Genomic DNA, 66,488 nt, shown 5'->3' with positions numbered 1-66,488 from the left:
GTTCACAGGTTTAACTTCTTTAGATTCCACAAATAAGTGAGATCAGACAGTACTTGTCGTTCTCTATCTGACTTATCTCACTAAGTGTAAAGTGCTCAAAGTCCATCCGTGTTGTCGCAAATGAAAGGATATCTTCTTTTCTTTTTTTTTAAAAATTTTTATTTATTTATTTTTTCCCCCCAAAGCCCCAGTAGATAGCTGTATGTCATAGCTGCACATCCTTCTAATTGCTGTATGTGGGACGCGGCCTCAGCATGGCCGGAGAAGCGGCGTGTCTGTGCGCATCCGAACCCAGGCCGCCAGCAGTGGAGCGCGCGAACTTAACCGCTAAGCCACGGGGCTGGCCCGATATCTTCCTTTCTCATGGCTGAATAATATTCCATTGTGTATGTGTATGACATCTTCTTTATCTATTCATCCACTGATGGGCATTTAGGTTATTTCCATATCTTGGCTATCGGGAATAATGCTGCAATGAACATGGGAGTGCAGATATCTCGTTGAAATCCTGTTTTCATTTCCTTTGGATATGAACCCAGAAGTGAAATTGCTGAATCCATAGATCCTGGCAGATCTATTTTTAAGTTTTTGAGGGAGCTCCATATTGTTTTCCATAGTGGTTGGACCAATTTACAATCCCACCAACAGTGCACAAGGATTCCCTTTGCCCCACATCCTCACCAGCACCTGTCATCCCTTGTCTTCTTGATGACAACTATTCTAACAGGGGTAAGGTGGTTTCCCATTGTGGTTTTGATTTGCATTTCCCTGATGATTAGTGGTGTTGAGCATCTTTTTATGTGTCTGTTGGCCATTCCAATGTCCTCTTTGGAGAAATGTCTATTTAGTTCTTCTGAAGTGGCAGCTATTATTATTGGTGACTTGGGGCTTATGAGACTCCTGGATTACCTTGCTGGGCACCCCCGATTAGGAACTCCTGCCGTGGGCAGTGGAGAGCCATTGAGAATTTTATGCAGGGCGAGGACCTGATTGCAGATAAACCTTATGTTCCTCACGTGGAAAACAGCAGTGACAATCCCAGTCTTGCCCTCTCTGTGGTGCCATTATGGGAATGGACAGAGAATGGGGTGGGGGGTTGGTGAGGGCAGAGCTTTCGTTTTCTATGCTCTGAAGCTAGGCAGGAAAAAGTTGGCAAAGAATACCCTTGACCCCCCAACCCCACCTGTCTGTCCTTCCCCAGTAGCTGCCAGAGTGGGCACCTCCTCTCTCTCATCTCTCACCAGCCCCACCCCCACATCCACTTGGGGCGTAGTGGTGCTTCACGATGGTTGTTCCCCTCCTTTCTCCCCCTCCAAAGCCCCAGCCTTCTCAAGGCCCAACCAAGGAAGGAAATGAAACCTGCCCTCCCCAGCCCACTTCTACACACCCATGACTAATCATCGGAGCCACACCCTTTCTTGGGTCCCTGCTGTCTGCAGTAAAGTCCAGATTCTAGAGCCTGGTTTCTAGCTCCTGCATGCTCCGGCCCCCGACCACAGGTCTGACGTCTCTTCCTCTTCTTCTTTACACGTCAGCCAGATGGAAATTCTTGGAGTCCCCCAACAGGCCACAGTTTGCTCATCTTCAGGCTGGAACAAACTTTTCCTCTGGTCTTCACCTGGCTAATGGCTATTCACACTTCATGTCTCAGCTGAACCATCCCCTCCTCCAGGAAGACTTCCCAGATCCCCAGGCTGGGTAATCCTTCCTCTGGTCCCCCCGAGTCCCCTAGGCTCTCCTGTCCCAGCCCTGCCCACTCTGAGCCGTCATGTTCTTACCCCGCCAGGCTGTAAGTTCCACGGAAGCAGGGCCCCAGGGCTGTGCAACTCACAGCTAGGCAGTGACACTTCAGTTTCCTCATCGGTAAAATGGAGCTAAAAATAGCTTCCACTTACCAGGGTTTGGGGAAATAAATGGAAACGATGCATTAAAGCCCTTTAACACAATGTCTGGGAACTATCACTCTCCGGAGACATAGCTGCTCTTATTGTTAATCATCTTAATATATTCTCTGGCACAGCTGACCCCTCTCTCAGGAAGCCCTCCAGGCTGGATCAGGAGACCCTCTGGGCTCCCACATCCCAGTCTTGACTACTCCGGGTCATCACTATCTGGAGACGAATCTTTCTCTCCCACTGGACTGTGAGCCCTGGGAGGGCACCGCTGCAGCTGTAATGTCACCCCTGGGTCTCCAGTACTGCCCAGCACAGGGCGCCACACAGACCAGGCACTGGAGGAAGGCATGTTGAGTGAATGCATGAATGAAGGAATGGCTTTAGCGATTACTTGATCTAAGAGTGTTATATGTCCATTAGTCCTCCTTGCCACTCTAGCACATACTATATTATCTATTATATTATAGCATAAACACATATTGTTTTCTGTAAATACCAGAATTTAGAGAATTTACTCATGAGGTGGTGTGTGTCTGTGTGTGTGTGTGTGTGTGTAGGAGATAGAGATAGAGAGAGAGAGAGAGAGCAAGCTTGGGAGAGAGCTTGAGGAAGAGCGTTGGGGTGGGTTTGAAAGAGGGAAGAGGTTGGGGGCTGGTGGGAAGTGGGGAGGGCAGAGGCCTTGGGCAGGAAATAGGCTAACTTTTGGAGATCGAGTCTGTAAACTCTGTGAGGGCAGAGAGTGTCTGTCTTGTTCACGGCCATGTCTCCAGCATCAGAGCCTGCCACACTGAAGGTTCTCAGTGAACAGTTGTTGGGTGAATGAATGGAGCAGATGTTGTTCAAGTAGCCTAAGAATCTTGCTGTGCCTCTATAATTGTGAATCACTGTATACGTCGAGTAGGCCTTGAACCTGCAGTAAAGTTCTTTTGTTCCCCCTCAGGGAGTAGAGAGAGTATGACACCTTGCTGATGAGCACGGTGAGCAAGTATGGGACTGTCTTGCCACCACTCTCCATTCCGAGCTCTCAGTAGACACCAACAATCGATGCAGGCACTCCTTCCTGGCAAGAATGCTGGCAGACATCAACAATCGATGCAGGCACTCCTTCCTGGGGAGGAGCATTGATGGGTTCCCGGAATTCTCAATACAGCACTTTGAGCAGCCACTGCCAATTTATCAAAAATGGTAGTTGAGAAGAAATACGTTTGCCAACCCTGGCACAACGGATGTGAAAAATAAGAGTTGGGGAGAGAAATTATGGCCAGAGGTTATGGCAAGAAATCCCTTGTACATTTGACTTTTTGCTTATTTATCTTCCCTTAGATCCTTGAGGCCTTGGCTCACCCTACAAGGACAGAAAAGAACTAGGTTAGTGTTTTACTCCACACCACAGAACTTCCAGGGCTCAAAAAGTGTTTCACGGGACTGGCCCGGTGGCATAGTGGTTAAGTTCACGTGCTCTGCTTTGGCAGCCCAGGGTTCTCGAGTTTGAATCCCGGGTGCAGACCTACAATGCTCATCAAGCCATGACGTGGCAGCATCCCACATGCAAAATAGAGGAGGATTGGCAGAGATGTTAGCTCAGGGCCACTCTTCCTCACCAAAAAAAAAACAAAAGTATTTCACTTACTTTCTTTCTTCCATTCATTTATTCATTCAACAAGTGTTTATTGAGTGCCCACCATGGACCAGCACTGTTGTGGAAGGAAGACACAGTTTCTGCTCTTTGGGACTCAGAATCTATCGGGAGACAGACATTATTAAAAGATCACCCAAACACTTATAAACTGGGAACTTTCGACGACTGTTGAGAAGGAGAGGTTTGCTGGGTGTGTGCAATCGGGGGCTGAAACCCAGGTAGGTGGTGACCAAGTTGGGACTTTTAAATGAGTAGGAATTAACTGGGTGAAGAGAGGAGAGGAAAGCACTCCAGGCAGAGGGAACAGCACGTGCAAATGCCCGGTGGCAGCAGAGAACTGGGTAAGCACAAAAGAACGAGGGAGACTGGCTGGCTCTTCACTAAACTCATTTCCTCTTATTTCCGGGAACTCAGCCAGATTACATTTTTCAGAGTCTCTCATATTACGGTGGTTATATGACCCAGAGCAGGGCAGAGACACTGGCTAGAAGGAGCGTGGGTCTGTGAATGGCTGCGTAGAGCAGTCTCCCCAGTGACTTGCACTGGACCACATGAGTGAGAAATACACGTTTACTGGGTTAAGCCACTGCCGTTTTGGAGATATTTATTACAGCAGTTAGCCAACCCTGAATAAAGTCAGTGTGCCTGGCGAGAGGAAGCACAAAGCAAGCTGAAACCAGAGACGTGAGCCGATGATAAAAGCTGCAGGGCCGTGCGGGGCCAAGCGACCAAGCTCAGGCCAGTGGAACGTGAGTGGAAGTGATGTGAGCAACTTCTGGGTCACGCCCTCAAAGGAAGGCAGCGAGCCTGTCTCCATCATCGTCTCCTCCTGCTGGTTGGAGTGGGGACATGTTGCTGCGCCACCCTGATCCTGTAACATCCTAAGGATGGCAGGGCCATGGAGTGAAGGAGCCTCTGCACCATTCCTGGACTGCTCCCAGCAGGATTGTTACGAGAGAGAAACTGACTTCCATCTTGGAGCCTCTGTGATTTCGAGTCTATGCCACACTTACACCCCAGTGAGATGCGAGGGCCCCTGGGGGAGGACCAGGTTGAGAGAATGAACTTTGGGTTTGGGATAAGTCTTGGAAATAATGTGGTCTCCTCAGCATCGTCTCCCCACACCCTGAGCCCCCCATAATCGTCAGGCAGTTCAGCCTCCTCTCTGCCCTCTCCCTTCACCCCAGGCCAACTCTTCCTTTTTTGCTTCTACCTGTGGTCAGTGAGCACATCATGACAGACGTGGCTGCCTGGGAGGGACAGACTGCCAGGAAGAAGCAGGAAAGTTCTGGTTTTTCTTTATTTTTTTCTTCTCTCTGGATACAAAATGTGTGATGTCTGCATAGTCACAGAATAACCAGAACAGGTGTGAGATTCTCGATTTTCTTATCTAATGTCTCTTACTTTTGACAATTCTTTCATGTTTCTGGAAGTTGCCCTTTTCCCCCCTGGGGGATGCTGGGATATTATTTTGCCTGTTCTGGGCTCACACTTTCGCTGTGGCCCAATTCATTCATGCCTACCCGTGGTCACAGGCTCCCTCCTAGCCATTCAACTTTTGTTTTGCCAAGTGGCATTTAAATTTTTGACTGTATGGCCTAAATCTCATGGTTAGACATATTCGTTAGGATTAGACTGGGCTGCAAGGAAAACAGAACTAAAATAACAGTGGTTTAAGTAAGATAGCGGCTTGTTTCTTCATTCACGTAAAAGGAATCCAGAAGTATTTAAGACAGGGCTGGTTGGATGGCTTTACAGAGTCTCCAGACACCCATTTTGGTAAATCAGCTCCCTGAAAAAATTCCTGATTTGTAATGCTTTCCAATGTCCATGGTGTAAATACCACTACCACTGTTGGTTTCAAGCTATCAATGTGTCATCATTAAATGCAGAGTTGGGAAGAGATGTACACAGTGAGCTCTTGTGAGCTGGCACAAGCTGAGTTCAGCACGCTTCTGACTTGGCACTCTGTCTTCCTCCATGTGAGACGTTCACCTCATGATCCAATATGGCTGCTCAGTTCCAGCCATCACATCGCCATTCCTGCCAGTAGGAAAGGGTGCCCCCTCCTTTTAAGGACATGTTCCAAAAGCCACACATGACACTTCTCACATTTTATTGATGATGTAGTTTTATCCCCTTTGGACATGATGTGCCCAGCTAAAACTTGAGGATTCTGTTGCTATGGAGAGAGGAGAGAATGAATTCTGGGGCCCTGAGGGCAATCTCTACCATAGCTGCTGCCCAGATTGGGCTCTTCTGCTGTGCTGAGATGACCATTCATCCTCCACCTGAGTTTAGGTCAGGGGCCTCAGAAGGAGACCTTGTTTTTCTGCCAGAGAGAGTGAGAGGAGTTTGGGTCAAGTTAATCCAGTTAAACTCCAGCTTGGAGAAGGGTTTATGCCTCAGTCAATGCTTCCATTTCTGAGCCTTTGAATTTTCCTAGTGGTGTGGTTTTAGTCTCTCACTCACTCATTCAACAAACATTTATTGAGCACCTACTGTATAACAGAGACAGGTCTTGCTCTCATAGAGCTGACAGTCTAATGGCTGAGATAAATGTTAAATAATCACAAATGTTAAATATTTAATGACACAATGTGACAAGTGCTATAACGCAGAAGAGTGCTCTGAGAAAGTTCAACCAGGGGACCGGATTTATAACAGGGCTGGTCAAGAGGTCTCTTTGAGGAAACTTGCAGTTTATTTTTAGTAGAGGAGGAATGTCACAGTAATTCTCAGCTGTTCCAAAGGGCGAGGGGTATTAATGGGCCTTGGCCAGAGGACAGCTCGACGCTGGCTGGTAGCCGAGGCAGTGGCTGCTGTGTCACCCCTGAGACCCAGCCAGATTGGGAGCTGCAGGAATCAGCTCCTTCCCTGTCACCACCCAGGCAGGAAATGACTAACTTCTCCTTTGACAGTGGAGGGAAGACGAAGGAGGGTAGCTTACAGCAGGGCACCTCAAGTGGGAAAGGAGCTGGTTAGATATTAGGGGCTTCCCAGCAAATCTGGACCCTGGGACAGAGCAGGGCAAGGACCCCCAAACAGCCACAGAGTCAGTGATCTATACATATGGGCGCTGGGGGATTTATTATGTTTAACAATTAGCACTTAGAGTTGCTCTGTCTGATACAACAGCCACTAGCCACAGGTGGCAATATAAATTACAATTAAAATTAATTAAAACTAAATAAAATTAAAAATTCAGTTCCTCAGTTACACTGTCCACATTCCAAGGGCTCAGTAGCCACAGGTATTGGAAGGTACAGATAAAGAACATGTCCATCACCCCAGAGAGATCGACTGGACAGCGCTGGTCTAAGGCGCGGGCTTTGGGATCGGGCAGACTTGAGTTGGCATCACCTGTGGCTGTGTGACCTTGGGCAAGTTGCTTGCCCTCTCTGAGTCTCACTTTTATCCTATGTATGTGAACACAGTGATATCTCCCTGACAGGAGGTGAGGGGCCCGTGAGAGAAGAGGAAGGGGGCTCCAGCTCCAGGGAGGGGGAACAGGGCAGTGGGGTGCCTGGAACCAGGGATTTCAGAACCAGGCAGCCTGGTTTGGAGACCAGACCCCTCACGTGCTACTTGTGTGACCCTGTCTGAGCCTCATGTGCTTCGTCTGTAAAGTGGGGGTGGCTTCTCTCCCCCTCAATGGGTACAGCGAGGCTGTGACATATGAACCACATAAGGAATCTAGCGTAGTGGCTGGCACACAGACAGCCCTCGACTGACCAGATCTGAAGTCCGTCTACTGCTGTTATTACTAATCATAATGATGTGGTTGGTGGCTTTGTGGGGGTCAGAGAAGCACTGACTCTTCCTCAGATGTCAGACACATTCGCACAGGAGTTTCATCCACACCCGTCTCCCCATTGCCTGCCACCTGTCAGGATTCTCCGGGGAAAGAAAGTGTTGGGTCTTATTCACAAATGCATCATGGATTTCTGGGGGTTGCGACCACCTCCCCCACTTCTCTACATGTGGAAGTTTTTTTTTTTCTGGGTGAGAAAGATTGGCCCCGAGCTAACATCTGTGCCAGTCCTCCTCCACTTTGCATGCGGGTTGCTGCCACAGCATGGCTGACAAGTCGTGTATGTCCGTGCCTGGGATCCAAACCCATGAACCCCAGGCCACCAAAGTGGAGTGCATGAACTTAACCACTATGGCACTGGGCCGGCCCTTGGAATGTTTTTTTTTTAAAGGAGCAAAAATAAGTTGCATGTGTTGAAGTCCTATTTTGGGGTGTCTGCCCAGCTTACAAGGTGAAACCTCCCCCTGTTCTCTGAGCACTGAGCCCCCACAGACAGGGCTGAGCTCTGATTGTATGAAACGTCCCTGCCCCCACCCCAGCCACGGCGAGGGGACCAAGGCTGACACCCGACCCAAGTGAGCCCATTCGGTGCCTTCTCGGGGGGGTTCAGAAACAAGACAAAAGGATTCTGGGTAAGGTGGGCAGTTCCCTTGAACAGAGGTGTCGTGGACTTGGAAGCTACGGGATGGTGTCTGTCTCCACGTGGATGGAGAAGCACGGAGCGCCCGTCTGCAGAGAGACAGAGAGAGAGAACTATGAATTCCAGGATCCTGGAGAAGAGGATTACAAGGGGTGAGGGGCCAGGCTGAGAGGGGCAGCGAGCAGCTGCCCTGGGTCCAGCGGCCTTCCTGCTCTCTGACCACACTCTCCAGCCTTTGGTGCTAGACTGCCCTCCAGGCTTAACATTTTTTTTCCCAGTGAATCACCCCAAAACCACATCCCAAAGGTCCTGCTGGACCCTCTGGGACCCAGTCCATCCAGGCTTTCCCTCAGCCCCCCCCCCACATGCTCTGGACCCTTGCGCATGCATGCCCCGCTGCCCAAGTACCTCCTCCTGCTCCCGGGCCAGCTCCTCTGCGTCCTTCTAGCCCCTTCCAAGCCGCTCATCCTTCATGAATAAAAACAGGGCAAATCAGATTCATGCTCACTGCTGCTCTAAAGCACCCGCTGCTAACAGGCGTTCTGCGGGCCTCACCCACATACCATTTCAGTGCCTTATGACAATCCTGCAGAGGTGTACACGACCACCCCCATTATACAGAGGAGGAAACCGAGGCTCGGAGAAGGCAAGTCCGTTGTCCTGAGTTATCCAGCCAGGAAGGGTCAGGGGCAGGAACTGAACCCAGCTTTTGGCTCCCAAACCACTTTCCTTATCCCCCAAACTGGCTGTTCCTGTTGCTGCCGCCCGGGGCTCCAGACACGCTACTGCGTATGGTAATAGTCACAAAATTAATAACACTATGGATAATGCCATCGCAGCAATGATACTAGCTCACGTTTATTAAGCACTCACTGGCGTTCAGTAGTGCAAGAACTATTATTGTAAGCTGTTCACCTGCTTATCTCATCGAACGCTCACAATGACGCTTTGGGATGGGCACTATTATTTTCCTCATTTTACAGAGGAGGAAACTGACGCACAGAGCTGTCAAGGCGCTGGGCCAAAGTCACACAGCCAGGATGTGGTGGAGCCAGAATTCAAATTCCAAAGCCTGTGCTCAGAGCCACTGGTTATATTGTCACCTGCCTTTTTTTGCAGGCGTATGCCGAGACGCAGAGAGGCAAAGGGGCCTCCCGAATTCACACAGCCAGGAAACGGTTGGTGCCGGGACCTAGGCAGCCGGCTCCAAATGCTGAGTTGAGCTTTCCAGCTCATCTCTTTAAGCCGCAGCCTCTCATCTGTAAAATGGGCTAATAATCCCCGCTCTGCAGGTGGATGGAAGAACGGGATGACATCTTGGCTGTAAAAGGTCTCAGAGGGCACTACTCATAGAAGGTGGCTCAACAGAACCAGGAAAGCCGGCCTCTGACCAGCAAAGGTGCAGGCGTCTGGGGTGTGCGTGGGGGGCTCATGCGGCAGCAAGACGGTCACAGGCTCAGAGAAATACTGTCCCTGGCTGTTCCTGGCCGCGCACACACAGGTGCCCAGGTGTTCCCAGGACAACCTCTGGATGATCAGCTCCTCTCCGCTCCCGTGGGGCTCCCCGTTGAGGGTCCAGCGCAGCAGGGGCTCGGGTTGATGGAAGCCACCCACTGCAGGACCACCGAGTAGCTGAGGTCACTCCGGGTGACGCTCCGAATGCCAGCAGCAATGCCGGGTTGGGGCCTGCTGTGCGAGCCAGGAGCAAGGCCACAGGGGTGGAGACCACTCAGAGAGGCTGAGGACTTCCTCTCTCCACCACGGAGGCATTCATTCATTCATTTATTCATTCACCAACAAATGTGTTTGGTGCGCCTGGTCTGTGGGTGCTTCTCCAGACACTGGGTGTCACAGGTGTTGATGCCCCCACCCCAGCCCCTCACCCTCACCACTTCCAGGGCTATCAGCATCCGCATCTGTTGCCTGAAGGCTTTCACTGGCTGCCAGAGCCTCCTCAGCCAGCCAGAGCGCTGGGAGATGGGCACACCCAGGGCAGCCCTCCACACTGACTGACCTGAGCGGGTGTATAAATACCCCAGCTTCCTCGCTCTCAGCTGGACCCAGTAAAGCCAAGGAGCTGGGAGGAGTGGTGGATTCTGGATTACTTTGAAAGCAGAGGCCACAGGATTTGCTGATGGATTGGATGTGGGTGGGGGAGAGAGAGAGGAATCAAGGGGGCCTCAAGGCTTGAGCCACTGGCTTCTGCGAATGCTCTTTACAGAGATGGGACAGACGATCGTCACTGTAGTTCTCTTTCCATGTTTTTTTCCAGTGAAAGACTCTGAGGTCTGGGGTTCTTAGGGCCAGGCCTCATGGTCAGAGAGAGGCACAGCTGGGATCTGAACCTGGGAAATCTGATGTCATGGCTAGGAACCTCCACACTGAGCTGATTTCCAGTTTCAGCGCAATATGCTAAGTGAAAAGGATTTTAGCCCAACGAGAAAGCTCACAGAAGGCTTCCTGGAGGAGGTGGTGCCTGAGCTAAGCTTTGCAGGAGGAGAAAGAGCCGACCAGGTGTAGAAACAAGAATCCGTGTAACAGCTACCTGGACTGGCCTCTTCCTATGAGCCAAGCACCCTTCTAAACACGTTGACTTACAGCTTCTATACTTTGAGTGAGACCCACGCTTGGGCGAAATCATTGAGTAGGTTGCAATCAGCATTTAAACACGAAATGCAATACAATAGAAAAATATCAGAATGCATTCCTCATAGCAACAATCGTTCTTTTATGACACCTGTCTTTCAGTTACTCGCGGCGCGTGTATCTACGTACACGCTGGCTCACGACGTGAAATGCATTTCTTACCGTGGGTCATGACTGAAAAAGTTTGAAAGCCACTGGACTTCCTCGTTTAATTCTCACAACAGCCCTATGAGTTGGTCCTACTGTGACCCCATTCTGCAGATGAGGACACGGAAGCACGCAGAGGGAAGTTGCTGTCCGAGGACACGTGACTGGTAGGCAGTGCAGCAGGGGTTTGAATGCCGGTGGCTCGGGTTTCAGAGCCTGCACAAGCCGCAGGCTGAGAAGGAGACCGATGTAGAGGTCGGCCTCTAGGAGAAGAATTGGCCTTCCACTCACAGAAATGCAGGCTGATGGAACTCAGCTGCCCTTAAATTTTCTGGTGGAGGTAAAAATCCCTGGGTGCAGACGCGGGTTCCAAGTCGCCTCCCCCACCTTTGCACTGTACCTTAGAGATGCTGCCGGGCTAGAGAGGCGGCGTAGAAGGAGATAAGCTCCAGGATCATAGAGAGTCATGCAGAACCCCAGCTCAGCCCTTTGCTTCTGTGTGACTGCAGGCTATCGACGTCACCTCTCTGAGCCTCAGTTTGCCCACCTGTGCAATGGGTTCGGTGCTCAGAGCCTCTGCTTTCTCGGGTTTCTGTGAAACCCCCCAGGGTTTGGCACATAGCGAGTGATCAGGAAATTGGAGCCCTTCACTCATGCTTCCTGCTGCCTTTCTGCAGGAGCGCTTTTCCTCACTCTTCATCTGGCGAACTCCTGCTCAGCCTACAGAGCCCAGCTCAGATGCCCCTTCCGCTGGGAAGCCCGACCTGGTCCCCCAGGCTGGGTCAGATATCTGCTTTTGTTCTCACGTCTCCCTGCCCATGACCCCACCATCACTCAGGACTGAGAAGGCTCTAAAAAGGTATTTGATGCAGACATAACAATAAGTGCTGGTAAATGTTTGTTGAACGGAAGTCTAAGGTTCTTCCTGATGCCTCGCAAGGCCCTGCACGGTGCGCCCTGTTGACCCCCAGCTCTATCTGAAAAACTAGTGGCCTCACATGGCCCACGCCCTGTACACTGCTCTACTCTCAATTTCTCACACTCACCGAGGTCTCTCTTACCCCTCCAGCCCTGTCAATGCTGTTCTCGCTGCCTGGAACCACTTCCATACCACCCTTATTGGCTAACTTCCCTTCTCTTCAAAAAGCATTTTAAATGTTACTTCTTGAGAAGTCAGAAGTCTCTGACTCTAGCCTTGGGATTCTTCCTTTCATGTCTCTCTCTCCTGATAGACTGGGAATTCCATGGTAAGAGGAACCAACTCTGTACTATTCACTGCTGAATTCACCCTCCTCCAGGAAGCCCTCCCAGATCCTCCAGAGGGGGCCAGGTGCCCTCTGGCCTCCCACAGCCCCTGAGATCCCCCGTCCCAGACCTGCCTGCTCTGAGTCATCCCTGTGTGGGGACAGGTCTGTCTCCCCCCACTGTGAGCCCCGGAGGGGAGGGCTGGGCCAGGGCTGTCTTAGTCATGATTGTGTTCCCTCCACCACCCAGCAGAGGGCCAGGTACAGGGCAGGTGTGGATGGTTTGTTGAATTATTAGATAGCAATGTGGTCACACCCACCTCAAGCCTCCGCCACAGCCCCAGCCCTCCTACCCCATATTACTGTTCCTGGGGAATGAACACCTTTTCCTCACATCCCCTCATCACCCTTGTGGAGCTGGGAGCCCACAGGCATGCCAGGACATAGAGACGCGTTAGGGAGTGGGCTGACCAGCAGGGAGCTTGGCTGATCTAGAAGCCAAATGCATTATGCTTGGAAGGAACACTTGGCTAAACTTAGGATGGGGGCAGTGGGTGAGACCCCCAGGGCATCCTCCAATAGAAACCTGTGGCAGAAACTGCTGGATTTCTCCCTCTACCTCTACTCTCTTTCTTCCTTTAGTCACAGAATCCCACATTTTGGCTAGGTGTATGGTTTCCCGGGATAAAGACTACATTTCAGCTTCTCTCGCGGCTAAGTACGACCATGTGACTGCTCCCAGCCAGTGGGATGCGAGCATCCTCTATGTCGGGGCTTAAAAGGAAGGCACCTTCACTCCCCTTCACCTCTCCTGTTGTGTTGGTTGGAATGCAGATGTGATGGGAGCCATCTTGGATCCCATGGGCAGGACAAAATCTGGCAATGATGGAACAACCAGAAGGAGGCTGCGTCCCGACACCGTGAAGCCACCATGTCATCCCTAAACTGTTTTTGCCAGACTATTATGTGAGAGAGAGAGAAATTTCCATCTTGTTTAAGACACTGTCATTTTGGATCTTTATTAGAGCATCAGATTCTGAATCCTAACTCATATGGTCTCTGTCATGGACTGAATTGTGTCCCCCCCATTCATATGTTGAAGCTCTAACCCCCCAGGATCTTAGAACGTGACTATATTTGGCGATGGGAACTTTAAAGAGGTAATTAAGTTAAAATGAGGCCGTTAGGGCAGGTCCTAATACAATCTGACTGATGTTCCTATAAGAAGAGGAGACTAGGACCCAGAGAGACGCCGGGGCAGGCACACAGAGAAAAGACCACGTGAGGGACACAGGGAGAAGGCGGCCACCCACAAGCCACGGAGAGAGGCCTCAGGAGAAACCAAACCTGCTGATACCTTGATCGTGGACTTCCAGCCTCCAGAACTGGAGAAATAAATTTGTCATGTTGAAGCCGCCCCGTCTGTTGTATTTGGTTATGGCAGCCCAAACAGACGAATACACCCTTAAGCTCCCTTCTAAGGAGGATGGGTCTGGTTGACCTCAGGGCTTTGTTTTTCGGGTTCAGGTAAGGAAGCTCAAGTCCAGAGCTGAATAGCTCATAAAAGCAGATGAGTTTGAAGGTGCCACCAGCGACCTTGGCCCTTCCCCAAGTGTTGATGGGCAAAGAGTTCATGAATATCTGTTGGAAAGTGTGATGGATGACAAAAAATGGCCACAACACTTTGCAACTCCTCTCATTCAGAGGGGGAGCTTATTTCCCTCCAGTTGAAGCTAGGCCAGTTGTGTGACTTGCTTTGGCCGGGAAAATATGGCGGCAGTGATGGCAGGCCAGTTCTGAGCCTGGGCCTCAAGAGGCCTTGCATCTTCTGCTCTTGGTCATCTTCCATTCTGAGTGAACAAGCCCAGGTCGGCCTGCTGGACGATGAGAGGCCACGTGGCCCAGTGACCCCCTTGGCCCCAGCGGCCAGCCAGGCCACCGCCGGACGTATGAAGGAGGCCATCCTGGACCAGCCAGCGCCCAGGCGCTCCCCGGCTGACCACACACATGAGTGAGCCCAGCTAAAATCAGCTGAGATCAGAACCGTCCAGCAGCATCGTGAGCTAAAGAAATGGTTGCTGTTTTAAGCTTTGGGGTGGTTTGTTAGGGAGTGATCTATTACTGGCACAGAATGTGTCCTGATGGGCCCCGCTGACCTAGAACTCGGTCCCTCCCGCTGTGGGGCCCACTTACCCTTGACACGTATCTGCTCCGTCCCTCTCCTGCGTCCCTGGCTGGTTTCCAGCCACCACAGTGGAGCTGCCCGAGTCGTGAGCCATCACGCTCCTGATGACCAGGCTGCCTTGGGTGTCCAGCATCTCCCGGGCAGTGTGGCCAGGCCCTGGGAGGCCATCAGGGGAGAAGATCATGGCTTCTGGCCTCATGCCGTCGGAACCAAGAGGCAGTGAGAGTGCCATCGAGGCTTCCAGGGACGGGCAGGGGCACTGGCTCCTTCAGTCAAGGGGTCCCGAGACGCAGACGAGGGCAGCTCGGAGGAGGCAGACCAAGTGCAGGATGCGAGCAGGGCGCCCTGGAGCAGGTGGGAGGGAGAGGAGGGGGAGGGGAGCAAGTGAGACCAAGGCCAGATGCTGCCCCAGCACGTAACCCTTCCTGAGCTGGTGGAGTCGATGATGACAACAGGGATGATGATAGTGATAAAAATAGTGTAGAAATAAAAGGGAACATTCACCTAGCACCTCCCACAAGCCAGATACTGTTCTAGTGGTGAACATGTTCTATCTCACTTACTCCTTACATCCACCTCACCAAGCCCACATTACACTGGATGTCATGTAGATTCGCTCCTCATCCTTCTCTGCCAGCTCTGCTCCCCAAAAGGCTGACTGCCCTGAGCTGCATCATTGGGGTCCCTTCGCCTTTCGCTTCTGGTTGGCTTCTGCCAATGGGAAAACGGGAGAGCAGGAGGGGAGTGACCTCGGGGTAACTGGCCCCACAGCTCCCTCGCTGCTCCATCAGCGCGACTTGACTGCATCCCTCCACCAAAGCTCCTATGGGGCCACGCTCTCCATATATCACTCTCTTTTGGTTTGGGGGTCTGCTCTTTCTCGTACAGCTTCTAGCCCTGGGAAGGTAACGGCTTCCCGCTGTTGCTAGCCGCTGGGCACCGCACAATCCCGCGTCAGTTTCCCTATATCCTGCCAACAGGTCTGCAAATCGTCCCTTGATTAAACCCTCCTCAAGCCTCCTTTTGAGCAGATCGTCTTCTTCTTGCCTCAACCCTGTCTGACCCAACCATTATACCTCTAAAGAGATGAGGAAACGGAGGCTCAGAGATTTAAGACATTTGTCCAGGGTATCATGGGTGGTAAACAGCAGAGCTGTGATCCAAACCCAAGCAGTGGAAGTTCTCATCCAGTAACTATACTGTCAAGTGTGCCCACCCCCACCCCCTGCCCCAGTTTCTCTCACTTCTTCTAATTAAGTTCCATATTGCTTAGAGATTGAAGTCAAACCCTTGGAGTCTGGTTCCAGACCCTATGCGCTTACCCACCCCACTCTTCTGCCTCTCACTGGAATTGTTGCCGTAACAACATGAGTTCCAGCCATAAAAGACTAAAAGTTTTGACACAAAAATAAAAAGAAACTTCTGCAAAGTTAAAAAAAAAAAAAAACCCACCACCGACAAAGTCAAAAGAACAACGACATGCCAGGAAAACTTATTTGCAACTGATATCACAAAGAGCTCATTTCACTAATATATAAAGAGCACCTAGATATCAATAAGAAAAATACCAGCAACCTAATGGAAAAACATACAAAGGATATGGATGGGCAGTACATAGAAAAGAAAATTCAAATGTCTCTTGACATAGGGAAAATGTTCAGCTGGACTCGTAGTAAGAGAAATGCAAATTAAAATGAACTGAGATAACGCTTTTCACCAGATTGGCAAAGATCTGAGAGTTTGGTGACTCGTGGTGGTGGTGAGGCTGAGGGCAACAGGAAACTCTCGGACACGGCTGGTACAACCCCAGGCAGAGGGCAGTCTGCAAAGTCTTTCAAGATTAAAAATTCCCACACCCTTTGATCCTGTCATTAAACTTCAGTGAACATGTTCTATGGTGTAAAATGCCAGACGTAGAGCGTTATTTGCCACACCTTATCTGTAACGGCGAAAGATGGGAAATACCCAACTGCCCATCCATAGGGAACTGATTAAATAAATTGTGGTCCATTCACACAATGGAACAATACAGCTCTACAGAAGGATGAGGAAGTCTACGAACTGAGAGGGAAAGATCACCAAGGTAAGCAGTTCAGATACAAGCTTTTAAACAGTTGATATGGTGTGCTACCTTTGGTGTAAAAATGGGAGGAAAGTAAATATATATTTGCATTTGCTTGTACATGCACAAAGAAACTTTGGAAGGATACGCAAAAACAGTGGCTATCTCTGTGTGTGTTGCGGGGAAGGGAGATGGGGAACTGGGTGGGGTAGGACAGAGACGTCACCCAAGGCCTTTGATATATTTTTGAGATTTGAACCACGGCAATGTATAACCCATTCAAAAATTAAGCAAAATTTGAATAAAGAAAATAGTGTATAAAGCAGGTTCTTAATTGTCTTGCACACACACAAACGCACACACACTACAATGCAGGCTCCAGAATTGGACTGCCAGCGTGCAAGTCCCGAAACTTATTGACTGTGGTTACTCTGGGAAAGTTACTTAACCTCTCTGAGCCTTAGTTTCCTCATCTATAAAATGGGAATAATAATGTCTCCAGTGATTTTCAGCTGGGGACGATTTTGCCCCCCAGGGGATGTTGGCAATGTCTGGAAACCTTTTTGGTTGTCATGACTTGGAGGGGGGGGGTGTGCTACTGGCGTCTAGTGTGTAGAGACCAAGGATGCTGCTAAACATCCCACAGTGCACAGGACAGCCCCCCGCGAGGAATCATTGGGCCCAAAGAGGTCCATAGTGCTGATGGTGAGAAGCCTTGATCTAATGCTTGCAAATTGCTTAGAACAGTGTCCTAATAAGGTGAATGCCAGATAAAGCTTGACATTATAATTATCATCATTATTATCATTCTTGCCTCTACAACGGCAAGTACTGGGAATACTGTAAATATGCCCTTTAAAGATTAAAAAAAGCCATATAATAAGTTTTAAGGATCAGAAATACCCACTTCCAGAACAAATGTGAAAACATCCGCCTTCTTCTTGGTAAGTGAATGAGCAGGGGTGGCTGGGGATTGTGACTCCCAGGGCAGCAGCAGATATATGTGCTGTGTTCTGGAAGGGGGTGTGACAGGTCTCAGAGGGCGCCTCCAGGTGATCAGCTGACACCGTGTGCTAGCTGAGTTCCAGGGACTGTGCCAAACTCTCCCAGCCATTACCTCCCTGATTCCCCCAACAACTCTGAGGTTGGCGCTAGTCTGTTTTACAGGCAGGTAAACCGAGGCACAGCAAGCTTGAGTTTCAGACCCAAGGTCCTGAGTGGAGAGCTGGGAGTTGTCCCACTATCAGGCCTTCTGGGGGGCTCACTGCCCACTCCCTACCTCCATTGATTTGCTCTCTGAGTCGGCAGCTGGTGTGGCTTTTCTACTCCCCCGCTCATAAACCTTCCATGGCTCCCCAGTGCCCTCACGGCACAGTGCAGACTGCTTCTCCTGGCACCTGCTGCCTCTCCATGCTCCTCTCCCGCTCTCCCCTCATTCTCTGCCTGGGTCAAACTGAACTCCGTGCAGTTGCTCTGGCCTCCAGGCCTTTTTGTCCCCGCCACCCCCAACTCTGTACCTGGCTGTGATTGGAGCTTCAGCTCAGGCATGCCCTCTTCCGCAGTCTTCCCTGACCCTCAGGTGTGCTCGGTAATAGATCCCACAGCGTTTGGGCAGGGACCGCAATTGACTTGATGGGGAGATGCGAGCTCTTGCCACAAAGAGACAGGAATCAAGTGTTTTACCAGAGTACCTGCTCAGGGTTCTGTTTTTCTATCTTCATGGAAAAAATCTGCGTTCTTACATTCATGAAACAAAGAGCGGAGGGACGCAATTTGCAAAACTGATGTCCCGTCTTTCTGAAGGCCTATTTTGATTTGGACAGCTTTCAAAGGTCGTCCCCTGGCCACCACCTCCCAGCTTCAGACCCGAGCCCTCTCCTCTGGTCTCCCTCCCCCACCCCATTCCTGCCCATCCCACCGTCTGGGGACGGGTCTGTCTTCCCTCTGGACTGTGAGCCCCAGGAAGGCAGGGCTGGGGCCGGCTTGGTCACTGCTGTGTCCCCAGCGCCACCCAGCACAGGCTGGGTGCAGAGCAGGCACTCAGAGTGTTTGTTGAATAAGTAACCAAAGGGGGAAGATCCCAGGTCGTGCATCATCCACGTTCTGGGATCGAGTTCTGACTGCAACCCAGCTGCAGCCACCTGGTGATTCAGGGAGTGTCCCCAAGGCATCTTAAGGAGAAGATCTCACATCTCAGCCACCCTTACTCCAGCTGATGTAGAATCATGGTTTCATTTGCAGATTTTGAGGCCACTAGACCTGGGTTCATAACCCTGACTCAGCCACCTATTATTCCCGGGCTCTGAGCCTCAGTTTCCCCACTCATCAAGGAGGGCGGTTGATAACCATCTCACAGGAGTTCCCGAGAGTCAATGAGGTCAAGAATTTTCAGGGCTGAGGACGGTCTAACTTAGGTATTTTATATATATATGTACATATATAGAGATTTTTTTTTAAGTATGCCAGATGAAGGATGGAATTTCAGAGCTGGAACCATAGAGATGATTCCAGAACTCTTACTGTACAGGAGCACAGTTATTTTGCTTGATCTCCAACCTTCAGTCAAATGAGAAAAAGTCTCTATTCAATTTTTCCCAGTTGGAGTCCAGGGACACTCCAATACCAGGATATTAAACTTGACTTCTCCCGTTGTCTCAAAATCTCCACAGAGGTCCCAGAGCCTGAGAACAGAATAACAGATGCCAAGAACCCCCATTCTCGACTGCGGTCCAGTTAACAGGGGTTCTCCACTCTACCCCCACCCAGCCCTGGGCAGGGAGACCAGGAGCTCATGGGGAGGAGCAGGTGTCCCAGAGTGAGGCTCCCTGGAGGAGAGTTGAGAACGAACCCTGAGTCCTCCTCTGGGGTGAGGGCCCGGGGCTTTCCTCCTCCGCAGGCCAAGCGAGGGCGGCTCCAAGGGAACCTCTTGGGGGGCTGGAGATGTTTCCCCTGGAGTCTGTGGGAACTTAGACCGATAGGTCCCCAGGTGAGGGATGGGGTGGGAGAGGCCCGTGGGGGCGGAGGAAATAGAGGGCTGGGGTGGAGACGGCCCATGCCTCCAGCGTTTGGGGGCACAACAAAGATGTCCAGGCATTTCCCATCAGCCAGTGGCGGATGCCTCCGAAGGAAGCCAGCTGGAGGCTGTCCTGGCAAAGCCCCTCATGGAAGAGGGCTTGCTGATGACTGACCTGGGGAGAAGGAGGCTGGAGGCGGCCAGGAGATGGCAGTGAGCCTCCAGCGGGCCCACTTCATGGAAGCCTTGGGAACACACCTTCCAGTTATGAGGATCCTCAAAGTACCCCCTCCCCAGAAAGATCCAGCAACCATGCTTCAGCCACACAGAAGGCTTTGGCCCCACCTTACAACTGTAGGAGCCAAGTAGAAACTGTCCTGCCTGCTTCCTTGCCTTCCCACAGCTATGGGCGAGGAGAAAGGATGCAAAGAGAGAAACAGAGACGAGGCCCACTGTGTCCCAACATGGCCCCCACTGCAGTCTGACACAGGCCTGAGCTGGGGATGAGCGAAGCTTTAAACTGGGTGGAGTTGGGGGTTTTGAAATCACACAGAATTGGACTTTTTAAGATCTGGAAAAGGAGGCAATTCATTTACTATCTGAGAGGCGGACGTGTGTGTTCTCTGGAAATGTGGTCTCGGTAGGCAGACCATCTGGGTGCAAATCTTCATTCTGCCACTTCCAAGCTGTGTGGCCTGCAGAGGGCACATAACCTCTCTGTGCCTCAGTTTCTCCCTCTGAGAAATGGGGATCCCATAGCCTTTGTCTCATAAGGGTAAGGATGAAGTATTACTATATGAAGGCACCTAGAATAGGTTGGCTTGTAGAAGTACTCAGTCACGATGACCTTGCTTTTAAAAAAAATTATGATTATTATTGATTATTGTTATTATTATTATTTATATTTTTATTAGGTATGGATAGCTGGGGTGAGACAGGGTGCTCTGGTGGAAAGGGGCTGGGTTGGGGGCTGGCCCAGCGGCGAAGTGGTTAAGTTCCCGCACTCTGCTTCAGGGGCCGGGGGCTCGCAGGTTCGGATCCTGGGCATGGACTGACGCACTGCTTGTCAAGCCATGCTGTGGCGGCGTCCCATATAAAGTGGTGGAAGATGGGCATGGATGTTAGCCCAGGGCCAGTCTTCCTCAGCAAAAAAAGAGGAGGAGAGGAGGATTGGCAACAGATGTTAGCTCAGGGCTAATCTTCCTCACAGAAAAAAAAACAAAAAGAAGAAAGGGGCTGGGTTGGGGTCCTGAATTCTGATTCTGCCCTGGGGGCCTATGCGATCTTGGGCAGGTGACCCCGCCCCCTCTGCGCCTCCCCTTCCTCCTTTGTATAAAAGGGTCAACAGCACGGCCTCTTGGGGATTCCAAGAGCTCCGGTGCAGCGGGAGCCTGTGCTGATGGGCCTTAAACTGACTGGAGTCGGGGGTCTGAGTGGGGGCTCCTCTGACCTAGATACAGACTCTCCCCAGGGGTGTCCTTTCCTTGTCCCTAACCGGTAGGTGAAGCCACTGGCTCTCACGCACCTGTTGCGTAAGAAGCAGCCTCTTCCAGGCAGGGCTGTGGCCGGAGCCGGTCCTCGTGCCGCGTTCTGTCCACGCGCCTCGCAGGGTAGGTGGCTGTGTCAGGCGCGGGGTCTCCTAGACCCGCACAGTCAAGTACGCAGCCTTGGCCCCGCCCCCGCCCTGGCCACACCCCGCTGCGCCCTGGTCCAGGGCTCCAGCTGCTGGCTGGCTGGGAAGTCACCCCCAGGCCTGCCCTCTTCTCTAGCACAAGTTGTTGGTAGTGGTGGATGGGGAGCAGGCGGGGACAGGGTTCCTGGAGAAGACGCTCTGGGGGTTCATTCTCTGTCCTCTCCGCCCCTCTCCCAGCCCTGCAGACCAGGAGAATGATGAAGACACCCCACATCAGAGACAAAGAATGGCCAAAGGTCATCAGGTAGGAGGTGGCCGGGCCTCGTGCTGGCTTCCTCGTTTTGCTCCAGACTCCCTGACTACCAGCTCTGAGCCTCGGTTTTTCTCCTCTGTAAAATGGGGATGTTAATGATAGTGCCTGCCCCAGAGTCAGAGGGGCCCCTGGATATGAGGTGCCCAGTACCGGGGCTGGCGTGTACGAGGTGCTCCATGAATGGCGGTAGCTACTACAATAATGCTAATTATTATTACTGGTATCCAGGATGTCCTGGAGGCATGCTCAGAAGCCCTTTCTCAGGGCCTTGCTCATACTATCTCCTAAATTTTGGATTAATCCAGGTATTCACAATGGCTTTTGTCAGTTCTTGGAGGGAGCAGCCTCAGGGCCTTTGCACTTGCTGTTCCCTCTTCTTAGAACCTTACACAAATCATCTCATGGCTGACTGTGTCTCATTATTCCCACCTCAAGTCAAATATCACCTCCTCTAAAAGGCCTTCGCTAATGCCTGCTGCAAGTCAGGCCCCCAGCTCCTTGCTAGCAAGTCACACAGTTTTATTTTCTTTACAATACTTACTATCTGAAATTATTTATGTCTTTGTCCACTTGTTTATTATCGGTCTCCCCTGCCCCAGGCCCATCACCCTAACTAGAAGGTCAGATCCAGGAGGGTAGAGCTGTGTCCCTGTGATTGGAACTGTACCTAGCACATCATAGATACTCAATAAGTGTTTTCTTTAGTGAATGAATAAGTGAGTATAATGGAAGTGTTGGGATTTGAACTCAGATCTCTCTGACTCAGAAGCTCAAGCTTTTCCCTCCCCCAGGGGACTAGGCTCCACCCTGGGGCAAAGAGTCACCCATGAGTCTCTAAAAATAGTCACTATCAAGTGACTCGGTTATGTCTTTATTAGCATTGGCCATATTGCCTCTTTTATGCTTTTACTGAAGGTCTCTGCTGGGGCGATTCCCCAGGCCAGGGGACCACCGGTGGGTGATAAGCAATATTTGCGACATGATTAATAACCATCGTATGGATGAGGACTCTGTGGTTTCTGCTGGGCCAGCATCATTCACTCTCTTTTATTCTGGTAACAGCACCTGGATTTTCCTTTGAGAAACCAGCCTCCTTCTGGTGCCAGGGCAGTGAGAAGGGCCCAGGCTGGCCAATCAGAGTGCTTCACCCTCCAACCACAGTGATTGGGTGAGGGCTGAACATGTGACCCAAGCATGGCCAATCAGAGCACTTCATCCTGCAACCACAGTGATTGGGTGAGGGTTGAACATGTGACCCAAGCCTAGCCAATCAGAGAATTTCAACTTTAAGCCTCAATGATTGCTCCAGAACTGGCGCATGACCCAAAGCAGAGCAAAGGGAGCCATCTGACCACTTTTATTGGAACTGCGGGTAATGCAGCATTTTTCTTTCTGCTGGGTTTGCTAAGCTGAAGGGATCTAAGTGTGGAGCTGCTGGGGGCCCTCCTTCCACCATGAGTAGAGAGGCTGCCTAAGAATGAGACCAACACATAGGAAAGCACAGCCAGCCAGTGGATGGACAGAGATTTCTGATGACATCATTCAGACACCTAGATTCAGCTGTGGCTGAAGTTGGCTCCATCCTTCAGATTTTGTGTTACATGAGCCTATATTTTGTTTCTCCTGAACTAGTTTTCTTTGTGATTCAGTTACTTGCCTCCGAAAGAACTTTGTTTGAAAGGAAAGGTGAAAAACAGAGTTTGAAAGCATATGACTTGTCAGCCGGCCAAGACTGAGGATGGGTAAGGGAATTCCCCTGGGGATTGGATCCTAGAACAGAAGAAGGACATTAATGGAAAAACTGGTGAAATTTGAATAAAGTCTAGAATTTCCTTAAAAAAACCCCACGAGTCCCACTTGGAGGAAATAGTCATGATGTTCGCTAACATTTACAGAGAACCTGACTCTGAGAGGGGCATTGCTCTAAATACTTGACCTACATTAGCTCGTTTATCCTTCCACAGCCCTGTGAGGCAGGGGCTGCCATCCTCCTATTCCAGAGGAGAAAACTGAGGCACAGAGAGGATAAGTGACTTATCTGAGGCCACACAGCTCGTGAATGCCTGGGCAGACCCAGGCACCGGGCTTCGGAGTCTGTGGTCTTAAGCGTTACATGCAACAACCTTTTCAAGTCATTTGGGCCTTCTAACATCTTTACATGTTATTACTGTTTCCATTTTTTCACGTGAGGAAACAGAGAAACACATGGATGAGGTTAAATGAATTGGCCAAAGTCATACTCACATAAGGCACAGTCACCCCAAGCCACCCTCACTTCCTTCCTCCCATCCTCAGACAATGAGTTTCCTGAACTCACAGGTCAGGTCCTGTTTTCCTGGCTCCTTGAGTCCCAGCAGCATCCTTCGTTTCTTCATCCACTCATGTGTGTGAGTGTGTGCGTGAGTGTGTGTGTGTGGGGGGAGGTGATGGTGTGTTGGAGGAGAGCAGCAAAAACATCATTTTATTAATAACAGGACAAATAGCCAGTGCCAGGTGGCTCCGGACAAAGCTGAATTGTAAAAATAAGCTTAAAGGCCGAAAGGACTCCCTGTCCTGCCAGGGGCTAAGTTTGGATGGCGGAAGGCTTATCCCACATGCTTCACATTTCCATGGGTCATGGTTCACGTTTCCGTGGAAGGATGTCCCTGTCACCTGTCAGAGGCATTCCCCACCCCCTTCCAGGGGGTTTGGAAATATCTGCCCACATTTTGGTTGTCACAGTGCCTGAGGATGGAACAGTCCTGACATTTATTGGGTTAAACATCCTGCAATAATAGGCGGGACTGTCCCATACCACAGAGACTCATCTCACCTAAAATGCCAATAGCGCCCCAGTTAGAAACCTGGAGTCAGGGTAAGGCTCCCGGCTTCTGTCCCCACCTCCCTCTTATGAGATTGATACTTCTGGGAGAGGAAACTGAGCTCGGATCCTCTCCCTCTCTGTTTCTGCATTTGCCTGTCGCCAGAAAGAGTACATTTTGGTCTGCCCCCTCCTGCTACATGATAAAGGGCCTGTGGGAGGTAAGTTTATATGGAAGAGAAACTAGCGGTCCCCCCACGCCTATCTAGTAGCCCCCTCTTTCATACTTAAAGGAGTTTGAGCCGGGCACGTGGTTGTGTGGAGTGAAGACTACATTTCCCAGCCTCCTTTGCAGCAAGTGTGGCCATGTGCCCAGGCCCTGGTCAATGGGATGTGAGGAGAAGTGCAGTTTTGGGGTCATGCCTTTAAGAGAAGGGGGCCTCCCTTTCTTGTTTTTCCTTCCCTCAGGCTAGAGTTGGGGACATGGTGGGGTGGCATCCTGGGCCATGGGAATGGCCAAGGACAGGAGGGAAGAGCCCAGGCTCCTGACACCTTCACAGAGCAGAGCTGCCCACCAGCAGGAGAAAGAAATACATTTCTATATAATTTAAGCTATTGTTATTTTGAATCTATCACAGACAGCCCAATTTATATGCTAAGTTCAGCTGTTCAGTTTGGGGGCAGTTTGGGGAGGTGATGGCAAACCCACTGGGCCACACAGCTCAGCCATGTTCCCTGATTTGGCTCACTGTTCAGGTAATAAAGCCAACACATTGCCCTCCCTCTCTATTATTCCTGCATCTCTCTCTCTCAACTGGTTCTGCCTTCAGGCCAGGATGAAGGGTGTTATTCATGGAGATCTTAAATCTCCACCTAGTTGCTGGTAGAAAAATAGGTGCAGGGCCGGCCCCGTGGCTTAGCGGTTGAGTGTGCGCACCCTGCTACTGGCGGCCCGGGTTCGGATCCCGGGCCGCACCGACGCACCGCTTCTCCGGCCATGCTGAGGCCACGTCCCACATACAGCAACTAGAAGGATGTGCAACTATGACATACAACTATCTACTGGGGCTTTGGGGGAGAAAAAAAAGAGGAGGAGGATTGACAATAGATGTTAGCTCAGAGCCGGTCTTCCTCAGCAAAAAAGAGGAGGATTAGCATGGATGTTAGCTCAGGGCTGATCTTCCTCACAAATAAATAAATAAATAAAACTTAAAAAAAAAAAAGAAAAAGAAAAATAGGTGCAAAGGAACCAGAGTTTCCATGGACCTTCTTCTGCAAAGCAGGCCCTACCCACACAGGGGAAAGACCAGATGTGGGTTTCCCCCTGGATGTAGGGAGCTGAAGAGAAAATGTCCCAGGGGTTTCAAGATTGTGGATTCATTTGCTCACCATCCAAGCTTTCCTCCTTCTGGTGTGCCTTCCCGTACTGCAGAGGCTAGAAAACTAAAGCCACACCTCTTCACCTTCCTTCTGCCCATCTGACATACACGTGATTTGGAAAGCGGAAGTGAAATGGAGGCTGTGCCTACAGTGTTTCTGCCACTTATTTTGGCATGCACAGTCATTGAGGCTGGTGTTTTTCCCTGAGGCACTGCCAGTGACTGGCTTTGTGCGTCTTGGGAGGCTCTTATCTGCGTGAATCCAGCAAGAACGGTATGGTTCTGGAGCCACCCACTCCAGTAGTAACAGCTTCTTGATTCCGCACCTTTCTGGGACGGTGGAGGCAAGCAGCTCCCCTGCTTGGTTGGTTTTGGAGCTTCAGGGCACCTAATGGGGTCAGCTTCCTTTTCCTTTTCCATCAGAGGGCATGTAACCAAACTCAATGGGTTCATCTCTTGGTGAATGCAGAGCCGAAAAACACAACCAAGGTAGAAGTAGGTGAAGAAAAAGTTGATTGCTTGCACAAGCAATGGAGAACACCGGAGATAGCTTCCAAAGCAGTGTCTCCCTGAGCTCAGTGTCAGTGGAGACTTGATACGTAAAAGAGCAGAAGATCAAAGGTTTATTTGTAACAACAGTATAACAACTGTGTTCATTTCAGGCCCATGCACAGCATGTATACATGTATACGTGTGATCTAAAAATGACTGTTTGGACTCTCCCAGAGGAGGAGAATTTAGGATGCTAATAAGTTGAGGTAACTTTAGGACGACTGGTGCTGCAACATTTTGCGGGGTCTTCCTGCGAATGTGTGGTTTCTCTGCAAAGCAGCAACGTCTGCAAAATGGGGACAGTTCCTGCAAAAAAGAACACATAGTCTTTTTGTCTGAAAAACACTTGACAGGTTGCGTTAGTTGTTTACCAGATCCTCAGTAACAGTTTCTTTGCCTGGTTTCCCGATCACAGGCACCCAGCTGTCTTTCCCTGGAATGGGTCTGTCCCCTTCAGTCTCTCAGAACTTGAGTGAATCCAATCCTAAATCAAATCAGAGGCACAAGAATGTTACACCACCTGACCTGCCCTCCCAACATTTAGACACATGAGTGCAGCGGCATTTTCCAAGTGAAAGCAACTTTCTTACCTTGCTGTTTTCAGCCCCACCCCATATACCAATAGGAGGGAAAACATTCATGTAAGTGACACAACATTATTTCTTTAAATAAAAAGATCTAGCAGAGTCATGGTGTTCTTTTTAGCTCCGTAAGGGCGGGAGAAGAGAGAGTGACCATGGAAACTGACAGGTCTTTGTACTTTTCAGGAAAAGGGAGTGTCAATGTAGATATTATCACTGGGGGCAACAGATCATTAGTTAAGACAGCCAATCAAGATTTGGGAAGTGTCATGGACTGAATTGTGTCCCCGCCCCCCCAAATTCATATGTTGAAGCTCTACCCCCAGTGTGACCATATTTGGATATAGGGCCTTTAAAAGCGTGATTAAGTTTAAATGTGGTCATAAGAGTGGGGCTCTAATCATAAGAGTGGGGATCTAATTCAATAAGACTGGTGTCCTTATAAGGAAGTGACACCAGTGATGCACACATAGACAGGGAAATGACCGTGTAAGGACACAGTAAGATGTCACCCATGTGTTACTGGCAGTTAGCCTAGAGTTTCAAGGCAAACTCTTGCAATCACTTTGGTTTTTTTTAGCACTGAGAACAAAAAAGCAACTTCGGTGTGGTCAAAACTTCCACAATGGAAAAGGAAATGGGGATAATAGGATTTTTAACAAATATATATAGAACATGAGGCGTGCACATTTTCCATCCACCAAGATAAAGAAACAAAGTAGGAGAGGAAAGTAAAAGTTTTGATTGACCTGTTCCAGGATAGCTGTGAACTCGGGCCAGTCTTTTGGACTCAATAAGCTGTCACTTTAATTTTTATTTATTTATTTTTTCCCCCAAAGCCCCAGTAGATAGTTGTGTGTCATAGCTGCACATCCTTCTAGTTGCTGTATGTGGGACGCGGCCTCAGCATGGCTGGAGAAGCGGTGTGTCGGTGCGCGCCCGGGATGCGAACCGGGGCTGCCAGCAGCGGAGTGCACGCACTTAACCACTAAGCCACCGGGCCGGCCCTAACCTGTCACTTTAAACTGCATCCCATTTGGAGGTTAATGGTGACTTTCAGCTATTCCAAATCTTGGAAACTATCCGCATCTGTACAATTGCCTCACTTCTCAGAGAGTTGCATTTGAAAAACCATTGTCTTCTTGCAAAGTTGAGAAGTCTACACCAGATGACTACTCCAGTCTTCAAGTCTTACTCCCGGGACCCCTTCTTCCCCTTCATGTCCATCTCATATTTAAAAACCTTTTCATGGACATTCCTCCTTGCCACCTGTGTCCCTGCTCCTCACCCCATCCAATGCTTAATTGGGCTCCGCTCAGATGAGAAATCCTCCAAAATATCAGTTTGGGTGCTTTTGGCTGCCAAAAATGGATAACCCAATTCAAAATGGTTTAAAACTCCAACATGTATTATCCTAGGTAGCAGGGATTCCAATGATATGGCTGTTTCTGGGTTGGTTAACACAGTGGCTCAGTGATAATAACACAGAAGACCCAGATTCTGCATCTTCCATGGGCCAACAATAGCATCCCGAGGAGGAAAAGGGGACCGGCTGCTCCTAGTTATCTTCAAGAGCCAATAAAATCTTTCCCATCAGCCTCCAGCAGACTTCCTCTCACTCGTCATTGGCCGGAACCAGGAACATGACCATCCCAGCGAGTGGGAGCATCATGACTGGCTCGGCCTTTGGCCAGTCAGGACTTGTCTTTCTGAGAGGGTCCAGTCCTGGAGCCACAACCCAGGGCAGGGAGGAAGGCGGCTGTCACAGAACGCTCGGGCTCTTCCGGGAAGGAAGGTGGGAAGGGATGGCTGCTGTGGGGGGGCTCCCCACCAGCCTCCACGGGTCTCCCACACCTGCCACATCTGAGGCAGGCACCCAGCTCTCCAAGCCCAGTTTACAGCCTTCCCTTCCCCCAGTTCCAGCCTCAGGCTCTTCTCTCTGCATTCTCTCACGTTTAAAAGCAGCCCTACGGAGAGGTCCACCAGGGAACTGGGGTCTCCTGCCGACAGCCATGGGAATGAGCCATCTTGAAAGCAGATCTTTTAGCCCCAGACAAGGCTTTAGTTAACTGCAGGTTTGGCCCTCATCTTGAGACTCTGAGCCAGAACTACCCAGGTAAGCCTCTCCCAAATTCCAGACGCACAAACTGGGTGCCAAATAACTGTTTTGTTAAGCCGTGAACGTTTGGAGTAATTTGTTACCCAACAGATACACTCCTTCACAGGGACACCAGGCAGATTCAATGAGGTCACGTGTCTGGTGCATGGTACACACTCCTTTTAAATGCTACCTGTTACTATTTTAATTTTTACCGCAGTTCATCGGACTTTTCCCCAATGGTTTAAAAGCAATCTCTTTACCTGTATCCTTAGGCTGAACTGAGCCATGTACCAATTCTTGGGAAGGGGGCATCATTACAGTCTGAAGCAGCACTGAGTAACTGAAATATAATGGGAGCCACAGAGGTAATTTTATTTTTTTATTTTTGTTTATTTATTTATTTATTTTAATTTTTTGTTTATTGCAGTAACATTGGTTTATAACATTGTAAAAATTTCAGGTGTACATCATTGTACTTCTATTTCTGCATAGATTACATCATGTTCACCACCTAAATACTAATTACAACCCATCACCACACACATGTACCGAATTATCCCTTTCACCCTCCTCCCTCCCCCTTCCCCTCTGGTAACCACCAATCCAATCTCTGTCCCTATGTGTTTGTTTATTGTTGTTATTATCTACTACTTAATGAAGGAAATCATACGGTATTTGACCTTCTCCCTCTGACTTATTTCACTTTGCATTATACCCTCAATGTCCATCCATGTTGTCACAAATGGCTGGATTTCATTGTTTCTTGTGGCTGACTAGTATTCCATTGTGTATGTATACCACATCTTCTTTATCCATTCGTCCCTTGATGGGCACTTAGGTTGCTTCCAAGTCTTGGCTATTGTGAATAACGCTGCAATGAACACGTGGGTGCATGTACCTTTACAAATTGGTGTTTTCAAGTTCTTTGGATAAATACCCAGCAGTGGGATAGCTGGATCATATGGTAGTTCTCACAGAGGTAATTTTAAATTTTCTAGTAGTTAACATTAAAAAGCAAAAGATTATTTTCACCTGTTTGCCACTACTTACATAAAATTGACTTCAGGTGGTCATCATTCTGGTGGCTTTGGATTTATTAGTCATTGTAATTGAAGCTAAATGTGATTAATGTATCTCGAACTTTAAGAATCATTGAAAATTATATCTTGAAACTTGGGTATTATGAATTACTAACTAAAGAAAACTAGGTGAGAATATAATATCTTATATATTTGGGAAGTCTCTGATTTCATGTCCCTTACCAAAAATGGATTGCCTTGACACACTATTATTAATAAAAATGATGGGTACCGTACTCATAGAGGTTTCTATCATATGAATGAATGCTAGAAGACAACAACAACAAAGTTGGATGCTTCTTCCTTAAAATTATTTTCTGTTGTGCAGAGGAAGACAGTGACATCCTTAGCATGGTATTTGAAGGCCTTCATATTGTCACCTCTACTGACATTTCCATCTGACCTCCTACAATTTCCACCAGAGTATATGGAAGCATATATGTTAGGAGAGGTTCGGGGATTTGATTGGAGATGTAAAACAAATTTTTCACTCCAAACAAATGGACTGAAGGTATATTTTATTATATAGAGGATAGTAAAGGCGATAGTCCGCAAACAGATCCGAATAGGTCAAATAATAAGAGGGAGAAAAACACCAGCTCGACTGGAAAGAGAAAACATCCACATTGGCTGAGACAGCAGCAGATTCGAATAGGTCATATAATGAGAGAGAAGAACATCAGATCGATGGGAAAGAGAAACACCAGATCGACTGAAGGGAAATGACACAAATCAACTGGAAAGAGAAACACCAGGTTGACCAAAAAGAGAACACATCAGATTAATTACTTCACAGTAAATCAATTATTCACAACATCCATTCCCCACTGCCGGGAGAGTCCTGTCAATCAACACGGCTGGGCAAGGATCACACATCCTGGGCAAGGTGTCCCTTCCACAGGTGGAACTCTCACCGGGTCTCAGACTCCAGCAGTTTTTTACAGCATCAATAATTTCCAGAGTAAGCAGTTACAGAGCTTTTTTCAGAGCAAGCATCCAGTGTTTTCATGCACAAATGGTTATCAGTGGCATACGTGTACTGAGTCCCCTGGCTATCGTCCCAGCCCAGTAGTTGTGTACATGCATTGTTTACCCTGCTTATCCTCCCAGCCCGGCACAGATGGCCAGTCTGACCCAGGCTGCAGCGCCCAAAGGGCCTTGAAATTTTTACACATTGCAACTATCTCCATGGGAGAAGAGCCAGTTTCCACCATGCAGAAAGCAGCTTTTATATATTTTTTTGTGCTGGTGGCTGTAGGTCAATGGAGCGGCCAAACATGGCTGTACTCATGTCAAGACAATATACTCCTGTAGAGGAGGAAGATAGTTTCCTCTACCCTCTAGGTTCTTCTGGCTGGTCTAAGAATTAAATTGACATGAGACAGAATAACAGAAACTCAAACAAAGTTTAATAACATGTGTAATGGGAGAAACCCAGGAAAACCGAGTAACTCGCCAAAATGGCCAAAGCCACTACCTTATATATCATCCTCAGCTAAAGACAGGATGTTGGGGGTAGTGGTTTGGGACTTCAAAGAGGAGGAAGACAATTCACATGAAGATGAAAAAGCAAATGTTTGGTAAATAAATGTTTGCTGGCCCATCTATAAACAGTGGAACCCAAGAGAGAATTTGATAAAATGGCCTCGCCTGGTCCCTCCCTGTCTCCCACTCTTAGAGTTATCTATGGTGATAGCTCCTTCCTGGGACAGGCCTTCTATCTTAAATTCATTTAGGCAGTTAGAGAGAAGGTCAACATTTCCTTCTGAGTCTTTTGATTTTAAAAACAGTCAAGCCAAAGAGACATGTATTGGGGTGGCCTGTTCTGATGCACTACACTCCGTATGTGGCCACAGCCACAATAGCCCAATTATTTAGCAGGCAAAATCCAAGTCTTCAAGAGCTACCTCAAGTTCCTCCACAGTGCCTCTGGTAACCATCCACCACTCTGTGCTCCCAAAGCACCGAGGTCATACGTCCTTCAGACCACTCATCACGTGTGGCTGAGGAACGCCTCCATGGCTATACCGTGCTACCTGAGAGTAAGGATGCTGTGCATCCTAAAGCCCCCAGGCAACGGCCCATAGGAAGAATTGAACACATGTTTAATTGACTGGCACAGGAGGCACATTGTATGTCAGAGAGATACATTTTTACTCCTGTCTGTGTATCAGAATCATCAGCAGAGTTGGTGAACATACAGGTACCTGGGCTCCATATCAGACCCACTAAGTCAGCGTCTTGCAAGGGAGGGTCTAGATTTGTGCATTTGGGGCAGAAGCTCCGCAGATGATCCTAATGTGGGAACAATTGAGTTTGTAAAAAATAGGTCAGTATAGACTAGAACTGCCGGAGAAAGATCATAGAGGAGGGCCCGTGTACCAAACTTTGGAGTTTTGGGAAAAGATGTATCAGGTCAAGTAAAAACATAAGCAAAAATATAGACACAAAAGTAAAGATGACAGTAAGGGGACCAGTTTTTTGAATAAAAGGTTTACGTGAGAATAATAGTTGATAACTGTGGATAAGCGTGGTAGGCCCAGATCATGGGGGACTTTTGAAAAGCTGTGCAGACTCTAGCTGTCAGCAGAGGCTGACAATCTTAGAGACAGGCACATTGCTGAATCTTGTGGTTGCTGATGCAAATAATCCATAATCAATCTATAAATCAAAATTGGGGTGCGTTTATTATGACCCAGGTCTGAGGACTATAGCCCAGGGGGGCTTCTTTCCCCGGGAAAGGAAGGGCATCAAAGAAGAGGCGTGTACAGAGCGGTTATATACAATCTTGGAACAAAGAGCATACATCACGTGTGACAGGAATGTCCCTTTTACTATAGTCACAAAATGCTCAGCTAGCACAGAAGGTCGATAATTAATCCTCAGTTTCCAGGAAAAGATGCTTATCCTTAAAGAAATACCAGTATGGGAGGAAGCTACTTCCCTATCTTTAAGGGCATCATTCTTGTCTTTGGGACATTGTAAATGTTTAAAGCAGATGGACAATGCATGCTCAGGGGCAACATCAGGCCCTTTTGGAAAAACAAGATCAGGCCAAATTAGTTTTAAACCAAATGGTTTCTTCATACACTCCAATATATCCTATTTCTTTTCATTTATTTATCATTGTCATGGCAGCGAATGCTCAGGGACAGGGGAGCTTGCTTATAGGAAAGAATGAGGAAGTCTTCATTCATAAGAAAGTGTCTCTTTTAAGTCTTTCTTCGGAAATTTACCAATTAATGCATCATAGAATTTTAGAGCTAAAAATACATATTTATCCTTTGCCCTTAAGTAGAATTCCACTGAAAACAATTCCCTATTGAAAAACAAAAAACGTTCCATGGTTAAATAAATTTGGGGGTTAAAAAAACAAAAAGAAACAGGTAAAATTAACTGTAATAATATATTTTAATTAACCCAATATATCCAAAACATTGTCATTTCAACATGTATTCAATATAAAAAATTGCTAATGAGATGCTTTATAATCTTTTTTCATGCTGTCTTCCAAATCCAGTGTGTATTTTACACTTATAGCATGTCTCAAAGTAGACCACCTGCATTTCAAGTGCTCACTAGCCCGTGTGACTAGTGTGGGTTCTGAAGTGTGCACAGTAAAGCAGGATCAGAGAGGTTTGGAGTCTGGCTCAGGGGCACACAGCAGGGCCCAGCTCTGCATTCTTCTCAGCCCCTGGTTTTGGGGCCTGACCCACAGCGTGCTCTAAGCCAGGGGCTTTCAAATCCTAGAGCATTTGAGAATCACCCGGAGAGCTTGTTAAAATGAGGGTCCCAACCCCACCCCAGCCCTATAGCATCAGAACCCTTGGGGGTGGAAGCCAGGAATCTGCATTAACAATCTCCCCACGATTCTGGTCATGTCTGCGGGGCCCACCTGGAGGACCACTGCTCCCAGACACAGTGGAATCATTTGGACACATCAAAATTCTGGTGTCGGGCTACACCCCAGCCCAACCAAATCATACTCTCTACAGTTGGATCAGGATGTCGGTATACTTTTAAAAATCAACTTCATTGAAGTATAATTTACATCCATTAAAATGCACCCATTTTAAGTGTAAATTTTGATATATTTTGACCCATGTAACCACCACTACAGTCAAGATAGAGAACATTTTCATAACCCCTGAAGATTCCTTTGTGCCCCTTTGCGGTTAATACCCTACCCCACGCAACCACTAATTGGCCTTTAAAAAAAGATTAGTTTTGTCTCTCCTAGTATTTCTCATCAATGGAGTCACACTGAACGCACTCGTTTGAGTCCGTTTTGAGCACACATTTCACCCAGCATAATGTCTGTGAAATTCAGCCATGTGGTTGCACGTCTCGGTGTTTTATTCCTTCTTCTCGCTGAGTGTTCCGTTGAATGGATGTACCGCAGTTTGCTTATCCATTCATCAGTAGTTGAAAGTCTCCCCAGGTGGTTCCAATGGACAAACGAGGTTAGAAGTCTTGCTCTGAGCTTGGGGCTTTAAATCTATAAGCCTACATCCTATAAACTTGTAGTCCTCCAAACACGATCCTGATGGATTCAACTATTGAGTGTGAGAAAGGCAGGGATGAGGGATGGGATCAAGCCTGTGCCTTCCAGAAGGTAATCCTCCTGCCATGTGCCTGCCTGATGGGTAGCGGACACCAGTGAGAGGGCTGCAGCCTCGCCCTCACCCCTGCTGTTCCCTTTGCCTAGAGCACCCTTCCGCCTTTCTCCACGTGTCCGAAGGATACGCAGTGGTTCCCAATGGTTTCTGCTCTCAGCCCCCAATTCCTCCTCCCTGAGAGCTGGTCAGAACCCTAACAAGTGTGGCCAAGGGGCTAGTTAGTTCCGATAGCTCAGGATGTGCTGCCCGGGTCAGGGCACCCCCTGCTCTTCTCCCAGAGGCTCAGAGAGGCCTCCAGCTGGTCTCCCTGTCCCTCCATCTCCAGTCCATCCTCCACTTGTCACCAAATTCTTCTTGTTGCTTGGTCATGACCCTGTCATTCGGCTGTAACAGTAGAAGCCGTTGTGATTATTCCACCCCATCCTGGCCACCTTGCCATGTTGGTGCTCTTCCCTGGAAGCTTGGACAGGGGGGATACGCCCCCTCAATCTAGTTCTTATACCCCCTCTTGCCATCCCACGGGGATGTGGACCAGGATGCCACTGCCTTGCATAAGTTGGTTGGATGCATTCTGTGTGAATGGCGCCTTCTGGTGGTGGGGGTATGTATTTTCGGTGAGGATGATGGTGGGACGGGTGCTTGTTTAGACAGGGGTGGGGGGACGGGCCTTTCATCTCTGGGGTGCGTAGGAGATCAGGGTCTCACCCCATTTACAGCTCCTGGGAATCACAGGTAAGCACGTGTGGTTGCTACATGGGACAAATGGATTATTGATTAGCATTGCCTTCCAGTCAGCAGGGACCTTACCCCAGGTGGGGCTGGGATGGTTTCCTCTCTTGATAAGAAGGGACAAGGCTGGACTCTAATAAGCGATCAACAGCTCCTTGGCCTTGTGCATGCTCCCCAGCCCACCACCTGTCCCAGGTGAGCTCCGTCCCCTGCCCCATTGTTGATAGAATCAGTACTCTAAACGTCTGTCAGGAAAATTCTCAGTTTAGAGGGCCTCGGGGACTGTAGGTTCAGGATGCCCTCCATCTCTGCAGAGGGAATAAGATTTTGGAAGAGAGTTCCGTGATACCCATGCCACGTGCTTCCTTGGCAATACAGACCTTGATTTTTAAATGGATATGTGGGAGCCCAGCAAAAGTTATGTTGTCTATGTTCCCCTGAACTCAGTGTGGCCATGTGACTACGTTTTGGCCAATAGATATAAGTAGAGGTGTTGTTTGGGACTTCCAGGGATTGGCCTTAAAGAGAGTTTTTCTAACACCTTCCTTTGCTTTACTGACTGGAATGTGGATGTGATGGCTGGAGCTCCAGCAACCATCTTGGATCATAAGTTATGTGCTGAAGATGACAGAGCAATATATGAAAGGAGGCTGAGTCCCCATGGTTATGAAGCTGCCACATTAGCCCTGGGCACCCTACCTCCAGACTCCATTTATGTAAAAGCGAATTAAACTTCCATCTTGTTTAGGCCACTTGATTTTGGGTTTTTCTGCTACTTGCAGCTGAACCTAGTCTTGACAAAATGCTCTCTCAGGGAGGAGAAATGCAGAGTGCATCCTGTCAAGGCAGGTTTATATCCTGAGATTCTTTGGGGTCCAAATGGCAGGAACCCATCTTGAAGTAGTTTAAGGAAAAAGTGAAATTTGTTATAGGGGAATTCCAAGATAGTGGGGCTGTGCCTCAGGGACACCCAGAACCAGAGGCTCAAAACCCTGAGGGGATTTTTTTCTCTCTCTTTCGTATCTGCCTCTCTCTGAACCCTAGATTCGTTCTTCTCTTTTCTTACAGACGAGTATCCCCACAGAGGCCAGAACATGGCTTCTCACAGCCCCCAAGGTCTCCACTCACAGTTTTGGTCACCCAGAGGGAGACAGAGTCCCACAAGCTCCCCTGATGTGAATCCTGAGTGAGCACAGATCCCACCCCTCACTTCAGCTGACTTGGAAGCTCTGTCCACCGGGAGGGTCTGAGCTCCCTGACTCGTGGCCTCCTGAGCCACGCCCCCTGTGACCTCCAGTGTCTGTCCCCCATTCATTTTGGCCAGTGTCCCTTGCCCTGCTTGACCCAACTGGAACAATCACTCAGCCGTTAGAATCTGGGGTTCCCAGATGAACTGAACAACGTGAGGAAACGTTGGTGACATAATACGGACTGCAATAAAAGCATGATAAAACTTTGTTCCCAAGACCACTGAGCTCAGCTTCTCCATAAAGTTCAATGATCTGAATTGAATTAAGGGCGGATGATGGAGCCTGTGAGCTTAGGGGAGGAGATGCTTCTGTGGCCTGGCGTTGGTACAGCCTGGAGGTTGGGGGCATGGCTGCCAGAGCAAGCCTGCCGGGTACAATGCTTTCACACTAACCTCTGTGGGCCCTCGGGCAAGCCGTTGATCTTTCCAACCACAGTTTCCCCATCTGTAAAATGGGAGTAACAGTAGAGTCTACCTCGTTAGGGTGTTTGTGAGGATTAGTGCTCCTAGATCAGTGCCTGGTGCGTGGTGAGTGCTCAGTTTGGGGAGCTTCTGGGGCACAGCCATCAAAGTGATCAACACGTATGCAGCATGGCGTCCGTCTGCCTGGGTTCGAATCCCAGACTCTCCACTTGTTGGTTGGTGGCTGTGGCTTTGAGCAAAGCACCTCTTGAGTCTCTGTTTTCTCCTGCATGAAATAAGTAAATATTCAGGAATGCCAGCTGGTTGTTAAGCCGTTAGCAGCTTGAAATCGGCTGGCCGTGGTGGGAGTAGTCATACCACGGAAATGGACAAATCAGGGCTTTTGGTTTTTTTCAGACCACTGGTTTACCACTGCCCCCTGCTCCGTGATTCCAGGCATCCTTTCTCCCTCACCTTCCTTCTGAGACCCAGAACAATCCATTCAGCTGTCTCCTGCACGTTGCCGCGTGCAGACCTGCAGGCTCCTGCAGCTGCCACGTGGGAACTCAGCGTTGTCACCTCCCCTCTGCCCTGCCCGCAGCACCTCCGCGGTGACCCCGTGTCTCTGCCATTCACCTGTCACCCTCAGCCCTCTTCACACTGTGGAGTCATCCCCAGCTCCTCTCACGCCCCCATCCGATCTGCCAACAGATCCTGTTAGCTCCACCTCCAGAGTGTTTCCAGAACCTCCCATTGCTTTCTCTGCCCTCTTCCCCCCAGCCCCCAAGCAAACTGCTAGTCAGCCCTCTGTCACTATAGGTTAGTTTACATTTTCTCTTCTTTTATGTAGATGGAATCACACAGCCGGTGATCTTGGCTTTTATCTGGCTTCTTTTACTCAGCATAATTATTTTGAGATTTATTGACATTGTTACATTATCAGTGTTACCAAGCCCTAAGGGACTGGTGACCCAAAAATGGATCCTTTTGACCGGAGCCACTCGCACCAATAGAATGAGACCAGGTACGGAATAGCAGAGCAGAAACTTGATTTGTTGATCAAGGCATGGAGGAGGCAGAGCCCGTGCTCTAAAACCCCTTCCCGAAGGGAAGGAGAGCAGGGTTCTTACGAGGGATCAGAAGGGGGAGGGGTCTCTACATCATTGCTCGGGGTGGGGGCATCTGGAACATGCACAGATCTCCCTTTCTTGCACACACACGGCACCTTTGCACACGTTTCCTGTTGCACACGGCCCCCCATCGCCATCTTGGACCTTTCTGGTTTGGACCGCTTCTGTGGTTTGGCCGTCTAGCATTGTTCTGCCTTGGTTCCTAAAAGCAAGCACTACTTAAAGACAAAGCATTAGACAGGGAAAATGTTTTAGGGACTTCCCTGGGTGACATCAGAAGCTCGTTCCTTTCTACCATTGCTTAGTAGTCCATTGTACGGATTTCACAATTTGTTTATCCTCTCCCCTGTTGATGGACCCCTGGGTGAGTTTTGAGAAACTAGGAGCACCCTGGTCTGAGCACCGTCCCCTGTGGTCTGGGTCATGGCAGCCACCTCTCTCTGTTCTCCCTCTCCTGCCCTTGTCTCCCTGTGATCTTTCCCCCACGTGTAGCCACAGGGATTCCATTAAAACCTGAATCCTGTCTTGTCTCTTCTCTGCTCTTTCTCAAGCAGAGTAAAAGCTAAAGTCCTCACCTCACCCACGAATTCACCCACCCGTCCCCGTTAGCTCTCTGCCCTCATCTCCCACCCTCTCCCCACACTGGTTCTCCTCCAGCCACACTCCGTCTTAGCGGTTTGTTCTTTGACCCTGCTGGGCCAGGCCTCAGCTCAGGGTGGACGCCAAATCCAGCCTCTGCCCGGGCTGCTCCCTCTGTCTAGACGCCCCTCCCCCAGACCTGCACTTGGCTCCTTCTCTTGCCTCCATGGAGGAGGCAGCTCAATCATCTCCTCCTCAGAGACCCCTCCCTGACCTCTGCTGTCTGAAGCCCCACCCAGTCTTCCTCGCCTTCCCCAAAGGCAGTCCATGCCCTCTTCTCCTGATGCTGCCTCTCCCAGACCACCCAGCTCCGATGACCTCTCCTAAAAGCACCCCTGGGCACCTAGTTGCTCCCTCCTTTGTGCGCCACACTGTTTTGTTAATACTCCTATTAAGGCATATTGTCACATTGTGAAAAAACAAACTACAGAGCTGCCTTCCCAGCGATGCCAGGCCTGTAGAATCCACACACGTTCTTCAGTGGCTCAGACTTCAACGTCCTGGGCCCACATCTCCACTCTCCCTCCCACTGTCTCAGCCGGGGGAAAATCACTTCGTCCCTAGGCACTTGCTTCTTCCTGCAAGGAGTCATGATGATAACTCCTACCCCACTGTGTCTGGGGACTCAGGGATGCAAGGCACATAAAGTCCCCGGCACGGAGAAGAAATTCAGTAAGTCGGTTCCCTCCATGTTGGGGACAGCCCCATGTGTCTGTGCTTGGGAAATTTATGGTCCAGTAAAGAGAAAAGACCAATGCTGTCAGGGCCGTAAGGGAGGGGAAAACTGTGTTCCGGGAGTCTTGAGCAGGGGCTGCCTCCTGCTTGGTGCAAAAAGGTGGGTCTTCAATCATTCATTCGTTCATTCATTCATTCACCATTTGTGAAGTGTCAGCTGACTTTCAACTGGCAGGAGTGGGTGGGGAGTGAAGAAGGAGAGGGAGAGGCATCCTGGTGGAGGGAACTGAGTGGGCAGAGGGTCAGTGTCAGAGGGGGTGCGAGTCACACGTGGAGGGACGATATCAGGTGGCCCTCCACCAGGAGTGCTGACTTTATCGCTGCCAAAATGCGGAACTCATTTTTCTGCTTAAAACCCTTCAGTGGCTTGTCTTTGCCACTGATTCAGAATCAGGTCCGTCCATCCCCCTGTGGCTTCTGAGATCCCACCATCCTCGCTTGTTCTGCACCACCCCAGGACTTGGAGCGCCAGACCGCCACACTTTCCGCATTTCTCTCAATTAGAGTCTGTTCCTTCCCGCCTCTGGGCCCGGCTCCCGCCCCTCCGTGTCTCCCCTGAGTGTCGCTCCCACCTCGTAACTTTGCTTCAGCCCCAGCAAGCCGGAGCCTCTGCTCTGCTCCCATGCCCTCTGGTTCCCACCTGTCCCAGCTCCCACGAGTGTGTTCTGGGTGGTGAGTTTTCTTACCTCTGACCCCACTAGACCATGAGAGTCTTGAGGGTGGGACTGGATCTTAGCCATCTCTGTACCCCAGATGCGCCAAGGGGGTGTCACAGGAGGAGAGGCCGATGTGGGTGCTTGGAGGTCCACATTTCACCAAAGCAGGACCACACAGCGTCCACTCATTTTATGCCTGTTGATGCTATTATACCTTGTTCTAGTGAGAAGAAGACGCCTGTGTAATCGCCCTCACATCCCCCAACACACCTGGCCCTTCTTTCAAGAGTCCACGCTTCTACCACTGGGTGCTCTGGACTTGCCCCTTGATGTCGGCTCAGAGCCTTCAAACCAGCAGCTCCCAGACGCGTATTGCTGGGCCCACACGGTGTTTGAAAAATACCTTCAATTACTCATCAGCATTTACAAATGCAGAGATTGTGCAGGAATGTCTGGATTGCCAAATTCTCTTGAAAAACAGCGAGATTGGCCACATTAGCCCATGTCTCTGCAAGACAGCAGTGTGCTGGATCATCTGCATGTGCCCCTCCTGGTCCTCCAACCTGGGAGGCTGCCCTCTCTGTGCTGGGTCAGTGAGGTCCTCGTCCTCTGGCTTCTGGTTGGGTGCAGCCATTGGAGGCATCTTGCAGAGACTGGAGGGAGGGAGGAGAATGACACATAAGTATTTAATCCCCAACATCCTCTTGGCCCAAGCTGTGCTCCTCTGCTGAAAGCCACAGCTCTTATTCGGCAGGCTGTGCTACACCCGCAGCCTTGGTTCTGGATATTTCTGGATTCTGGCATCATGCCCCCTTCCCTGCCCTTCAGGCCTATGAACGGGAGTGGCCTCTTAGCTGTTGTTAGTCCCCACGAGCCACCACCTCCCTTACTGGCTTTCTTAACCCTGCCCACGCCTCTGTAAACCATTCAATGTTTTTCAGATAGTCTTTGTGTGCGCCATCTGTTTCCTGCCAGGATGCTGACTAAATCACTCCCAAACCCACCCTCTCTGTGCCTGCCCAACTCTAACACACAGTGTTTGATGATATTTATAAAGCATAATACACATACAGAAATACGCACCCATCCTAAGTGTAAAGCTTGACAAAGCTTCACAAACTGCACACATCTGTTTAACCAGGACCCAGATCAATGTTAGAACATTCTCTTGTTGGGGACCAGGGCAGGCCACTCTCAAATATTCCACAATAGCCTATTGATGATTTTGAATTAAAGTTATTTGAGAAGCAAAGAGAGCATTCTGATCTTCCTGTCTCTGTTCCCTTTGAAAGCAGGAAATAAATCTCCCACACGAAAGGTGCTCTCCCTGCATCCTTATGCTCAGAGCTCGGGAATTCAGGGCTGAGAAGCCTGCACAAACACATCCTGATAATTTGCTACCTGAAGCCTAAACTCTGCTTAAATTCCTCACTAATTACGTACCTCAAATCTAAGCTTCTTTGTCCTGTCATTCCTCACAAATTTATTGTTTCTTTGTGTAAAAGATATATATACTGCCTGTTTTGTTCACTCTCTGAGCATCATTTCTTTATGATCTCCAGTACGTACACATTAAACTGGGTAAACAGATTAAACTGTTAATCTGGCCTTGTGTCAATTTTATTATTAGTCCAGCCATAAGAACACAAGAAGGGTAGAAAGAGAATTTTCCCTGCCCCCACACTCCCAATTCCCCAGCCCCCTCATAGGCACTATGCCACAAAGGTAACCACCATCATGACTGCTAGTCGCACTGGTTTGCTCTGCCTGCATTTGTACTTTATATATAAGTGGAATCGTACATTGTGCGCTCTTGGGTCTGACTCCTTTTGCTCAGCATGACGTTTGCAAGACTCAGTGGTTGCCTGAATTGTGTTGTGGGACCATGTGAAGTTGTTGAGATGCAACCATTTTTTGATTGACACAAATAGCACTTTGCAGGCTTCAAGCAAATAGAGTGTCCGTTCTCATCCCATGCAGAATGTCATTGTTCAGATAGACCAGGATGCATTTTTCCCATCTACTCGGATGGGCGTTTGCATTGTGTCTTCACATTTGTTTTGTGCTTTCCTTGCAACAGATGTAAGAGGAAGGTGAAATATTTCTTGAAGCTGTGTCTCTCTCAATAGTGTGGCAATAGACAATGGAACCAGAGGGCCTGCATTTTAAAAACAAGTGGGAGGGAGCATGCTTCTTTGTGGAAGTGAGGAGTAGTCTATGACCTGATCGAATCTGCAGTCTGGAACCCACTGTCACCCTGGTTGGACAGTGGGTTTGTGATCTTTGCTTCTCTGACACTCACATGCTCCTTGCCAGAGGGACCACCAACAGCAGGAAGATCAAACTTACATACTTTCTGCAGGTCAGAGGACCGACTGGGGCACAGACACTGTGTCGTGGGTGCTACGCTGCTTCCCTCAGAATCCCTGTTCAGGGCTGCCCAAGGCTCCCTGCTAAGTCCCTTCCTGGGAATGACCCTCTTCCAGGGGGAACTGCCTCACCCAAAGTCACAAGCTCCTCCCTGGTGGCCAGCAATTGATATGCCCACACAGGGACACGAAAGCTGATGCCTGCATTAGTTCCTGCGTCTCCCATAACAAGTACCACCAACTGGGAGGTTTAAGCAACAGAAATTTATTTTCTCAGTTCTGGAGGCTAGAAGTCTCAAATCAAGGTGTCAGTAGGGTTGTGTCACCGCAAATAATCCATAATCAGTCCATAAATCAAAGTTGGGGGTGAGTGTATTGTGAGCCAGGTTTGAGAACTATAGCCCAGGGGGCTTCCTTCCCCAAGAAAGGAAGGCACCAAAGAAGTGGGGTGTAGAGAGTGGTTATATACCATCTTAGAACAAAGAGCATACATCACATAAGACAGGAACATCTCTTTTACTACCATCATGAGATGCTTGGCTGGCACAGCAGGTCGATGGTCAGCAGGTCAATGGTCACAAGATGAGCACAGCGGGTCGGTAATTAACCCTCAGCTTCCAGGAAGAGATGCTTAGCCTTAAAGAAATACCAATATGGGGGGAAACTACATCCCTATCTTTAAGGGCATCATTCATGTCTTTGGGACAGAGTAAATGTTTAAGGCAGATATACAGTGCATGCTCAACAGGCCATATCAGGCCCATTTGGGAAAAAAAGCTCAGGCTGAATTAGTTTTAAACCAAATGGCTTCCTCGTATACTCCAATATATCCTATTGCTTTTCATTTACATATCAGTTGGTTCCTTCTGAGGACTATGAGGGATGATCTGTTCCAGGCCTCTCTCCAAGCTTCTGGTAGCCTCTGGCGTTCCTTGCCTTGTAGATGGCCATCTTCTCCATCTCTTCACTTTGTCTTCCTTCTATGCATATCCGTCTCTGTGTCCAAATTTCCCCTTTTTATAAAGACACAGTCACGTTGGGTTAGATCCCATCCTAGTGATCCCATCTTAACTTGATCATCTGCAAAGACCCTATTTCCAAATAAGGTCACATCCACAGGTCCTGGGTATTAGGACTTCAACATCTTTTTGGGGACACAATTCAACCCATAATAACTCCTTTGCCTCAACTTGGGCCAGCCCAATCTCAGAGCTCCCCAACACGTCTTAGAGTGGACTGAGGCCTCACTTTCTGTCCCACGGCAGATCGGCTTCTCTCTCCACCCGGTCTTGTCTTCCTCACCACTGCACAGACGTGGATCTGAGAGCACTCCCAGGCAAACTTGCATGTGCGTCCCTGTCTCAGAGTCTGTTTCCAGGGGACCTAAGTCACTGGGCAAACACGGGGATGCAGAAGCTCCCAGAACCAGCTTTGCTCATAGTGAAGGCTGGTGATGTACTCCGAAAGGGCCCCTGGCTTTGGCACACACATTGTAACCACAACCCACGCCATGCCCTGCTTCTGTAGCAGGACAGTAAAGACCTCGTGCTGGGTGGCCCTTGTGCTGGATGGCCAGGGTTCAAATTCCAGTCATGGCACTCACTGGCTATGTGATCTTGTGAAATTACTGAACCTCTCTGGGCTTCAGTTTGTTCATGTCCAGTGGGGATAATACTAATACCTTCTTCCTAGGATTGATGTGAGAATTAAATGAATGAATCCAATAAAGCTCTTACAACTATGCCCGTACACAGTAAGCACTCAATACACGTTCACTTTCATTATCCCAGGTTGAGGTTGAGCTGTCTGCAGACAACGCCTCCACACTCCCAAGGGAGAAGTCTTCCGAGTCTTGAATTTCTGCTCCTAAGTCATAGATCACTTCTCCTAATGACCAGCTTACCTTAAATTCAACCCCTCTGGATGTGTTTGCATCTGCCAGAGTGTCATAAAGTTTCATATTATGTTTAACTGACCATGAAACCTAAGTTTAATTTTTATTTTAGAAGGAAAAGATGTTTAGGCAAATTGCCTCAAAAGTCCACAAAGTCTTACCAAAGTAGATGAAATAGAACAAGAGAGGCACAGTTGTACAATGCAAAATTAAATCCAAGTGACTTTCACATTTTTTTTTAAATAATGACCTTTCATTTTGAAATAGTTTAAGACTCAAAAGAAGTTGCAAAAACAGACCGAGAGTTCCTGTGTATACCCTTCATCCAGTATGAGATTTTCACTCATGACGCTTCTGACACCAAATGTATGGGTTTCTTTTCTCACACCAACAACCCATTGTCTGACCCTCGGACACCAACCAGAGTGTCCTACAATTCAATTCACTTCTGACACTAACTACCCGGAGTTAGCATCAGACCCCACAGGTTAAGGACTAGCCCCACAGGCTGCCTTCAAGTGAGACACCAGTCACAGCATTGGGTCTGGAGGTTACCCACACTTCTGTCTGACTTGGCTACAAAGTCACGGGGTTTCCACCATCCGTCTCCTTTTCAGGTTCAATAATTTGCTAGAATGGCTCACCAAATTCAGGGAAGCACTTAAATTGCATTTTCTGGCTTATCATAAAGGATACAACTCAGAACAGCCAATGGAAGAGATGCATAGGGCAAGGTATTGGAGTGGGGGGAGGTGCGTGGAGCTTCTATGCCCTCTCTGGGAGCACTACCATCCCAGAACCTTTGTGTGTTCACCGACCCGGAAGCTCTCTGCACCTTCTTGTTTAGGGTTTTTATGGAGGTTTCATTACGTAGGCAGGATTGATTAAGTCATGGGCCATTGGTGATTCTCAACCTCCAGCCCGTCTCCCTTCCCCAGAGGTCTGGGGTAGGGTGAGGCTGAAAGTTCCCACCCTCTAATCATGCCTTTGTCTTTGTGATGACCAGCCCCCATCCTGAAGCTATCTTGGGGTCCCAGCCCACCGTCATCTCATTAGCACACAAAAAACACTCATCACATCGGAAATTCCAGGATTGTTAGGAGCTGTGTGCCAGGAACCCAGATCAAAGGCCAAATATTTAGTTTTTATTATTTCACACCCAGCTTTCCCCAGTGCTTATATTTTACGTAACCAGAGTACCTTGTCAAAATCAGGAAATTGATGTTGGGACAATACTGTTAATTCGGGTACAGACCTTATCACGTTGTTTTTTAAAAGTCTTTAAAATACCTAGAAAAACAAAAACACAAAAGAATGACAAACCCCTTTCAAGAGGGGGTGAATTGTAGGTGAACTACATAGAGGGGGTTGGATCTTTCGGCAATCCATCAGGATGGTGCCAGTTTTGGGCAAAGGTTTCTCAGCAGCCTGATTGTGACGTGCCAGACCCCTGGGTCCAGCCGACCTGTCCCACCCTCACTTGCCTCTGAGGAAGAGAAGATTTTGTCCCCAAACTGAGACTTGAGCCCACTGTGTGTTCTGCATCTCTGCCGGCTAGAGAAATGAATAGACAGCTGGTGGAGGAACTCCTCCGCCGACAGACCCCTCCCTGCCTGGCCCTGATAGGTGTGGGCTGTTGGCGCCAGGTGCTAACTGGCTCCTGCTAGAGAGTCAACCCCATTGCCTCGGATTAATTGGTTTATGGTTTGTTTCTCAGACGTGGCTTGTTATTTCTGATTAATGTCTCCTGCCTGAAGATGTCCTTGGATGATGAGACTCACAAATCTAACTGCCCCCGATGAGAATGTAGTTTGATGTCCATGGAAATAAGCAGGTCTGGGCCTGGCTCTCCTCCTCCCTCCTCTCCCAAGCCACCTTTGTTACCTGCACAAGGATGCAGTTCTCCTACCTGATATGCATAAAAAAGCCAATTATCACAGCATCGGCTTTTGAGAAAAGAAAATGGCTTTATTGCTAGATTGATCTGCAAGGAGACAGGAGGCCTATGCTCTCAGATCTGACTCCCGGATCCAGGACTTGGGGCAAAATTTATGGGATGAAGGGCAGGATGGTCTGAAGTGTGGAGATAGATGATTTCAGGTAAGGAGAGGTGAGGTAATTGATGATCTGTGCAAGTGTAGTCAAGCTTCATGGCTCTTCATAGGATGCATGTTCATAAAACGGCAGCATTACTGTGATCTGAGGGTGGAGTTTTCAGCTCCTTGACATCAAAAAGGTTATTTATTGGGCATTTGGGCAGGCCCAGTTGATGGGCTGGTGGTCTCAACTGGCCTGAACTGGACAAGGGGTCTCAGTTCCTGAAAAACGGCTCTTAATTACTCTGTTGATAAGACAGGGTCAGTTGGGCTGGTCCTGGAGGGCTGGTGGTGACACCTTCACTAGGCTCACTCTGTCTGCTGGTTCCCCTGTTAGTGAGAAATCGACCTTGACACATGCTTATGACTAATTCAAGACATCTATGTGCAACACCTTCTACCCGGGATCCTGGGATGGGTTAGGAGCCTCGGGGTGGGGGCATGAGGAGATTCTGAGTGCCCCTCCTGGGACCCACACTACAGTCTGGGCGTATAGACCTCAGGCTCTGAGCTAAACAGGTATGGTTTGCTGCTGACTCACTCATAACCTAGATCACGTGACTTACATTGGCTTAGCCTCAGTTTCCCCATCTGTGAAATGAATATTGAATAGTCCTTGTCTGTCAATCTGTAAAATTGCTTTTGTTAGTTAACGTCCAAGGACAGAATGCAGAGAAACATCATTCTCTAAAATCGACTGTCAGACACATGACTATTTGGAATCACATTAGTGAGAATGAGACATGGCACTCTTGCCTAGGGGGATCTAAAATTTCTGACACTGAGACACAGCCTCGATTTCCAGCCCAGGTTCAGAGCCTCAGATAAGGGATTTCCGGACTCAGTATTGCACACTTAGCTGAATTTTTGTAGCTTCCAAGGAACTGGGGGTGACTTCTCTTCTCAGCCCAGGCCTTATTAACCCACTTACTCACAGCCCAGCTTTTCTCTGTGCCAATCAAAACACCATGTCATTTAAGTTTCGCCTCAACTCTGCCCTTCTCCAAATCTCAGATGACCCTGTGTCTTCTGTTGGGAGAGACACCCGTCTGGGATTCGAACTCCCTTGCTGCAGCATCAGTAAACCTAACTTGTCAGTCTGCAGGAAATATTGCCTGTGTCTTTACCAGATAAGCTTTATCAGGCCTCCTAATTTTGCTGTGAAGGCTAAAAGAGCTAATGCAAAGTGCTTAGCAGATTTCTTGGCTCATGAATTGTATTAACATGTTTTCTATTTTTCTGCATTATGATGCCTCTGAGGTCTTGCTGACCCTGGAGGGGCTACAGCTCCCACAGTCAGCTGATCTTAGAGAGCAAACGACTTGCCCTTGAGCGTGCCTTTCATATGCAAACTAACCCATCCAAAGCTCACGACCCCCAAGGGCTTTCTTTATGGGGATCTCATATCTTGGTCCACTCTGCCCTGCGCTAACCACCCCAGGGCCAGGTGTCAGACAACTAGAGACAGCCCCTACACCCCAGAGCCCGCCGAAATGATTCAAACTAGCCAATTGTAAACCCTCTTGGCCTGCCTTGCCCTGCTTTTCCCATTCCTTCCTGCAGAAACCACAATAAAGGCTCTCACCCACAGTTCTCTTCTCTCTCTGCCTGCTACCAACATTGGTGTTGTAGGGGGAAGAGGGGGAATCTCCCTCTGCCCTTTCCCTTAAGGTTCTTATGGCTGGCCAAATAATTAACAAGATAGGTTAACAGGAGAAAATAATACCAAGTTTAATAACATGTATACATGGGAGAAAGCAGGGACACTGCGTTTCTCAACACAATAGCAGAAATTCTCGTCTTAAATACCATGTTCAACCAAAGACAAGAAGGATGTTGGTGGTGGGGGTGTCAGTTACAGGAGATTATCACTAAAGCACTGTAAACAAGAGTAAGGTTTATTATGCAGTTTTAAGGCCTCACCTTCCACATTGATAAGTTTCTAGAAATGAGGTCATCCCCCCTCTTCCCAATACAGAGAGGGAGATACCTTTACAAATGGAGACTTCCCTTGTAAATGATTGTCTGGCAACTCCTCGCAGGGCCATCCAGAGAATGTGGCCAGAGAGACAGAACTTCAGATAAGATGGGCTTGTTGGTGCCTTTTCTATTGTAACCTCTATCCTACATTATCTTTATAGCCGTCATGATAATAACTCCTTCCTGAAAGAGATCTTTTGTTTTAAATTCTTTAGGCAGTTTGGGAGGGGAAACTCAAATATTCTTCCTGAGTTCTCTGAGTCCTTATTGTCTTCAGCTCGAAATAATCCGCATACCAGAGTGGTGCTTCCTGGGGTAGCTTGCCCTGAGCACCATCAGTGTCCTCTCGTGTGGACCCTCCTGGCGTGGTGTATCCCCCTCCTCTTGGGAATTGTGAGTGATAAACTGTCTTTTCAGTGGCAATCGTGTCCTGATCTGTTGGCCTCACCGTCCCTAAACGAAAATAAAACCTACAATTTAAAACATCGTCCCATGTGGGCTTGCAAACCCATCTGTCAGCAGACTGCGCTCGGTGAGCCCCCATCTTACCTCGGCCCAACGCCTGCAAGTTCACACCTGTCCCCTGATGCTCGCAGTGACAAGGCCCTCAAGACAAAGCCAGTGTCCCTGTGAAAAGTGCCTCCTCTGGGTGCTTGCAGAGGGAAGATGGAGAGAGAAGCTAGATTCCTGAGGAAGGAGGAGGAGGACCAGGACCCCTCGCTGGTCTGGCCTTTGCTCCGTCCCTGGGGCCCCCGTGCAGAGCTGCCTGAGCCCAGAATCTCTCGGGGACCCCCGGGAACCAGCTCCACTCGCTTCTGCTCTCACCTGGAGGTTCATTCCCTGGTGAGCTTCAGGGCTGGGAATCCCCTCAAATGGAATGCCAAATGTGTGTATCTGCATTTTCATCTAGGAGAGGGGCCTGCAGATCTTTCTTCTAATTCTTCAAGGAATCTTTGGCCCTCCTCAGAAGATGGACACTCTCATCTCAAATGTGAGACTCACACTGATGGCTGCCCTTGGGGAGGTGAATGGGGGTGGTGACAGGCAGGGACACAAGGGCAGCCTCATTGCTGGCAGGGTGCCAGCTCATGCTGACATGCGTGTTTGCTTCGTGAGAATTTGAGCTGCATATTTAGGTCTTTCATACTTTTCTCTAAGCGCATTAGAAAAATTTTGGAGCGTGGTAAAATGTTAATACTGTGTGAATCTAGGTAAAGGGATGTAGACGTTCATTTTGCTACTCTTACCGTGTCAGTAGGTTTGAAATTTTTCGTAATTAAATGTTGCGTAGGGGGCCAGCCTGGTGGCGTAGTGGTTAAGTTCATGGGCTCTGCTTCAGTGGCCTGGGGTTCGCAGGCTCGGATCCAAGGCGTGGACCTACACACCGCTCATCAAACCATGCTGTGGCCGCATCCCATATACAAAATAGAGGAAGATTGGCACAGATGTTAGCTCAGGGCTAATCTTCCTCACCAAAAAAAAAAAAAAGGAGTTGGGTGCAATTCCAAAAAAAAAAAAAACACATTAAAACTAAAACCAAAAAACTTTCCTAAACAAACAGGCAGGATTCACACCACCTTCTGTGCCCTGGCATGTGTCCGTCTGTTTTGTTTCTGTGTCTCAGGCTCATTTACAAAATGTCCATCCTACCCCTTCAGGAAATCATTAAATCCACCCCCTACAAAGGTCTTCTCAGGAGCTTCCGTGTGTTCTAAAGAGGAAAACACCAACCAAAGACTCAGATCTCAGTCCGAATCCCCACTCTGCCACTTTCTATGTGTATTCGTTATCTTTTGCTGTGTAACAAATTGCCCCCAAATGTAGTGGCTTAAGTAACAAACAATTCTTTTATGGGCTTGGCACAGCTGGGTGCACCGGTTGGAGGGACCCTGAGCCAGAACTGCCTCCACTGAGCCCTTCCTGCGTTCCTGACCCATAGAACTTGGGAGAGAGAACAACAACGGGTCATTGCTTCGAGCTGCTGGATTGTGGGGTAATTTGTTACACAGCAGCAGTAACTGGGACACTAACCAGGACACCTTAAAGGAAAAAGGAAGGAACATGTCCCAGACACAGTGCATGCTCTGAGAGGGCTCGGCAAGGTCTCAGAAGGGAAAGCAAACAGGGAGACGTGTCAGAGCCTCCGCAATGCCCCAGCCTACCTCACCTCTGTGTCTCTGTCCGTCTGGTTCCTCTCCTTTCCTGTGGATCTGCTTCCCCGGCCTCTCAGCGCCCAGCGGGGAAAGGAGGCCGCCCCAGGGCCTGTTTTCATATCCTCTAAGAGACTGAGCTAGAATCTCTTGGTTTCAGTCCCAAATTCCCTGGGAAAGAGACTCTTCTCAGCTGCCGCCAGCCTGCCGTCTAGACTGGGATGCCGAAGTTCACAGGTGGTGCCGGGCCCTGGCCCCGGGGGATGCTGACATCTGGCCCCTGGTCCAGGGCTGGGGGCAGGGGCACTGGGTGAGTCTGGGGCCCCCAGGAGCAGCTCCTGTGACCAGGATTCAGGGGCACGTGGCTGAGTGGGCTGCAGGATCTTGGGAAGCACCCATGGGGGGTGGGGCAGTGAGGCGGGAAGGAAGCGGCCCTGGGGTGCTGGTGAGTGGGTTACTGCTGTGGACAGTTGGGCTCCATTCTGCTGGGAAAAAGCATCACCTTGGAGTTCCCCTGCTCCGGGGCGAGGGAGCTGTTATGGACTGACTCGTGTCCCTCAGAAATTCGTATGTTGAAGCCCAAAGCCCCATTGTGACTGTATTTGGAGATAGGGCCTCTTTAAAGGTTCCTCTTTCCCTCTTCGTAATAAATAAAGAATTGGTGGGGAGGTACTTTGAGACTGTGTAAATATCCTGTTCCTCATCACACTTTTACTTTATTAATGAATTAAGTCATATAAATCAGTGTTTATTTCTATATCAATGTGGACTTGTGGCTTCCTATTTGATTCATTGCATTATAATCTGTTACTACCCATTATGGGTTGAATTGTGACCCCCTGTCCCCAAAATTCATATGTTGAAGTCCTAACTCCCCGGTGCCTCAGAATGTGACCTTATTTGGAAGTAAGGTCATTGCAGATGTAATTAGTTAAGATGAGGTCATACTGGAGGAGAGTGGGTGCCTTATGAATAGTGTCCTTATAAAAAGGGGAAATTTGGACACACACACACACACACACGCGCACACACACACACACACACACACACAGGGAGAACGCCATGTGAAGATGAAGACAGAGAATGAGGTGATGCTTCTACTGGCCAAGGAACCCTAAAGATTGCCTGAAAACCCCCAGAAGCTGGGAGAAAAGCCGGGGACAGATTCTCCCTCAGCCTCAGAAGGAGCCAACCCTGCCCACGTCTTGATCTTGGCCTCCAGGACTGGGAAATAATCAATTTCCTTTGTTTGAGCCACTCAGTTTCTGGTACTTCATTCCATCAGCCCTAGCAAAAGAAGACACTATCATTATTTATTTTGACACTCAAATTATCCCTTACTTGGCCAGAAGAGTTCAGATGACTCCTGCGTCCTGTCGACACGGCCCCCTCCTTCCTTTAGCGTGTCTGCCTTCTGGCGCAAGATGTTCTGGGCTTACCTGGAAATTTTTGCCGCCCTGTCCTCAGAATGAACCGTATCTTCAGGAAGCCCTGGTTCCTTTTAGTGACGAGTGGTACTTAGCTGCCAAGATCTGATGCTTGTTACCATTTAGCGTACACATACATTTATGTTTATTTCTAGATCTCTGACTACCTGTTGAAAACTTCAAGTTCACACTGATGCCTCCTATTCCAGCCCACCCTCCAGTGTCTGCTTGCTTCCTCCTCTGCTGTATTCATGCCTCCCGCTGGGACAGTGAGGAACTAGCTCCCATCATCCTTGATGCATTTGCTACTTGACCGGCCCTCTTGTGTGTTGTGTGTAACCCTCTCCCCTGCCTACCCCCGTCTCCACGCGGGGACGCCCTCCTTACCCGGGGTGGGCCCTGACACCCTGCTCTGGGCCAGGGGGCTCCCCGTCAACCCCTGCCTAGTTGATCTGTCCCATCTAATGGTTTTTGGCCCCAAGTATTCAGGGAGGGGCAGGGGCCGGTCTACACTCCTAACTGCGGAAGCACCCTGTCTCCCAGGTGGAGACATCAGGACTCCAGGGGCACAAGCTGACCCCACGTCTGTTCTTTCCTGTCCCCACAGACTGATGCCAGGGCCGATCCTGCCCCGCCCCTGAGACAAACGTCAGGCGGGGCCCATAGGTTTCAGATCCTCTTCGGTGATTAAAAGCCTCAAAGCCAACTTTTGTCCCAAGTTGTCTCGATTCAGTAATAAAAGTATCCAGCCCCATCTCATCAAGAAAATTCAGTATGTTACAAAGTTTCTTGCCTTCCCAGTAAAGGTGACTCCAGGCTGGGAGCTGAGGACAGAACAAAGAGGGTGGGGAGTTCTGCATTTCCTTCGATTGGGCTCCTGACCCCCCCCTCCTCACCCCCTTCTCTCTTTAGGGCTGAGCGTGGGAAGCATCTGGAAGGCTCTCGATGGGTGGGCCCGGGTGAGGCAGGCCCCAGCACTGCTTCTCTCCCCTCAGTGGGGGCTTTCGTGGGTTGAAGCTGAACCCAGGCATCCAGCACCAGAATCCGTGTGCCCATCTCTGTGTTATAATCACGATGATAAACGGTGTGCGGGGTATTCTTCCGAGTGCTTTACATGTGTGTCTCAGGCTGAGTTCTCTGGAAACTAGACGCTGAGACTGAGTTAGCCGTGCAAGAGGTTTATTAGGGAGACCCTCCTGTGACCAGAAAGGGGGGGGTAGGAGACGGCACGCAGACCTGACGACGTCCCAGCTGCCTAGCGAGGAGCTCTGGTGCCCAGATGACCCCTTGGAGAACTCCTGTGTTGGGCAGAAACGTCCAGGCTCCGGTACCCTCCCAAGCTCAGTCATTGATGGGGGTCGTCCCCCAAATAGCATAACAGCAGTTCAACGCTGAGACAGAGCCTCCCCACAAAGGCCAGCGAATGAAAGTCCAGAGCATTATTTGTAGGTTCGTAGCGCTATTCGTAACAGCCCCAACTGGAAATAATCCAGCGTCATCCACGGCTGACGGGAGACACAAATCGTGGAACGTCCACACAGGGGAACACCCCTCGGCGATGAAACGGAAGGAGACACGGGATGCGCAGCAATGTGCGTGGATCTCAAATGCCTGACGCTGAGCCAAGGAAGCCGAACATAAAGACCACATACCGTCTGATTCCGTTTCCTCGAACTTTCTAGAAGAGAGGCCTCAGAGTGTCCAGGAAGATGGCCCCAGCAGGCTTCAGGGAGAACTGGTTTCTGGGATTTAAAAGGAAAGTTAATATTGCCCCTCTTGTCTGTGAGAATTAGCCGAGGACCCTGAGGTTCAGAGAGGTCACAGACTGGAGGTCACACAGCTTGTGGGGGGTGAAGCGGGATTTGAGCCTCCTCCGTCTGATTCAGGGAAACGAAGAGACGCTGCACTGAGGGTGTGGGGCCCCGGCTCTGTGGGTCCCTGAGCCCCAGCCCCATCCTGTCTTTGATGTGGAGGTGCCCTTTGGTCTTCTGATAATAAACCCTTTCCACTTGAACGACTTCATGCCGGGCTTTCCTGCCCCTTGATCCCAGCAGGGCGTTGGCAGTTCATTGGCTCCTCAGGGGCCCCTGAGCCCCAACTTGTTGTGACTGCTCATCCCTGGAGGTGGTTGGCTTCATCCAATATGGCACCTGCTGAGCCCCTGGGGCGGGGTTGGCCTCCCCACTCCGTGTGGCTTACTTGGGGCTCCCTTGTCCACTGCCCATTGGTGCCTCATTCATGCCTTATGGCCATGGGGGTGAGCGGGGTTGACCCACGGCACAAAAGGTCACAGCTTTCTTTGGGAGTCCTGTCCCTCAAGTGGCCTTGGTCACCCAGCTGGATGGGACCGCCCTCCTCCATGACCTCGGGATCATGTCACACTGCTCACATGAACTCTCACCCCGTTTAGCTGGTGTAGTAACAAAACAGCTGCAGCTCTCAGAGCCCTGCCTCCACCCTCGGGTGTCCGCAACAGTGTGGACTTCCAGCATGCGTCTCCATACCTGCAGGCTATTTTCTGGAAACACAGAAGGCCACTCTGCCTGTGTGGGCCAGGCTGGGCATGCCACGGAATTAATGCCCCGTGGGAGCAGCGCTTCGGCGCGACTGAGGGAAATGGGAACAGAAATACCCCAGGGCCCTCGTCCTCTGGGGGTATACCTGCCCGGCTTCCCAGATCCCCCTGTGGGCTCGAGCTTGGTCACCTATGGGGCAGCTGGCATAGTGGCCACCCTTTGTTATCCATCTTCCCTGCCCTGTGTCACCCCCGCCCCCACTGCTCCTTGCACTTCCCAAATTAACTAGGGAGCCTCAGAGTCGTGTTTTGGGATTAGGGTTAAACCAAGACAACAGCTAATACTTTTGAGCCCTTCTTAGTGCCAGGACCCGTTCCAAGCACGTATGATCTCATTTAATCTTCACAACAACCTCGGACATGTGTACCACTGTTACCACCCATTTCTAGGATGAGAAGACTGAGACACAGACAGGAGACATCTCCTATTGAACTGTAGTAGGCTGCATAAGGGACCCCTAAAGATGTCGACGTCCTAATTCCTTGAACCTGTGCATGTGTTATGTCACATGGCAAAAGGGACTTTGCAGAGGTGATGAAGTTAAGGATCTTGGGATGGGGAGATGATCCTGATTATCCAGCTGGACCCAATGTAATCACAAGTTTCCTATAAGAGGGAAGCCAGAGGATCAGAATCAGATGATGGAAGCAGAGGTCGCAGTGACGTGAGGAAGGAGCCACGAGCTAATCCAAGGACTGCAGGTGGCCTCTAGAAGCTGGAAAAGGTGAGGAAATGGATTCTCCCCTAGAATCCAGATGGAATGCAGCTCTGCCAAGCCATGTTAGATTTCTGGTTTCTAGAACCGTGACCTAATGCATTTGTGTTCTCTTAAGCCACTAAGTTTGTGGTGATCTGTTGCAGAAGCCATAGGAAACTTGTACACCAAGAGAACCAGATGGAAGCCACATGACCTTGTATGACCTCACCAGGAAAGTCGTACACCATCACTTCTGTCTTATGCTGTTGGTCGAAACAGTCCCAAGCTGGCCCACATTCCAGGGGAGGGGTTGTAGTCCCCACCTCTCCATGGAAGGAGTGACAAAGAATTTGTGGCCATTTTAATATCCTAACAATCTCATGATACACGTATATTGTAATCTCCATTTATCAGATGAGGAAACGGAGGCTCAGAGAGGTCTCATAATTCGCCCAAGATCACTCAGCTAGAAAGTGGCTGAGCCAGGATTCAAAGCCAGAGTCCTTCCCTTGAGGCATTTCCAACTTGCTCTTTGATGTGTTCAGAGCCCTCTGTTTCCAGAAGCCGGGCTGTTGACATCTGTCACTTCCTTTACCCCTTCCCTCCCGGCTGGATCTGGCCAGGTGCCCATCACACATAATTCTGGCGTCAAGGCAGACAGACCAACCTCCATTCCACGTGTATTTTAGGAGAACTAACACGACAGAGTAAAGATTTAAGAGAGCTAACGGCATCTCATGAAGAGAGACGGTGAATCACCTAATCCAGACGTTTATTCTAAACGGAGCAGACAGAAGAAGTGAAAACAAGCTCAAGTAGACGAAAGAGGATTATCAGAAGCATGAAGCTGGAGGAACACATCCTAAAGACAACCCAACCAAGGGCATTTATTATAAAAAATCTAATGGCTGAAATAAGAAACTCAATCCATGGGCTCAATAGAACTTAGGCAGCTGAAGGATGACTCATTGAGCGGGAACATCAGGTCAGAGAACCTTCCAAGAGACTCTCCGTGGTCTGATGCATGAGGAGCAAGGGGGCCACCACCACCCCCAGTCACACCAGCAGGGAGCCGTGGGAGGGAAGAAAACAGCCGCCCTTGAGAAGGCTACAGGGAAGGCATGTCCCCAGGGTGGGGGGGGGGGTGGGGGGAGCAGGTTTCCCTTGGACAAGGCAGAAGAGGTCGCCCTGTTTAGGTTTCGTTGGTGATAAACCCTGAAGTTCTGGGAGCACAGGGGAGAGGTTTCAGGAGTTGTGGTAAGAGGTGGGAGTTGGAACAGAAAGTAGGGCTTGCAGAGTCGTCTGGTGATTAGAGTGTAGGTGTGGGGTGATCTGGGCTTCCAGGGACCCTTGTGGTAACCACTAGAAATTAGGGTGAAGGTCAGAGTTAGTCCTGGTGGGTGCAGAGTTGTGGAGAGTGGCGGCCAGGCTGTGGGTGCTGGGCAGGGAGGGCTGAGTCTATAGTGTGAGCCCTGACTTTGGGTTTGCTGTTTTTTGTGATGCAGATGCCTGACTTAAGCTTTGATTGACAGGCATCCGCTTCAAAGAAGACCCTCTTGAGTAAACACATCGCCAGCCACAGGGCTAGATGAGGCAGATAAAGAGCTAGGCCACCGCCCCCCCCCCACCACCACCAACCCAGCCCCTTTGTGTTACAGATCTTGGTTGATTTTGATAATTGACCATTTGGGTCACTTGTTTGTTCTCTTCCTGCACTTTATTTTTATTTATTCACTTATTTTTTTTGGTGAGGAAGATTGGCCCTGAGCTAACATCTGTGCCCATCTTCCTCTACTTTATATGTGGGATGCCGCCACAGCATGGCTTGATGAGTGGTGTGTAGGTCTGCACCCGGGATCTGAACCCATCAACCCCAGGCCACTGAAGCGGAGCCCACGAACTTAACCACTACGCCGCCAGGCTGGCCCCCTTCCTGCACTTTAAATACCTGTTCTTATGTTTTAAATCCACCAATAAAGAGTGACCCCACAAAACTCTAGGCCCCCACCCTCTACCCCAACAAAAGCAGAACCCTGGGCCAGTGTGCTCTCTGTCTCTCTACCCACAACCTCGCTGTGTGGCCCCAGGTGCTGTGTAATTTCCAGGACCTGTAAGTAATAAACCTTTTTTTTCCCAAAGTTTCCTGATGGTTGTTGCTGAGGGCATCTTGCAGTCATAATAAGAACACCAAGGGCCAGTCCAGGAACAGCACTGGTTATCAATAAACTGAGACCTGTACACAACAGAGTCTGAGGTGTATATACCTGGCCATCCCTGAGTCCTCCAGTTTGCTGAGGTCACCTTGCCCTCTAAGTTTTAACTGTAATTACAAGTGCATTTACCAGTTGGCTAGGCTTCTGGGCATTTACTGCACAGATGCACTTGCACAGGTATGAGCTTGGAAACCACTCAAGTGTCCATACACCGGCGACTGGTTATATAAACTCTGACACATTCTTGCAGTGGAACACTATGCAGCATTGAAAAGTCAGAGAGGCCGTGCACAATGTGAAAAACATCTCTGGGATATCAGAAGGGGGAAAGAGTAAGCTATAGAACTGTGCGTATTATACATGGACGCTTGATGTGGCTCAGTCTCTTGTAGTCACGTGTCTCCCAATGGTCCCCTATTCCCACCCTAAACCCCCAGGGGGGGATCTGGGCAACCTCCTGCCTTTCAGGCTCACCATTGGGGTGATTGAAACCACTCCTCCACCAGACTCACCCCCCAAAACTGGACCCCACTATAACGTTTTGACAAAGGCAGCCTGGTTCTGGGGTCCCCCATTATTTTCAACTGGAAGATCACGCTGGAGCCAGTCTGGCAAACTTTCCAATGTGTCAATAAGTTGCTCGACACTCTGAGTAAATCCAGCCCTGCCTGGACTAACTAGAGTGGACTCTGTTGTCTGCAACCAAGAGCTCCTATAGAGCAAGAAAGGGGATCGGCAGCCAGGAGCACCACCCCAAGCATGCCACAGAGCTGGTGCAGAGGGGACACGGCTGCCAAGCATGCTCATCCACGCACCCTGAGTATGGGCGACCACAGCTTATGCCCCAGAGCTGGACCCTGTACCACCGCTGCCCCTGCTCCCCCCGCGAAGGAGTCATTGTTCTGCTTCTATATATCAATAGTTTTCAATTCAAAGTCCAGGGAGGGCGGGTCGGATCACCTGAACCCGAATCACGTGTCTGTCTCCTAACTCAAGGGAGGCTGGGAAAGTGAACATCCGAATTTTGGGGCTTGAATTGGGAAGGATGAGCTCTACTCCCAAGACCCACATGGTGGGCGTTTCGCCAAACACAGGAAGGGGTTTCAGATGCTGGGTGGCTAAAAATCCCAACAGATATACACTTAATTAGTTTGGCATGGATCTTTCTAGAACTCTTGAAAAATACATTTACACAATCCTATGGTTATTATTTTTTGTTATTTATAAATTTCTCTCCAATTAGTAATATGTTTGGGGGAATCATTCCACATCAGTAGACATACCTCATTATTTGTAATGACTTTCTAGTATTTCATACTAGAAATTTACTGTAGTTTATTTAATCACTTTGTTATCAATCAATATTTAGCTTGTTTCTCATGCTTTGCAATTAAGAACAAGGCATCAGTGAATATCCTGGTACCTACACCTTTGTCCACGTGTGTGACTATTTCTGTAGGATAGACTCCCAGAAGTGGAATTTCTGGATAAAAAGGGTACACATATTATACATTTTAATAAATATTGTCATTCCAAAGATTTTATCAATTTACTTTCTCTAACAGTGCTTGGAATTGCCTCTTTTTTTATTTTATGGATATAATTAATATTTCCCATGTTATTGTCTGTCTGTGTATGAATGTTGGTACCTCAAGGCTGTTTTTATTTTATTTTATATTTTATTTTATATTTTATTTCATTTCATTTCATTTATTTTTGGTGAGGAAGATCAGCCCTGAGCTGACATCCATGCCAATCCTCCTCTTTTTGCTGAGGAAGACTGGCCCTGGGCTAACATCTGTGCCCATCTTCCTCCACTTTATGTGGGACGCCGCCACAGCATGGCCTGACAAGCGATGTGTCGGTGCGCCCCCAGGATCCAAACCTGGGCCGCCAGCAGCGGAGCACGTGCACACTTAAACTGCTATGTCAAGGCTGTTTTAAATTGCATTTCCTCCCTAGGGAAGCTCCATATATTTTCCTAAATTTATTGGTCACTTGATGATGATCTCCTTTGTAAATTGCCTATTTGTGTATTTCACCCACTTAAAAAATTACATTATTTCTCTTTTTCCTATTGCTTTTCAGGAGGTCTTTGTATATTAGGGATTTTAAAGCAGTTGCATGTTCTAAGTGTCACCATTGTCAACCTTCGCCTCCTAGGACACCAACGGGGCAATGTCAGCGAATGGCCACCAGGGGGCGGAGCTGCCCTCAGCCACGTATGAAAGACTTGTCATCTTGGCATCAGGAGGGACGCTCACGGATCTCCTTGAACCCGGGCTTGCTCTGGCTCCTTATAGCCTTTGCTTCTCACCTTTGAGAGAGTCCTGGTTAACTGAGGGGACAGCAAAGGGGACGGCCACTGGCATTTTCTCTGGGCCTTGTCAGTAACATCACCACATCTAGGGGCAGTAGAGCATGGTGGTTAAGAACGTGGGCTGTGGCGTCAGATAGATGTGGGTCCAAATCTTACCTCTTCCCACTATGAGCCACGTGGCTGGACCGTGAACTGGCCTCTTTGAGCCTCCGTCCCTGCCTGTGTGGCCATGGGGATGAAAATCCTCACTTAATCTGGATTAAATCAACTGCTGGGTGCAGGGTCTCGCACATTCATTCATGAAATAGGTATTGAGCACCTACTGTGTGCCAGGCCCTGTCCTAGGCTTTGGGCATACAAGAGTGAACAAAACAGAGGGAAATCCGGCCCTCATGGGGCTGACATGAGGGGGAGGCAGATGATCAGCAGAAGAACACAAGGCAGCAGAGAGTCTGTCAGATGGTGATGAAATAAAGCAGGAGGGGGATGCCTAGAGAGCCAGGGGCACAGAGTGTGGTCAGGGACCGCCTCCCAGAAGAGGTAACAGCTGAAGCAGAACCTGAATGAGGGGAGGGAGGAAGCCTTGTGGATATCTCGCACAGAGTGTGTGGGGCAGAAAGAAAGGCAAGTGCAAAGGCCCTGAGGCAGGACAGTGCCCCGTGTGGTTACAAAGCAGGGAGAGGCCAATGTGGCTGTCCGAGCCCGGGGAGAAGAAGGTTTCAGGAAACGGGCAAGATGCACAGAAATCTAAGTGGAGGAGGTGAAAGACTGCAGAGGTCATTGAATGTGACTGTGAACAGGAGCCCCATTATCTCACCGCCATTCCCTCCTTGCTCCGTGTCCCTGACAGAATACATGCCTTAGCCTAGCATCCTGGCTGAGAACGTCACCCCCATGGAGAATATGGGCTCTGTCACCCTGACGTGTGTCCCTCCAAAGAGATTTGCAGCCATCAGGTGGTTCAGAGACAGCAACATCCTCTCGGATAGGGGCCGAGGGGAGGTGTCCCCAGACCACAGGGTCCTCACCCTCCAGAACATTACGAGGAATGAGGTTGGGCTCAACCAGTGTGAGGCCAGCAATTCTGCCACCTCCAGCCTTAGCACCCCCTCCCCGTGAACGTGCACTGTGAGTCTCTTCTGCCTTGTGCCCGCCTTGGAGGCACCTCAGGCAGGGGATGGGGCCAGTCCACATAATAATAATAGTTACCATTTATTGAGCACATACCATGTGCCAGGCACTGTTCATGTATTAACTATCTTAACCCTCACCCTCAACCTATGAGGTAGGTACTGATTATCCCCACTTGCCAGATGAGGAAATCAAGGCTTGGAGTGGTCCCATCAGTTTCCCAAAGTTCATCTGTGGCACAGTCAGATCTGAGCCCCACTCTTGACTGTCTTCATAAACCATCTCTTCCTTGCCTCCTGAGCCATGTTGGCCTTAGAGGCAGTCTCATCAAATGTCCCTGTATTCCGAGTGGGTAAACTGAGACACAGAGAGAGGGAGAGATGGACCAAGGTAGGTAGGGATTTTTTAGGAGGAACGGAAACCACACAAAGCTGAAGGAAAACAGGAGAATGTACTAGAAGGTCACAGATGGGCCATGTGGAAATCACGGAATCCTAGGCTAGCTTTTCTCCCTGGGGCTTTCATTCTCAGGGGAGGAAAGATGCCCCCAGCAGGTCAGACTCACGCGCCAGCTGATCAGCAGCGCCTGGAGAAAGAGAGCACCTCATCCTGAAGGTTCAGGCAAAAGTCCCAAGGCTGAGTCTCATTGGTCCATTTTGGGTCATGTGCCCACGTCTGAACCAATCACTGCGAGGGAGATGCAGTCATGAGTCACGTGTCTCGCCTGGTCTCCCAGGGCAGGTGGGCAGGAGGATGACTCCACCGGAAGTGGAGCTTGCAAGTTGAGGATGGAGGAGGGGGGCGTCCCCAGAGGACGCTGCTCTCAGGCTGGGGGACTGAGGCTGGTCAGGCAAACTGCAGACGGCCTCTCAGCTGGGCCCCGTCCTCCGGCGGGAGGGGGTTCGGTCTCTCTTCAGAGAAGGGTCCTGGACGGGAGCAGTGCCGCCCCCGGGGTCTTAGGACTCCTGGGCAGTGCTCACCCTGCACCACCACCTCCCTTTCCTCTTGCCGCCGGCATGGGGGTCGGTGGGGTTTTTGGTTGATATTCAGGCTTCACGGTCGCTGTATCCAAGCTTCATCTCCCCTCTTAAGAGGGATTAAATATTAACGTCAATTAATTAGATTAGTTAACCAATCACTGGCACATATCTAGCGCTGACCACGGGCCCAGCACACACATATCCCGGTAAATCCACACAATCCGGTGAGGCGGCTACTTTCTTCCCTGATTTTCACAAAAGAGGACAGGCCCAGAGCTAACACAGGACGTTGCTGGGCTGTGGACCCCAACCCGTGTGACTCCAAAACCTGGACTCTTAACCCTCCTGCTGTAGCATCTCCTCTCACTTGCGTGTAAGGAACGTGACTTGGAAGGAGCGAAGCTCCCTCAAACGTCTTCCTCCTCCCTCCCTCCCCTCCTTCCTTCCTTCTGAAGTAGGTACTAATAGCTGTGAGGAATAAATAGAGTATTTCATGCAGAGCACTCAGCATAATGCCGGGCACATAGTTAGTGCTTAAGAAATGGGAGGAATTATAATTATTATTGTGATTGTTATTATCATTATTAATCCCTTTCTTCCGGGGGATGAGGGAGAGGATGGGTTGCCCTCCTGGAGATATGTCAATGTCACGAATTCAGTAGATATGTACTGAGATCCTTCTAGGTGCCGGGCAACATAGTGACTCTGCAGATGCGATGGTGAGCTGGCAGACCCGGCCCGTCCCTTGGGGAATTTAACGTCTAATTGTGAGGACTGAGAAGTGCCACCTCGCTCCGTGCCAGGTGCTGTTCTAAACCCTTGTCGAATCATCCGACCACCCTATAAGGTGGACATTCTGGTGATGACCATTTTACAGAGAAGAACCCGAGGCAAGAGAAGTTAGGTCATCTGCCCGAGGCCACACAGCCAGCAGGGGCACAGCTGGGGTTCGAAACCAGGCAGCCTGGTTCTGAGCACCTACCTCTGCTCTGCTGGTGTAAACGAGCTGTTTTGACAGGAGGAGGGTTATGGGATGGGGCGCAAAGGGCTAGAAACCACAAGGAAGGGGCTGTCACATGGTTGGGGTTGGCTGGGTCATGGTCTCCTTTGTGGCAGAAATGTGAGAGAAGTTGGGCGGAACTGTGACTCAGTGGCCATGGATTATAAGTAGAGAAAGGATGGGGCGTCCTCCTCCCTTTGGGAACATCTGTTCTGTCTTCCCCAGATGGTTCTGATGTCGCGGTGATAAACCCCATAGATTCCACCTTTGTGGTTGGCTCCAACCTCACCCTCTCCTGCTTTGCCAGCTCCAACCCTCCTGCCGAGTACACATGGATGGTGGACAGGAGTCCAGGGGCAACAGGGCAGCTCCTCTCCATCCTGGACGTCTCGCTGAATAGCTCAGGGCTGTGCCACTGCCACGCTGCCAATATAGACACCGACCTCTGGAGTATGGCCCAGCTGGCAGTCCATATCAAAGGTGTGGACTTTTAACTCTTGTTATTCAGTCACATACCCACCCATCCATCCATCCACTCACCCACACAATCATCCACCCACCCATCATCCATCCATTCCTCCATCGATGCACATACCAACCTATCTATCCATCCAACGGCCCACCCACCCATTCACCTACTGATCCATCCACATACTCACCCCTCATCTGTGCATATACCCATCCATCCATCCACTCTTCCGTCTACCCCCGTGCTCACCCATCCGACCACGCATCCAGTGGCTCAGCCACATAAACGTTCACCCACCCACCTGCCCATCCACCTACATAGTCAACTGGGTGAAGGAGGTATGGGCAAGGAGAGTCAGAGACTCCCAGGCAGAGGGACAGTGAGTGCAAAGGCCCTGCGGTGGGATGGAGCAAGGAGAGTTTGGGGGCCTGGATTGGGTTCACCTGCGTTCTCTGAGAGCTAGAAAAGCCCCCATCGGTAAGATTTTGAGGTCTTATAATGGAACTGCTTCCATAGAACAGGTACCTTCCCTTGCCGTGCCCCCTTCCTTGGGGCTTATGTCAGTGGTGCAATGGATAATGGACAGCATCTTAGAATTGAGAACATGCAGCATTTATGAAGCACCTACTGTGTGCCTAGCTGTCACTCCTGGTGGAACCCAGGATGAGTTGAAGTGACAGTTGAGATGTCCTTGCGTGGTACCTGGAGATGGCATAAGATAGCATTGAATCATGGCAGAGAGGGAAAGACAGTCTCTCTTTATTTAGTTCAGTCTTTCTGATTATATCGAGAGAAAGTCTTGATTTGGAGCTAAGATCTCTTTAGGTCTCTCCTTAGCATTTGCTAATTTCTTGGCCTGACAAGGAGAGGGCAAAGCCCTGTAGCTTATCTCACTAGAACTGAATGGCATGGCTTTGTTTATATTGAACTCTTCTTAGAAGTTAATTTTTTTCTACTCAAATCCATTTAAATAAAATTGTGAATCAATATAAAGAAACATGTTAAGGCAATAGTGGAAGTGGGAAAAAATACTATGAGTGATGTTAGTAAAATAGTAATGGAAAGCACAGTGGATCGGGGGAAGCACCCAACTCTTGGTGTGATCTTGAGAAAGTCTGATGAGAATTCTTCTCTCTGAGCCCCAGTTTCTCCATTGAGAAATGCACGTTGGAATCATAAGCTCCCTCTCCCTGGTCCAGTGACTGGGAGGGCTGTAGGTTAATGGCACTCAGTTGAGTGGGTAGTCGAAGTCGGGGGTGGGTGGGTTGTTCCTGGAGGTGTTGGGCCTCTCTAATATCTTCCCGTGGCTGCTGTGACAATTCCACTCTTGGTGGCTTACAACAACATACATTTATTCTCTTATACTCCTGGAGGTCAGAAGTCCAAATCAGTCTCACGGGGCCAAAGCCAAGGTGTTGGCAGGGCTGTGCTCCCTCTGGAGACTCTAGGGGAGAATCTGTTTCCTCGTCTTTTCCAGCTTCTAGAACTGCATTCCTTGGCTCATGGCACCATCCTCCATCTTCAAAGCCAGCATCATGGCATCTTCTCTCTCTGACTCTGTTTCCCTCTGCTTCTGTCTGCTTTCATCACATAGTCTACTTCTCTTGTGTGTCGAATCTCCCTCTGCCTCCCTCTTATAAGGATGCTTGTAATTGCATTTAGGGCCCACCTGGATAATCCAGATTAATCTCCCCATCTCAAGATCTTGAACTTCATCACCTCTGCAAAGTCTCTTCTTACCACCTAAGGGAACAGTCACAGCTTCCAGGGATTAGGACCTGGAGGTCTTTGGGCACCATTATTTAGCCTCCCACAGCATCCCACGTCTGTCTCCACGATGCCTCAGCTGAGAATGGCAGGGCCCAGCATTCTGTGGACCGCCCATCTCTAGAAAGCACATCACCGGCATCGCACTTGGAGTGGTGGTTGGTGTTGCTCTGACGGCCACTGTGGGCTATTTCCTGGGCTTCATGAGGGACCAGGTAGCCATGGTCTTCTTTTCCCTACAGGAGGGTTGGGCTCCCATCTCTGAAGGGAGGTTGGGGGATCCCTGGATGGGATGAGAATAGAGAGGGATGAACCAGGTTCCTGAGTTTTCTTTTTTCTCTGATGGAAGTTAATGGTCACAAGTTGGCAGACACCAGATTGTAGAAGCCTTGAATGCCAAGCTGAAGGCATCAGACTTTACCCTGCTGGGCACGGGAACAAGAGTGCTCCCCGGATCTCAGACACCCCTCACTCCTCTGGGCCTGCTGGAGTGGCTGGCTGGGAGAGGTGCAGGGTAGCGATGGGGAACGAGAGGTCAGAGTTCCTTTCTAGGTGTATGGAAGCCTGTGAAAAGGGAGGCAGAGAGCTGTTTGCAGAGTCCTTGAATGCCACACTGAGCACCTGACTTCTCCCATGGGGGGTCAGCAAGGGCCATCTCCAGGCAAGTGCTCAGCACCAGTCCCTTGCTGGAGGCTGGGACATGGAGGTGGTAAGGTGTTGAGTGAGGAGCAAGAGAATGGAGTTCCCTGTGCACACGTGTGTGTGTGTGTGTGTGTGCGCGCGTGTGCGTGTGTGGCGGGGAGTGTGGACGGAGAGAGGAGGTGATGGACATTAGAGGTGGAAAGGCTGACAGGGGTTGTATTGTGGAGGCCTCCAATACTCAATCAAAGACTTTAGATTTTGTTGCCTTATCACAGGGAGGCAGTGAACAACTACACTCCGTATAGTGCCCCCCTACCCCGGGGCAGAATTTAAATCCTCTCTCCTGTGTCTTCCCCTCCCAATCAGGGAGGCTGTGTTTTCTCACCTGAGAAGGTAAGTCAGGTGATTATTGCTGACAGGTCCCAGGTGCATTGGAACTGGGGCTGTTGGGACTGGGGAGGATGATGAGGAGGAGGAGCTTGGAAGCTGTAAAAACGCCACTGTAGATAAACCTGTGCACCTTCCTGGCCTCTGTCCTGCGGGACAGGCTGAACACTGGGCTGGAGGACCTGAGGGCTCCAGATGTGGGGGTGTGAGGAGGGGGCCTGCTGGCTGGTCTAAGGATCCCTGTTTACCCCAGCCCCACTTCCCTCTCTTACACTCAAAAGACACGCAAAGAGTGAGAGCTTGAAGGGGTAGGGGGTCACTGCAGGAGGTCAAGGGAAGTTGGGGCAGCTCCTTCTCAGCCTGTCCTGGTCCTTGCACTCCTGGCTTGGAATGCATGTCCTGGACAGTGTGAACTCAACTCCGTTGGGATGTCAGCTCCATGGGGGCAGGGCCTGGTCTGTTTTGTCCACTGTTGTGTCCACAGGACCTGGAACAGTGCCTGGCACAG

General features: G+C 49.6%; 1 protein-coding gene across 1 annotated transcript; it reads right to left on the bottom strand.

Annotated features, from left to right (window-relative positions):
• Nucleotides 1–9,335: 9,335 nt before the first annotated feature.
• On the bottom strand, nt 9,336–60,427 carry IGSF23 (immunoglobulin superfamily member 23). Its single transcript, XM_058530699.1, is given in 8 exon segments — nt 9,336–9,601; nt 9,878–9,958; nt 14,219–14,270; nt 14,272–14,407; nt 14,409–14,465; nt 14,467–14,555; nt 20,811–20,924; nt 60,422–60,427. Coding segments are annotated over 8 exon segments (801 nt in total).
• Between the last annotated feature and the right edge of the window lie 6,061 nt (nt 60,428–66,488).

This window comes from Diceros bicornis, chromosome 34 (assembly GCF_020826845.1).
Source record: "Diceros bicornis minor isolate mBicDic1 chromosome 34, mDicBic1.mat.cur, whole genome shotgun sequence".
NCBI lineage: Eukaryota > Metazoa > Chordata > Mammalia > Perissodactyla > Rhinocerotidae > Diceros > Diceros bicornis.
The sequence above is the reverse complement of the archived record's forward strand: the minus strand, read 5'-3'. Positions and strand labels throughout refer to the sequence as shown.